General features: G+C 41.3%; 3 protein-coding genes and 1 long non-coding RNA gene across 5 annotated transcripts in view; 3 read left to right on the top strand and 1 right to left on the bottom strand.

The window, feature by feature from the left end:
- Positions 1–5014, top strand: part of LOC112979559 (cysteine-rich venom protein-like) — an 11928-nt gene extending 6914 nt beyond the window's left edge. The window contains exons 4-9 of the mRNA XM_026093856.2: positions 334–456; positions 1442–1532; positions 2066–2211; positions 2830–2924; positions 3663–3751; positions 4564–5014. Coding sequence (XP_025949641.1) covers positions 334–456; positions 1442–1532; positions 2066–2211; positions 2830–2924; positions 3663–3751; positions 4564–4691 — 672 coding nt within the window. The 3' untranslated portion in view covers positions 4692–5014. The remainder of the gene's footprint in view (positions 1–333; positions 457–1441; positions 1533–2065; positions 2212–2829; positions 2925–3662; positions 3752–4563) is intronic.
- Positions 5015–27768: 22754 nt separating this feature from the next.
- Positions 27769–43101, top strand: RHAG (Rh associated glycoprotein). Of its 2 annotated transcripts, XM_026093861.2 has the most exons (10): positions 27769–27972; positions 34428–34611; positions 35657–35807; positions 37356–37503; positions 38288–38454; positions 39337–39474; positions 40312–40433; positions 41086–41171; positions 41959–42032; positions 42684–43101. In XM_026093861.2, the coding sequence occupies exons 1-10, from the start codon at positions 27834–27836 to the stop codon at positions 42759–42761; spliced, it is 1287 nt and encodes a 428-aa protein (XP_025949646.2). In that variant the 5' UTR covers positions 27769–27833; the 3' UTR covers positions 42762–43101. The 2 variants fall into 2 exon arrangements, with proteins under 2 accessions (XP_025949646.2, XP_025949647.2); XM_026093862.2 differs by lacking the exon at positions 41086–41171.
- Positions 43102–43591: 490 nt separating this feature from the next.
- On the bottom strand, positions 43592–49551 carry LOC135327781 (uncharacterized). Its single transcript, XR_010388158.1, has 4 exons — positions 48666–49551; positions 48355–48416; positions 47619–48116; positions 43592–43727 (listed from the first exon to the last, which is right to left on the bottom strand). It is a non-coding gene; the product is annotated as an uncharacterized LOC135327781 (long non-coding RNA).
- Positions 49552–52021: 2470 nt separating this feature from the next.
- LOC112979564 (cytochrome P450 2K6-like) lies at positions 52022–59884 on the top strand. Its single transcript, XM_026093863.2, has 9 exons — positions 52022–52402; positions 53265–53427; positions 54005–54154; positions 55912–56072; positions 56732–56905; positions 57312–57453; positions 57623–57807; positions 58040–58181; positions 58994–59884. Exons 1-9 carry the CDS (start codon positions 52211–52213, stop codon positions 59179–59181), a joined length of 1497 nt encoding a protein of 498 aa, XP_025949648.2. The 5' UTR covers positions 52022–52210; the 3' UTR covers positions 59182–59884.
- Positions 59885–60948: the final 1064 nt, after the last annotated feature.

The raw sequence follows: 60948 nt of genomic DNA on the forward strand, positions 1-60948 counted from the left end.
CTTCCAAAGCTTACAGGTGACAGGAGTATGCAAAAGGTTAAGACCAGTTATGAGCTTTGGATCCAGAGCTAAACTTTCTTCATGTTTGATGGGGAGACATCTGGAGAGAGCACTGCAAACTGTGGGTTCCACTTAGGCTTGTGTCTCCCTATGAAAAGTGTAGTTCATATGAATGAATGGAGAAAAATATCAGCAGTTATAAGAATTGAAAAAACAGTAAAAGAAAGTCGAGAATTTCCCAGGAGCTTTACTTTGACAAGAAGCTAGTAATTAATTTTTTTCATTAAACCTTTGAGAACCAAAACCACCATAGTTGTTATTTTTCTATTTCAGCCTAAAAAACCAGATGTTTCTTTCTTTGTTATTCCTGTGGCTCAAAAACGACAAGAGATTCTTGATCAACACAATGAAATACGGAGATCTGTCATTCCCACAGCCAGCAACATGCTGAAGATGGTAAGCTATGCATTATGGCCAACCTGCTTTCCAGATCACTAGCAGAAGATTGTAGCCTTCTAAATAATCCACAAGAGTGGACAAAGACCAGTGAACAGAGAGCAGGAAAAGTGCTCTGGGATTAAGAGGTGAAGAAAACAAAATTTTAACCCTATTATTCTGCAGGCTTCATGCTTCGTCTTCCACAGCTCAATGCTTTCACTTGCAAAATCAGTGCAATGGTCTCAGAACAGATCCCAGTGGCTACTCAGAATCTCTCTCTCAACCACCATGTCTTAGTTCCCACAGTTAGCAAAACTCAGGAAGCATGGGAAATGTCCATGAGGAGATTTATTCTACAGTGGGGTGGAAGAAGTTGCACATGGGAATTAGACCACTTGTTTCTTGTTTAAAGCCTCAAAAAAGAGCTCGAGTAGCCCATGCATATGGGAGAGTACTGTGAGAGGTACTGTGTCCCCAGGAAAACCTCAGTCTAGGGTTATTTGTATAGTGGAGCTATGAAACACAGGTTTGCCCAACCATGGGCCATTTATTACCATCAAATCTATATTAACACAGCCTGGAGAGTAAATTGCAAGTTCTTGCATTATGTTTGTTTATTGAAACAGACAGCATCTGCATCCCTTTTCAGGGAAAGCTTTTTAACTGGGGATAAGATATAAAATATAGTGATGTTTCTTGGGTTATGGCTACCACTCTTTAGCACAAGCAGTTCTCTTGAAAAAAGAGAAACAAATGCCCTGGACCAAGGAAAGTGTGCAGAGCAAGGGTGGAACAGGAACACCAGCAGCGGCACGTTGCTGAATTGCACAAAGAAAAAATGTGTTGCCCATGCCCCAGTGGTGTAAACTGGTGTGACTCCTCTGCTTTCTGCTGAGCACCACAGGAGCGTTCAGCACACAATCCTCAAATCACTCCCCATTTTTTTCTTTCTCCCTCGTGGACTGCACTGTGATGTGGATACTTCAACTTTTGTGTCTTTCAGGAATGGAGTGAGAAAGCTGCCATCAGTGCTCAGAAATGGGCAAATAAGTGTCAAATGAAGAGCAGTCCCAGAGAGGAGAGACTTATCGATGGTACGTGAAGAATTTGGAGCCTAAGCTGATGGGTTAATGATGATCTGCAGATGGCCCCTGTGCCTACGAACTAGAAATAAGGATAACTTTTAATCAGATGTAGTATATCTTTTGAGGATTATTAAATATAAAAATATCATCCTTGGCATAGAAAGACCCTGAAAGATAAATTGTGGAAGCCTGAGAGAGGGGGGGAGGCTAGATACTTGCCCTGTTTTTATATCCTTTGTTAAATATTTGCTTTTGCTCCCTGCTGGAGACAAGGTGGTGCAATAGACGGACGACCCTTTGGTCTAAGTATAGCTATTCTTGTGTAAAATTTTGTAGTCAAATACATATTTGGGACCTAAATCTCACTGAAATCAGAAGAACTCTGCAGCTTTCATAGGGTCAGGTGCACCCTCCTCTTCTCAGAACCACAGGGCAGACAGGTTGGCATCGTAGACCATTTTTAGGATGTAACTATGTCATACCTACCACCCTAGGTCTTACTTCTTTCCTGGGTAATACAACTGACTTATTTCTACTTTCAGGTGTCCCCTGTGATGAGAATATATTGCAGTTAACTTACCCCAAGACGTGGTCTGAAGCAATTAGTACATGGTATAGTCAGATAGCTGGTTTCAAGTATGGGAGTGAATCACTCAAGTATACGGCTAATATCCAGAGCTATACTCAGGTATGGAGAACTGAAACAAATAGCAGTTATACACTAGAATTATGTGAGTACAATGAGTTGGGAGATTTTTATTATCAGAAAAAAAAATTATCACTGTCATCAAACCATTATCTATCAATCATTCACACTATATGCAAAGCCAACTGATTAATTAAAACCCTCTTGCACCTACTTCATAGACCCTGCAACAAGCCTTTAAGAAGAGCTGTTCAGAAGACAAACATGCATCAGCAGAAAAAAAAATGTTGAAATATCTTTAATCTTAAAATAAGAGGAAAACACTGAAATATGTATACATTTTATTTGCAGGGGATTTAAACATTTGATTAGGATAATTCAAAGCAAAGTATCTATGATGAAAATATTCAAATAGAAACTTTTGCTGTCCTCACAGAAAATGTATCTATCTGAAACATTTGCAAACTGGAGGATGTGGCTAACTCATTTTCCTATTTATTCTTCCTGGCTGCTAGACTGCATATTTAACAACTGAAAAAAACAAACAGAACAAAGTAAAAACCATCTTCCAGTTCTGCTATTTTGTGAGCTCACTAATGAGAATTCAGAGAGTAAATAAAACATGCCTCTGACCTAATGTATTTATTTTCATTTCTACAGCTAATCCAGTATAACAGCTACCAGGTTGGATGTGCAGTTGCCTATTGTCCTAACAGCCGGTTCAACTACTTTTATGTTTGTCATTACTACCCTCCGTATGTACTGCCCTTTTACTCATTTAACATGGGATAATCCTGGACATGTTTTCAAAAAATCCTGTGGTCCATTGGTCATGTGTAGGATCAAATGCTTGCAGTTTATTTTAATTCTTGATAATTCTGAAAAAAACAATGATGTGAATTGTGAGTGTGGGAAGAAAGTAGAAATGATTGTCAATTAACATGCAGTCAAAATATTGATGTTTATTTTATTTCATATTGAAACAGAAATTAGGGTATCTTAGCATGTGAATAAGGTCCTAGATGTGTTAGGATATGGCTCATAAATCATTCTGTAACTTTGATCACAAATGAGAAAGCTAGAAGCTAAGTGAAGGCAAAGAGCAAATGAGCATTTACAGGGGTAAAGAGCACATCTGTAACACCTGCATGTCAGAAGGGGTCTGCTGACGTTATTTCCTTATAATTCTCAATGCAGTTAGAAGCCATTAGAAAAGCAGGAGTTTGGAAGTAGAAAAGATTTTTTTTTTTTAAACTGGTAGTGCTGTACAAAGACAAACTGTCAATTAATTTTCTTTCCTCCTTCCCCAAATCTTATCAGTCTTCCCATTTGAACTTGAGATTCTTGTAGTTATAGAATAACTCAAACACAGAAAATTGCTTCATTCAAAAATGGGTGGAATTCTTTCACTGTGGGAAAGGATTTAAGCTTCTGTTAGAGGCTCAGAGCTGCTCTTTGATCTTGTTTCATGTTGTCTTTCTTTGGACTTTCAGAAGAAACAATCAAGTACCAGCAGCTACACCTTACAAAATAGGACCAAAATGTGGTGATTGTCCGGGCCACTGTGACCGTGGGCTTTGCAGTAAGTGAATCCATGTTCCTCCTCAAGGCAAATGCTCCGCCATTTCAGATAATAACTTTCTTCCTCCGTAATTTTCACTTTTTCATGTTTATATATTGCTAGTCTGGAAGTAAGTCACCATAGAACTTCCTCTTCCGTTTCCCTCCCCAGGAATACTAGGAATTAAAAATCCCGCTTTAATGGATATAATGGATAAATTGTGCCGCTGTCTAGCAAAAAAATGCAAAACTGTATAATCAGTGTCGTGCTGCCCTCTTCTGGAAAGTTCAAGACAAAATACTATACTGCTCATCTAAGGGCGTGTACGAGTTGACAGGGTCCGTATGTCCATATGCACCTAAAGGCATGCTCAGGCCCTTGGGTTTTGCAGACTTCCATGTGGAGCAGGTCAAAGTATGCACATATACAGGAGCTGTAAGACATCAATTCTCTGTCTGTATTCCCATTTCTATAAAACAGAGGAAAATAATCATCTTGCCTTTCTTGGGTTTATTGTTCTGTTTAACTCCTGAAAGCTTTGCAAATGTGCTGAGACCTTTAAGTAGAAAATGTGCGTTCCCACTTTCAATGGATTTATAGAAGGGATGACTATTGTTTGCAGAGCTTTAATTTGCTTATAGTCTGGTTTATTTTCTTCCATATTAAATTAATATTCAAGTAATTTTAACACCAGAGCAGAGGAAATGATAAAAAGAAGACTATATAGTCTGGAAAATAAATGAGAAAATACATTTTGGAAAACACACAAGTATCAGACCAGGACCAGGTTCTCAATTAATATTTCACATTTTTTTTCTGTCTGTTTATTTTAGCCAATCCTTGCAAGCTTCAAGATTTATTGACAAACTGTGCAAATCTGAGAAGCTTGTTCGGCTGTGACTTTGAGATGGTGAGAAAAAAGTGTCCTGCTGCCTGCAGATGCACTACTGAAATCATATAATGTCCTGGTGGATGTCATTACAGCGGCTTTGAGACTGACTTATTTGGAAAGAATAAAACTAACCATGACATGTATTTGCTCTCAGTTTATCAGCTCAGACTGAGTTGTAGGCAACATTTTTATGAAATCACACCATTATTTCAGTCCTAAATTAGTCTAGTAACTCAAGTAACCTCTGATGTTGTTTTAGGCTTAATAAAATTCATCTTTAAGCTACTAATGGATTTCTTTTTCCCTTTTTCTTGCAATGGAGCTTTCACTGAATCATTTCTTTTTAATGGGAATTACTCTTTTAAAACAGTTTTTGTAATATACATTAAATTCTACTTAACTTTCTTCTGCTGCCTTTTCTTCGGTTGTAAATGGAATGTTATCTTGCTAAATAAACACCTGCTTTATCATTTCCAAGCAGAGCTTTTCATTGAAGTTCTTTATAATTTGATTCCTTCATTTGGAAAATTCCTTATAAATATCTCAAGGTTCTTTGATACTTTATGCTAGTGGGCAGAAGTCTGGAAAAGAAAGGCAAAGACAGAATTGATGGATTCTTTTTTACAGCCGAAATAAGAGAGATACGTTGAGTCTGCCAACTTTTACCTCAGGCTTAAACACAGAGCTTCCAATGCACCTATATATTCTAGTGATTAATGATAATTTTTTCATATAGCACGAACAGTCAAGAAATAGGAAGTAGGTACAGATCATTTTTCAAAGTGTTCGTACAGAGAAAGAGGCACATATATCCCTTCCTATCACCTTTATGGATAGTCCCTGCTTGCTTGGAATTAATATTGCAGCATGTAGGATAAAATACTGCTAAAACAAAAATTGCAATAGAAGCCAGTCCTCCAAAATCCCCATCACAAGACCTTCTTTTCTCCAGCTCTCTCCAGGGAACTTCCTACTGCCAGGTCCTGTCTGTGGACAGCTCTAGGACCTCTTCAAGAGGATTGAGTTCAGCTCAGGGCCTCCACTCTGCCTTTTCCCATCTGCATTTGCAGGCAGACAGCCAGCTCTGACCTACAGGGGAATTTAGCTGGATCTGTTCCACTTGGTCACAACACTAGTTTAGTTCTTGCACTGATTCTTAGGATGCATTTACTCCAGTAAGATTTTTCATTACCTGCTTTTTCAGACCCTCTGCAATGCATGGCATAACTTCAAAGGACTGAGCGTCTGTATTGACCCAGCACTGAGGGCTCAGATTTATCACCTGCTAGTGACATTTGTTACTTGGAGAAACATCCTTTTTCTGACCCATTTAGTGAGGACTGTTGTCATAATTGGGCCTATTTCGATACTAGCAATATTATTACATTGATAAAAGTCTTTGAAAATGGCAGAGGCTGATTGTTTTTATCTCATCATGATATCACTTCTGAGTATCCACACTTGCAAAACATACGTATTAAACATAGGTGTCACATATGTATTAAAAGAAGAATATCTCTTTTAGTCCTTGCTGGAACCCTGCGATGGGTGCTGTTCAAAGACACTCTTGGGTTGCGTCTGTAGTTTTCAAGACACTGAAACAAATTGCTTTGCCTTCAGCCATTTTCAGATTTATTTTCCTGCTCTGACCCTTAACCCTTGACCACTTGCACAAAATTACACCAACAGCATTAGCATGCAGCAAACGTGATTTAGTCTTCATGTCCAGCACATAAATTCCTCACACACAGCACTGTCCTCATTCATCACCTTAACTTGCAATTTTAGATGAGCAAAAAAACATTTATTCCACAGGACTGTAATTCTGGTTATAAACACAAGAGGGTGAACCATATCTAGACATTCAGCTGCATCAGCTTTTGGTTTTGCTACCTGTATGAAGGACTTCTCCTTTTACTAGAGATTGAGGTTCTGGTCCTATCCTGATCTGGTTATAACATTTGGCTACATAGAATTCCTTAGCTAATACTGGATTAATAAATAAAATAAATAAATAAAACCAGTTTGTGTACTGGTTTCTTTCCTCTCCTTGTTTCACACTGTCTCTGCTGCCAAATTCCTATCGTATTTAGGCAATTTATAGTTTCCAGCATATCATTGGCTAGCTAAGGTAGCCTTCATTTGCTATCTGTCTGAAGTTAACTCTGTGCATGATGCCTGCATCCCACTATTCATGGTTTCCACAGACACAGCAATATTTATAGAAAGTGCTATAGAACAAAAGCTGGGTCAGAATTTCCTAAGCAAGCTATATTTTCCTCAGAAAAATACTAACTTGTCATATGCAAAATCTATTACAGGAGAGTAACTAACTTTTCCAAAACTCTCAGGAAATTTCTGGGATAATTTCCAACATTTAATTTGTGCTTAAAACCAGGGAGATTGTTTTAATCCTTCCTTGCACACACTTTCTTTTTCTCCTTCTCTTTCTGCCCCATGAATATTTAGAGAAGCAATGTTCTATTACCAGGGATTTCTGACAGAGCTCCCTCCCCAAAGATCCAGGCTTTTGCGCTTTGGCTAACCGGCTATGGCAGCAGTCAGAGCCAGAAGATATCTTCTGCGTCAGGCAGTGCCACCCTGGAGCACCAGAAGTCCTACTGGGCCCTTACTGGGGGTTATACAGACACTTTGCTTCTTGCTTTCATAGCTAATTTTAAAAGACACCAGTTTCATATTGATGGGGAACAGGAGAAATAGCAGGTGAGTTCTAACGCTACCTGGAAGATCCTATTTCTCACCACAGACAGTAAGGAGAGCTTGGGTCACTGGCTTATCCTTAATTGTTCATCTCTCTGGGAAGGCAGAGATGCTTCTGAAAGAGAGTTGCCCATGGCAAGGAAGGTAAAAGCAGCACTGCATCCATCGAGATCTTGCAAGTCATAAAATGCTTTTGTCCCTTCTCTGAAGGTATTTTCATGAACTTACTTTTTATACTGATGCGCTGAGTGTTGTTTCTGGTCTGGCTATAGTGTACACCTTTCGATATGTGCAGAAATTATACCTACAGATTTGTGCTACTTTTTATGTGTACTACTGTGGAGAAATTAATAACAACAAAAATTTATTCACATTTCTATTCTGGTTCCAGATATACTCACAAGAAGCACATATGCTGCGAGATGATAGGAGCAACAACTGTGGTACGAGTCTAGGTCTTATCTACAGAGAATGATGTAAGAGCTCTTCAGCAGCTGACTTAGGTGACAAGGAGTTTAAACAGAGTTTTGAACAAATTTTATGAGGTCCCATATCCCAGTTTTATGGCTTATGAAGAAAGAACACTTTTGACATTTATCATATGCTAAGTGCAGTATTCACATTATCTATTTTAGACACGTAAGGATTAGGCATTTACTCTGGGCTAAGCAAAACGGAAACAATTATTCACTTTCAATGTCACAAAGTCTTGCTGACTGTCATGGGCCTAAAGCTTCCTTGTTTTTCTCTATTCGTCTGATAAAGGGAACAACTCTCCCATAAATCCTCTCTCCTTTAAATCCTTAATGTACTACACCTACAATAACAGCGTGCTAAGCAACTAAAGCCAAGACTTTATACTCGTGAAAAACAAGGCCTGGCAACTCCAGAGAGTGATCCATGCCATCATGCTATACAAGAGTTGTCTAAAATCATAGGGCTAAAACAGATCCCACCAGAGACAGCTGCCGACGCCTGTCTCTTTCCACTGACCAGAGGTAATTAATTTAGACTAGATGACAAACTTTTAAAGATGCAGACTTAGGTGAAACAAGTACTATCTTTTACCCTCCGCATACCCCAGAGCGGTAATATTTCTTTGGTCCTACCAGTAAGATTGGGTTTTAGTGTTGCAAGGTCAATCATTTGACAAGAATAAGTATGTCGATAAACCAGTTGTATTCCCTGAAGACATATAAAGAATCTCAGGGACTGTGCAGACAGACTTCAGAGCTGAGGAGATGAGAACTTGCTCCAAAAACTAAGTGGAGACAAAATGTTTACCTGCCCACAACAGTACATCCATTTGTAGGCATCATAAGGCAGCTTTTAAAAATGTTCTTTCACATATTCACATCTGATCCTATATGTGTATATTGCCCTTTGACATACCATCTCCCAAACTGTCTGTATAGTATCGGTGGACTCACTTATCGCTATTTCCTCTGAAATCTTTATCCTGAGGCACAAAGAAGCCTGGATTCCCACCTTGGCCCGGGCCCTCACCTCAGGTCTCTTTTTTTCGGGTATCCTTTGAGTTTGGCTTGCAGGGGGATTCACACACACACACACAAGCATGCATGCTCAACACGCCATTAGGAATTTGTGTAGTCAGAGCAACCGATCAACCCACAAGAAACAGAACTGTAGGAAGATGCTCGAACGGGGCCATGCAGCAAAGGGTCGTCAGAGCCAGGACCACAGGGATGTTCCCCGCTCCTGGGCCTGCTACCAGCTCTTCTAGACCGTGCTGCCAAAAACTGGATTCCTCTACGTGAAAGGGCCAAGGTTAAACCATGAAAAACAGGAGAGAGGACTTTCTCATTAAGAAGCCACTTGACAGCTACTCTCTCCACTCTGGGCTGCAAGGAAGACATTTAACCTCTCTGCTTCGGTCTCACCGACTGCAAGGCAGAGATAAACTGACATGTCCAGGGGCTAGGAAGATTAATTAGTGAATGCTGAGAAAGAGCCCTCGAAGACCTGTTAATTATAATATCACATTGTGTAGCCACACCTCCAGTATAATTATATCTCGGTTTAACCAGAAGCCAAGGGGACACGGGGCGTGAGGAGATAGAAGTGAGGAAATGCCGCTCCCTCCCATACTGTCCCACCAGCGACACTTGCAAGTTCCTGGACTGGTCACTGGGTTCAGGCATCTGGTTTCGGGTCTCGGCTGCGCGGCAATGGGGCTGTTCACTGGGGCTAACAAAGATATTCTGACTCCAGCACCAATAGCAAGTCTTGCTGAAATGCAGTTCTTAGGAAGAGTTAAGTTGGAATGGAAATACTTTCATATGCATTAGTGAAATTGCCTGCATTAGCTCTTCATTGCATTTATTGATGAACAAACCAATGCTCAACATGTGTGAGTGAAAATGGCTCTCCGTGACGCTTGTTATCATCAGAATTTTGTTTTTTCCATAGTAACTGAAATGATAATTTCAAAGCAAACGTTGTTTTTCACTTTCGGTTTTGCATCATTAACGCTCCTTCTCTGCATTCCCCTCCTCCCACACATCCATATAAAGTGATAGAAGTAAAGGAGGAAAACCCAAACTGCCAAACTAAAATCAAATTAAAGTTTTCATTTGTTTTGTTGACAAATTTTGAACCAAACACAAGTTTTTTGTTTTACTTATTGTCTATAAAACAGTATTTTTTTTGTTTTAGGATATGCTTAAACATTCAGCTTATCGTCTTCACACAATAATTGCTTTTAGGATTTTAGTGGCATCTACAAGAGAAGTAATTTTTGACATTTTTCACACCAGTCATTTTAATTAAGCACATGATGTTTCTATCAAGGTATATGGTAGGATGAGAAATCTGCTCATGATTGCATAATTCAGAACCAGTTTAGGCTACACTTTATATTTTCCAAAAATATCACCAATGTGATGAGAACCAAAAACATTAATTTTCAGTCTGCAAGCAATTTGTATATGTGTATTTTGATTGGTTCAGAAATACTAAAACAGACCTGGATTCTATCCCTAAATTTAGTATGTTGTATCAACCCATTATAGACTATAACATTTTATATTTTTTAAACATGTTTAGATTTCAGAGGGGCTACCTGTCCCACCACTTTATATAAATTTAATCTTTCCTTACATCTGAGATCATTCTTACTGAATTGATATCAAAGACAAAATTAGATTCTTTTCTAGAATCATGCAGTAGGTGAAAGGCAAAGACGAAAATAAGATCAGGTCTCCAGACTGCCCATCCTTTCTCCGTTAGCTGCCTTCCTTCAGAGCTACAGCTATTTTATACGAAGGGAGAGGCTCAAAGCATTGTGATCCAGTAAAATTCATCTTATCTAGCTTTAGATGCCTGCAATGTAGTTGCCTGCATCTGAGATAGTTGTGTAGATTCCTTTTACAGCCAACAGAGAGAAAATGACTTTTCTCACCTCATTAATCTCACTCTAACCAGGCACCTAAAATACACCTTGCTGCAGAGGTGATTACTCCGTTCAGTGGGGAGTTACCAGAGGTTCCCACTCTAATAACATCTCCACAGTTCAAGCCATGCTGTGGACCGGTCCTAGCAGTGAGGGTTTCACAAAGCACATGCTGAATGTTGCAACTAGCTGGAACCATTCACGGAAAGCAACAGGAATCCTTGGTTAGTGCTCCACAGTGCAACATAAATTACCTTTCCCAGTAGAGAGTATAGGATAATTATTTCTTATTAACTCTCAGATAAATCTGTTCCCTCTTTTCTGTAGTAAAAGAAAAATGATCTTTTTCCTGCAAATCCAATTTCAACACTTAAAACTATGCTTGTTTTAAACATCCTTGCTGTTTATAAAAAATACCTGAACTTGGAACCCACTTTTATGTCCATCCAAATAAGTGGCAGAGATTCCATTCACTTGTCTTGGGAGAACAAGGACTTCACTTGCTGTTTAGTGTTATTTCTTTGTATACAAGTTTGTACCTTCTCTGCTTGAATAATCCCTCAGCTAAATGTAAGTGTCCCAATTAGGCTGCTGATAATCCTGTTTCTATCCAAACCAGTGCCTACATTAACGTTATTAGGAATGAGTTAGGGCGTATCTCCTTTCTCCATGTAAATATATACCAGAAACCTAAAAGTAACTAAAGGTAATAAAGTGGGTATATGTTAAACCAATTTCTTTTTCTTTTTCTTTCTTTCTTTTTTTTTTTTTTTGGTGATATATAACATTTTTCAAACAGGAACCTCTGACAACGTCAATTTTCCACTGTGTGATTCCTGGATGGTCACAAACAGTTGATTTTTGTCAAGAGTTGAAGTGAATTCCTTGTGATTTTTGTGCAGGATTGAAAACCAGGAGCAGAGTGTCTAAGCACTGCTGCTTCCAAAGCATGAAGATTACACAAAACCAAAAATGTAACAGGAAGGAAGGATTCAGCTCTTGTGTGGATGTTACTATGCAGCTCTGGACAAGTCAAATGACATAATGGAAGAGCACCCTGCAACACACCAGAAAATGGAAAAATATCTCCCTTTTTTGCAGTAGACCCCTAAGACAGTGCTATGTTTTTAGGAGTGTTCTCCTGTGTGGATTTCACTATTCCACATGGCAGAAGATGTCTTATAATCACAAAGCATTGGTTACTGCAAGTGACATTACTGGTCTGGGGTTTTGGGGGGGGGGGATTTTTTTTTCTTTTTCTATTATATGGAGGGTAATGCATTAGTAATGCAAAACTGTGTTTGATTAAAAGGAATACATCTGAAAGAGAATTGAGCTTTACATGAACATTTAATATCCTGGAAATTTATCAAACTAGACAGTTTAATCATTCTGTTTAATCATGAGTTCTAGATGTGCTAGGGCAAGTCCTCTGTACATTTTTTTTCACTCTTATGCTTGACTTCATACACATTACTTTAGGCTGACATGGATCATAAACTATGACACTGTTTCACGGTATTACCTGCTCAGCAGTGTTGCCGGTGAGCCAGCAGATGCAGGAGCCCACTAGCCCACTAGCTCATGACATCTTTCAATATGAAGAGGTCTTGGACTTCTGAGCTACCCACTGGGTCATCCTAGCTACAAGCTCAGCCCAATCTCATCTTTCAGCCCCCTTTTGGGGGAATTCTCTCTCCTCTCTTTTTCCAAGATATGCACCACACATCTTGCGGCTCTTGGTCATATGATAATTTTAATATGCAGCTTGTACAGGGATGGAGATTTGCCAGCCACTGGCTTAATTTTTCATGCCTGCCATCTGCCCTAGTGAACCAAGTTAGGATGTTGTAGAAGATCAAAGCTCAATGGATAGCCCAGGTGAAGGTCTTGAGAGGCTTAGACAAAAGCATAGTCAGAACATTCAAGCACAGTCTGAATGGTACAGATGTTTTGTTAGAATATTTTTGTCAACTCAGAAGTGTGAAGATGTCTCACCTTCTACCATTTCTGTTCTGGCTAAAGCCCAAATGTAAAGAAGCTTATAACAGAAAAAAATGTCCTTAATGAGACATTCCTTTTTTTAATATTGGAAACTGATGCTACCAGATGAACTCTTTTGTTAAACTGTGTATCCAGCTGGGAAGGAGCTGGGAGGATGCTTGACTGGTGCATGAAAATAGACATCTCATCTACATGTAGATGAACTCAAACTTAAGTTCTGCTTTCACCCCATTGACTCACAAGGCAATGAGAGTCTAATGGATGCCAGACTTTAGCCATAAGTATTTTCAGGAAGTATAAAAGCCTGTTAACTCTTTGTAGCAACAGTGTACATCAGAGCTAGTCAGTTAATATGACAGAGCTAAGGTCCAGGAAGAGGAAGATCTGGGAGCAGCTGGTTTCCATTGTCTCTAACTCTTCCAGGACAGTGAGGTACTGCATGCTTCATCCTGACTCAGGGCAGAATCCAGGTATCTGAGACAATGGCAGGAAATGAGGGATATGTCCCATGTCTGGAAGTTTGACAGATCTGGGCACACTTTGCTTGCAAGCCTATTGCAGATCAAAACCAGGTTTTGAGTCTCCTCCCTGGTACTTTTTCCAAAGCAGGCACTATTGTTCCAGAGTGGCGGTTATCTGGCAGGCTTTCCTGGATTTCTGCTGCTTGGTGATTGTCTGAAGAACTGTTGTTGCAGTCTGATGAGCTTTGTTTACCACTTTGCATATTCGTAGGAAAAGCTGAACCTTTTACCCTTTCTTATTCTCAGGCACATAAATTGAATGAATTCTTTGTGTGCATAGATGGTGTTATCTAGCACACCGTTCTCACAGCTAACTGTTCCTAGAGGATGGCTTACCCAGAACACAGCCTCCTGGACTTTTCAAAAGTCTTTTAGAGAAATCAGTTTGGCTGTATGCACTTGGAGAAATTAAAGCAGTCCTTAGTGAAAATACCTTTTTCTATTCATTGTGCAGGTCTGATTGAGACATGCTAAGACTCTTCTTCCTTCAAAAGCCTCTTCCAAAGCCCATCAAATGCAATGGAATGAGTGAGTCTGCTGCCTTTCTATGAGGCGAAATATGGGACGTTTCATTTGCCAAAACATACACCCAAACTTCTTGCTGCCATTCACAGTGAATATTTTGATGAGTGTCTTTCTATTTTAATAACAGCACTTGACATTAACAACATAAGAGTAACCTGACGAGGTTTCCTGCAGTCCTGAAGCAGATCTCTCAAAATGAAGATTGATGCTTTGACATATCTTCCTATCACATCTTCATTTGAGCAACTTGAGGACAGCATCTGCACTTACACTGGATCTGGAGCATAACAGAAAAGAGTTCTGGTGCCAAACTTCTTGAGTCTCCATCTGGCAAGGATACCTGTATAAGTCAGGGCCTGACTCTCACACTGCTGGAGCTCAATACCTTTCTTTGCTTCAGTACCTCATCCCTCAGGCAGAACTTGTGTTTTCTTAAATTAATAAGCTGCCATGCAGCTAAATTAGTTAAAGACTGTGAGAATTTCAGTGTAGGACTCATCTCACCTAACTTTAAAAGTCTATGGAGTTAGTCCTTTTTATGGTCAAGAGACAGATATAAGCAGATTTCAGGTACAAGTCGTTTGACCTACTTTTGGCACTTGTATTACCATGAGTATAATTACACTCCTCAAGTAGCTATTTCTTTCCATTGCTGATAAGGAGAGCATCAGTTCACTAAGTTAGATGTAGATATCAATACTATAGACATTTGCTTCTGTAGATGGCACAGTCATTTAAAAGCTAGGAACCTCCTTTTCTCCATTTTAGTAATGTAAGAAATGTGTTATTGCAGGAACCTTGAAGACATTTGAAGTGTGCTATCATGCCTTCCCTTAGTCTTCTATTGCTCTAAATAATCACAAAACTGCTAAGGGATGTCACAACAGCCACCACCTCTGGCACACCCTGGGGAGATCCCTCTCCTTCTCGCACTGATGGATGCAGCTGCTGCTTTTCCGTTTGCACGTTCAACCAGGAGCAAGGCCAAGCCCGTATCCCAGACACACGTGCACACATGCACACACACACACACACACGCACACACAAACACACAGAGGACACTAACACAGCCAGCTACATAGACTGCCACAGGCAGACCAAGCACCTTCCCTAGGCAACTGCAAGTCATTTGTCTAGCTCTAAACAACACAATCTGAACTCTTTTTGTGGTTAATGGGGGAAAAGGTGATAGGAGAAAAGAGTCCGAAACAGTAGGGTAAAACAAGAGGCTTGCAGACGCCTCAGATCTCGTTTAAACTAGACACTTACCTTTTACACTGTTTTCTCTGATAATGTGGGAGACTGTCAACCTGAAGCAACTCTACAAGGGAAAACCTGGGTTATTAATTGTGGGATGAATGTAGGCCATCAAAGTGATGTAACAAAAATGTGACCTTAAGACGTATCATGTATTTCCAGAAAATAGAAGAACCAATGTTGTTGTACAAGATCCTGGTGAATATTGTCCTCAAATGCTATTTACAATTTGGGTTATTTGTGCTTAAATGAACTGAAATTGAGCCCAATTAGAAGAGATATTAACATATGCACGAAAACAGACAGCCTGCAGTATAAGAGAAAACGAAAGATCCTGCTTGATTAGAAAAAGCAAAAGCTGAAAGAGGATACAATTGCTCGCTATAAACATCAGGAGGGTAAATACATGCAAGAGCTGTTTGAGCTACCAGATATTTTTGTCATAAGAAGAAATTACATATGCTTTCCATGAATAAATTAAGGGCAGAAATCAGCTCCTAAACATTAAAACTGGAAATAGTGGCAATAGTTTTCCAGCTGAATTAAGAAGGACTTAAATTTTAACTTTACAAAAAAAAGGCAAAGCATTTATAGAAGAGATTATCTGATAAGGTACCTACAATTCCAGGAAGAGTCCTCACCAACCTAAAATTTCCATGTATTCCTAAAAAGGCAAATGTTGGATAATGGAAAAGGTAGAGCATACAAGTCGTAATAAACAATGTGTTGAAAGCAGCTGTCATGCTTCTTCCACAGACTGTATTGGCTGAGGGTTCATAAGGAAATCAGTTCATAAAATGAAATAGAAAAGGAGAAAGTAGATGCTGGAAGAAAAAGAAATGGATAAAGAATGAAATGAGATGAAAACAAAGAGTAGAACATAAAGCCAAGGGAAAAATAAAACGAAACAACAAAAATAAAAATCTATGAGCTAAGACAGAGGCCATCTAAATAAAAACGTAAAAAAGTTCACTAGATGGGCAAAATCATAAGAAATATGAATGATCATTCATCTAAGCCTAGCGTCCTGTCTCTAATAACATCCAAAAGGTATCCTATCTCTGGTGCTGTCTCCTAGGTGGATCTCGGACCCACGTTGCAGCTGTGTCTCCAACTCCATCTCTTTTTGCTTCCAGCTGGACCCCCTGGAGGAACCCTGGGTCTGCTCCATCCCCTCACTGTGTCTGCGGCTGTTGATGGACCCCGTTACCAGCACCTGGCTCTGCCCACAGTGTTCTTACCCAGCAGGACTGTGCCCAGTCTGTGTGGGAAATTTTCTTCCACCAGTGCTCAGTCAGTTGCTGGAAGTGCCACTCTTAAAAACATTGTGAAAGGTGAGAAAATATTTAGACAAGATGCTGCTTCAGGATGGGCTAACTGTGACCATCACTTCTGCATAACTACATGAGACTATCCTTTTTGTCATCAAAAAACATAACGAAGAGTGCTTTTGAAGCAAAATAACAATCCTGACTCTTTGGACGTGTGTTTAGAGAAACTTTTTCTTTCTTTGATGTCACAAGTCAAGCTTAAATCTTTGGAGTTTTATTTATTTCATTAGTCTCACACTGATTAACAGTCATTGCAGATCTAGCTGTACAGATAAGCTGAATAAACCAGTAAGAAAGACTTCTGTCCAGCCTTATATGAGTCATTTAATGCTGTTAAGCATTTATTTCAGATGTACCTTGAAATTATCTTTCCTGATAGGCCCATATTTATTTACTTTCAACTCATTGCAGTACCTCTAGTGTTGGCTTGTCCTGGAAGGAGTGTTATATTCTAGATAATAACTTGGGTTACAGTTGTTCATTGAATTTATACTTGGCCCATTGCAAGGAAATAATAAATTCATCTTGTCAGTTCAATAGCACAGGACTACTTCTGGGTATTCTGTGATTTAGTACTTACTTCCTGGTGACTGAAAAAAAAGAGATGTAAATTAATTATGAAGGTCGCAAATCATGTCTTCCATTTGAATGGCATTCAAGCTACAAACAAAGAAGTCCCTACTTGCCTAATATTCAGGCAACCGATGACGATGTTGGCTGAACACAGGAAATATGATGTTAGTTGAACACAGGAAATATAAACAATATGGGAGTTTCTTGTAGGCATTTTTTTAAGGTACAGCTTGTTCTACCTGCACTAGTGACTCGTGCCAAGGCAGTCCAGATCAGAATTGGTGGCTCTCTCGAAACAGTGTTAACATACAGGCAAAATACATAGTTTATGTTAGTTTCTAACTTGTGGTGTACCTCAGAGTTTACACCACCCACTAAGCCATTAATATCAGATAGTTATTACCTCTTTGGCTTGAAAAATCCTCATGTAGGCCAGACCAATTATTTCATGCATAGCAGCTAAACGGCATCTTGCTGTTTTACCACTAAGAACATTAGAGCATAGCCTCTGAGAGGCTGATGTTTAGATAAATGATGATAATGCCGCATGTAGCAGGAGGTCTTCTGGGATCAGCTCTCTGGAGCCTATTTGTTACGGTCTCAGTCTGCAGACACCCTCTTTGGATCTGGCTGCCATGGATGGATTGCTCTACAAAAGTGGCACTGGGAGCTATATGAAGCAGAGAAACTGAAGCTAACATATCTTTTGATTGAGGAATATTCCCTAACCACCCACTTTGACTCTTCATGCATGCATTGCAATTACTGCTGCAAATTTAGTATTATGTAGCTCACTTACGATTTCCGTACCATTTGTGTACTCTGCAAGATTTAGTGGAGAGAGAAGTACTTAACCTTCTCAATGGGAAGGCACGGTGAAGTGGCAGTGATAGGAACATGCCCTCTTGCTGAAACGGAAAGCATGCCGGTATTGCTGTAATCATGACTTCAGAGATGTAGCCTTTCCTTATAGCAAATGAAGCATACAGGACCTCTGCAGGAACAGCACAGCATTGTACTGAGTGAGACTGTAACTGTGAAAGAACAGTGGGGGAGAGGAAAAGGAAGATTTATAAAGTTGGAAGAGGTTGATCTAGTTTTTGGCAACTGTGGAAATGCAAATCACACTTATCTGTCATTTAGAAAGAAAAGGAAAAAAGAGGAAATGGAAATCTTAAGACTCAGAAACAGACAGAAAATTGATAACAAACCTAATAAAAGAACACAAGAGTTCCCGGGCCACAGGACAAGGATTGTAATTCATCTTGTCACACACAAGGCAAACAGACATGCTCACTGTTGCAGTTACACAGCCTAATGGCATAGCTCTGTACCTCATTACTTTTCAAAAGCATTTTTCTTTGCCTTTAATCCTTGTAGGTAAACAGATCTCCTCCACCCCTGTACAAACCTGGCAATAGAAAAGGGGGAAGGGAAACTGAGGTACTCCAGTTTGATTATTTCAATTATTAATGTGGTATATATGATCCCTGAATAAAAGGGAATTCGGAAGAATTCAGAACTTTCTTGACACTGGAAAGCAGCCTTCAAAACTCCGTCCTGCCTACTCTGTAGCTAACACAGCTAAGGAAAGTCTTGTAAACAATGCTGAAAAATCCTTTTTTTTCAGGTGCATCCTTCCAGTTTTCTTTTTTTAGCCATGTCTCCACTACTGAAAGTTAAGCCTTTGCTTCGGTAGAATAGAAATTTCTGTTTCCATTTAAATCTTGGCCTGTGTTTTGGGTTTGCTTGTTTTTGTTTGGTATTTTGGTTTTGATTCACGTGACTATGACAAGAGCAGACTGGAGGTCAGAAATCTAAATTAAATGATGCTGTGGAGCATATGCCACCCGAGACTAACTTGGGCGTCTGTTGAGTTGGCATGCGTTTGCTGGCGTCATTAGGAAAAGTGATGTCATGAAAGGCCAATGAGGAACAAAAGACTTCTCCTCACTTCCCACAACAAGTGCTCTTTCCTCATGCTATTCTGGCAAGATGCAGGCAGTAGAGTGAACACAGAGGCATATGAATTTGTTCCCAGCTCCGTACTGACCTTTGCACCATAGACACAGCACTCAGTGGGGAAAAACAACTGAGACGATGCCTTGCCTTGTCTGAAGTAATTTCCCTGTCCTTCTGACAAGCTTAATACCAGTTTGCAAGGGACTCCAAACTGGTAGCAATAGCTTCTCTGTAACTGCCCGCTGAAACACCCAGATAAGACTCAGCATGGAGGACTGATGGGGAGCAAGAGCAACACTTGTGTTAACACAGGAAGGGGAAACAGACATATGTGATTTATCATGAACACTTTTTCCAAACAGCATCCCAGGCTTTAAGCCTTAATCTCATTTATACTATTTCACATTGCTTTGTTCAGAAAACAGATAGAGACTTAACGTGTATGTAAAGCACCCATCTACCCTGCAGTTGTTCCTTTTTTATCATGAGAACAGTACAAACTGGCTCTTGTGTAAGGGAGAATGAGCCCCTTTATCTCTTATAAACAGCTTTCCAGCAACTTTGGGATACACCTCAACCAATAGTTTCCACCTGTGCATTTCATTCCTTCTTTGCAGTGCCAATGAAGTAAAAGTGTAATATAAAACAGTGAAGTCTTTAAATCCACCCTGCTCCTTTTCTACAAGATTCACAAGCTGGACAGTGGACATACAGTCCAGTTGGACATAATTTTCTATTTTATTTAGAAGAGAGAACTAAAAGACTGAAAAAGTCCTCCTAGTCTTAACCTCTATGAGGTCTTTTTGTACTGTGCAAAAGAAATGTCTTGTATAGTAATCAAGCAATTTCTTCTTAAGAGAGAAAGTTGGTATGATTTTAAATAGGAAAAACTCAGTTACTTCAATAACAGCCTGTAATAACCAAATAGATTAAACTATGGTCTATCCATTAAGCTGTGGTTGTTGTTTGTCCAGCCTGTTTCCCTTCTCTTGTTTTGGGATCTTAGTGCTAGTGTTTCCTATTAGAAATTTTTAAAGTGGTGCATTAATAAGAGTAGAAAATCCCTTTTTTCTCCTGCACTTTGTAAGAAACTGGGCAAGAGGTAAAAAACCTGCATGGATGATATGAATCTAGTCAGGACAAATTCATTCTTGCTACCCAGGGAGCCAGAAAACCACATTCAGTGTCATTTTCCTCTTCAAGGTGAGGGAAGCTATTTAAGTAATACAAGGACAAACTGCATTTACTGAGCTGAGCTTTGAACTCCTAATGGAGTAGGTTGTCTGCTAACTCAGAGTGAAACAGGATTTTTGACAAAGCACTAGAAAAAGTTAACCTGTGATATGTCCACACTAACAGCATGCACCAAGAAGTACCTTAAATATTGTAATGTTCCCAAATCATGTTCCATAAGTTCACATCACTGGCTAAGGGAGACCTGTACCTAAGACTTCTGTGAACTGAAATCAAGGTTATAAATCACACCAGTCATTTCAGCAGACCAGACTGCATGTCTTCTAGGAAGAATCCTGAAGCTGATTTAGGCCTATGTCAGCCAACCAACACGATCAAAAGGGCATTGAGTCCTTGCATTCGTATGACCTATTTAGCCTATTTTATGTATCTTCTTTTAAGATGAAATCAATTGCTTCTTGAAAGTTCCCATTTCTTTTTTCTAACTTAAAAAGGAAACTTAATTGGTTAATCAGGCACAGGAACCTATAGCATCTGTCTGGTCCAATAAATTCCACTCCTAATGATGCTTGAGGGTATTCTGAAGGAAGACAATTAAATGCAGCTTCTTTCCCATTCCTTAGGTAAGGATACTGCTCAAACTACCCATTTATCTCTTGTTTTGATTTGTTTGGAAGCTTGAAAGTCTGCCATAACTTTCTAATATTGATTTACATAAAGGCTTTGATACCTCACCAGTACCATATTTTTTCCTCAGATGGATATGTAGGATGAAAAACCCAACACCCATTTAAAAGACAGATATGCAAAGTTAGTTAATAGATCCAGATGTGCAGCAATACTCATCAAAGAACACCCTCACTTTTTCCATTGTATTTAAACAGTTGTGACTGGCCAGAAGCTAATAGGGACGGACGAGGGAGTTTCCCTAGACACTAAAGCCTGGCAGCTCAAGATGCATGTTTTTGACTGCTGTATGCAGCAGTTAGATGGACATTTAAAGAATGCTGGCTGTCGCCTTCTGATGCGACAATCTCCCGTTCGCCTGAGACGGCACGGAGGCTCCCCCAGCCTCCGGGCCAATGAGCACTGACACCAATATGAGGATGCTGCAAATGGCGTTTATTGTACGCATGTATTTGCTTATATACCTACAAGCATACTGCTATCTCTACGTCATATCCTTCCTCTTCCTTCCTCTTTCCGTGCCATCGCGAGATCTTCCGATCGCCGTTCCCTACAGCTGGCCTTTGAAACGAGATGTTGCAGATGGTTGTTTCCCGTCACCTGGCCAGAAACAAGAAAATCAGAAAAAAGATCAGTGTGAAAGAAGCAGGCATTGATGCAGCAGCTGCTTCAAACGGTGAATGCATCAGGCCAAGAACCAGATAATGTGGGACTTGGCATAACAGAAAGGTGCAGCAGGTGCCTGGAGGGACTGTGTGCCAGTGTGCAAGACAGAGCTCAGGGGAGAGATAAAATACTCTGTCTGCGTAAGGGAAGACAGCTGCATTTATTCTATCCACCTTGTGACTAGAGTGCCACAAACAGGAGCAGCGTAAGCAAGGGCTATCTTAATGACACTATCTTCTGAGTGAACTAAGTTCATTCAGCTCAGATGAACATCTCTGAGTATTTTATATAGGTAAAATAGGGTGTGTTTTAAAGAAAGCCCTAAAAATAGGAGGCACAATTGTAGCTGGTTTGTGAGTTCAGGGATGCATATAGCAATTACTCACATAAAAAATGTTTCCCTGCTCCCTCCCTTTTGATTCTGCAGTTAAGAGCAAGGCAGGATCATTATAAGCTTATCTTCAATCACAGGAACAAGTTACTCCAATCAGATTGTGTGAACAGTGGCTATTTTCCTCATTTCCCTGCCGCTGCATCCACATCGCAGAATAAAGAAGGCCAGGTCTGCTCTCTGCCGCTGATGCTGGCTGACATGAAACAGCTTGTGCATACACAGATGAACTCCCTTATACTGCAGAACAGGGTGGCCAGCTTCTGTCTGCTGATGGGGAATGATCTCTCACCTGTGCTTGCTCCCAAACCGTATCTGGCATGGGAAGAAATGTTGCAGAGAGTGATGGATGGCCTGGGTCACCAGAGACCCCGCTGAGAACTCGGTAGCATGGACAGCAGCCTGCGAGTGCAAGGGGCTGTGCCCTGGCCCTCTTCGCTTTACTAGTGGAGATGTAGCCTGCATGAGCACATCAGGTATTTCCTTTAACAGATTTTCTGCGACTCCTTCCATCAACCAAATTTTTTAAAGTTTGAGCATAGGGTGTGATGAAAAAGCAACAAATCTGATCTGCTGCTTTAGATTTTCTGGGAGGGAAAATGCAGCAAGAACCTCAGCTTTCTAGCAGGAGAAGCTCACAGTGTTTGGGACACAAAGTATTGTCTCCAAACTCCTTTAACCTTCATATTTCTCCACTTTCCCCTCCTCCCTCCTTCCTTTGTAATGTCCCATGTAGAAAGATTTTCCCCTGATTTGAGTCCTGCACCACCATCCATGCTACAGAGACTGATACCTGAGTGTCTGGGCAGGGTGACAGGCCTGGAGGAGTTTCATGCCCTTATGTCATGTATGTGAACAGATGCACAAGGTGAAAAGCAGTACAAAGTTCCAGGTGTCTCCCAGATATCTTCTCCCCTGGCCCATTGCCCATTATCATCCTCAGCAAAGTGCAGATCACCTTCAGGATAGAGAGGAGATAGGTCAAGGGGACATGAGCAGACACTAGATACGTTGCAGGGAGGGCAAAGAAAAGGTCTATAAAATTGGAGAAAACTTGGGAAATGCTTTTTACCGTGTAGGGAAGACATGTAGGAAGACGTGTAGAAGTATTGCACTATTAGGGATCATGAGACTATAGTTGTAACTGAAGTTTGTTGTTGTGGAGAAGATACAAGAGACAGTGGGAAAGACACAAGAGACAGAGGACAAAAATCCACAGAAAATCAGACTTCATTAGTTCTTTCGATAGCGACTGGAGAAACCTTAAGAGATAAAGTGGCCATAAAGCAAGATATGGCTGTAAGAGATGCTCATCTACCTCTCCTTTAGGACGCTTCACCATCTTCCAGGCAAACTATTCCAGTACTTTTACTATCTTCTCTATTGGAAAGCTTTTCCACTACAGTCTGAATCTTTCTTCCTGCTGTTTGAATTTATTATTCTACTTCTGTCTCCTGAGGAAACAAGTTATCGCCTTTATGGATTTTTTGTTTGTTTTTGAAGTCTTCTTGGTTTAGACTAAACAATTCAAACACACTCCGCCTTTCCCTATAGATCACCTTTTCTTCGCCCCACATTGTTCTTGCTGCTCTCTTCTGGGCTCTGCTCAGCTGGCTCACATCTGTCTGATGTGTGGTACCAAAACACAGTACAACATATATTGCAATTAAATTAAGGTGTTACAGCTTTGAGTAGAGCTCAGGGTTACTTCATATCACACTATGCTCCTGTTTAAATATCCCACAAAAAATCCTAGATCCTTTTCTGGGGAAGAACTTTTTGGCCTGTTTTTCCTCATTGCCTCTGTTTAGATCTAATACCTTGCATTTACCATCACAAATCTTCCGCAGGAGGGTTTGTTAGTATTTCAGAGGAGTTTTTCCACATCTGTATAAATGAGAGCAGACTGGGTTCTTGCTTCTTCCAGTTTATACCAGAAGTCATTCAAGAGGGAGAAGCTGTTATAAGTTTACTACAGGGTTTGCAAAGGTATCTTTCAATAGATGTCATCACTGTAGATGTCTAAGTCAGGCAAGTGAATCTTAACCATGAGGTTTCTAAAGGATTTTCAGTTGTTCACAGAGAAGATTTGGGCTTGACTGAGAACAAATTCCTGGCTTGAGGAATGAGAGATAGGACCTGTTTAGCATGATGATCCATTCTTTTATTAAAATCTTTGTGTAGCATAACTGATTTCCTAGGTTCAGCCTATTCACAATCCCCATTAGTTAAATCTCCTGTGAATGGCGACTTTCTCCTAGGCACAGAGTTTCCATTCTGATGTTCAGCTGCAGGATCAAGACCTTGTTTTCACATCTTAACAAGATAAACATTTTGTATCCTCCCCAAAGCATATGATCCAGGGTATCTATCATCTATAGGAGGTTTTTTTCCATTTAACATGGAACTTCATTCATGCACACACTGCCTAAAATAGTGGCAGTACTCTTGTTTCCTCTAGAAAAATGGAGCTGCTCCTGCTTCCAGCTGTGTGTATAACCCTCCCCATGTATACAGATGACAGTGCTCATAGCCCACCATCAGCACCCAGCCCAGCCCATGATTTCTTTTCACTCACTCCTTTGAGAAGCTCACCCAATATGCAGTGGGTCTCACAGACTGGGGAGTCTCTGTGCTTCAGACACACCTCTTCCTTGTCCCCAGACCCAAACTTGGTACCAGGCAAAGCCCATCTCTATGGGCAAAAAGTGAGGTAGTCGATCTCTCAAATCCAGAGATCTGGGAGTTTAGAAAAGTCAGGCAACTGACTCTCTCACTAATGGCGAGACAGAAGTGTTTCATTTATTCAGAAAATAAATTTTGGAGTATATAAGTATTGGAATATAATTTCTTCTGAAGCCCTAATCACAGGCAACTTACTTGTGTGTGTATAGGGGCCATTTATCTGTGGCTGCTGCACATCAGTTCACCGCACTGCGAAACAGCTAAATTCCTCTTTTTCTTCCGAGGTGACCAAAAAAAAAAAAAAAAAAAAGTCAGGGGAAAGCTAGAAACTGGACAGTCCTACTCAGAAGACGATGTGATGAAATTCTTAAAACTAATATTCCGGTTACCCTGGTATGTCAGCTTTTTGACATGTATATGATGGAGTGCAGCTTTTGTTCATACTCTCAGGTAACAACAGAGCCCTGTCTTACCATGCAGGGCATGTGCACACACAAGGGAGGAATGACAGCTGAGCAAACAGGAATACACTTGGCAAGGTCTTGAAATTCTCAGATGAGAAGGGTGGACTCACCTGACTTAGTGGAGTAAAATTTGGATATGTAATTCGGTGCTACTCACCAAAGTCCCCCATTATAATCCATGAAGAGAAATGAGCACCTCTAAAATATAACACATTTTTTCCTAAGACAACTCTTTAAGAGGGCTAAGACTAATCATATCCTTGAGATGCCCGTAACCTTCTATTGACTGTGAAGGCAGCATAGCATTACCAACTTAGACACGTATGAATAATTTTTCTATATAGATGGTGTGCGTGTATGTGCATACATGCAACTTAAGATACTAGTCTTGAAAAGTCCTGCTTAAATGAACTTGATTTGACTGATTACTAAATTTAAACAGTTACTAAAGGCATTTCCCCCAATAAGATATCAACCAGGAGCCTTTTCTGCACCCTTGAAAGAACTTAGTAATCTCGAGCATTGTACTTACTGCATGTGAGATATTCACTAGGGGAATAATTAGATAATGAATGAAAAAAAACATAGTTGTGATTAGTTTACAAGTCCCAGGGGAAAATTCCTTTCATTTTGGAATAATTGAGATATCCATGGTTGAACTAAAAAAAAGGAACAAAAACTTTTGTAAAAAACAATGAATTTTACTCGTGATTTTGTTCCTATTTAACCACTTCCTGTAAAAATGAAGGGGCTAGCAGCTCCTTACAATCAAACGTTGCAGTCTGTCTTATCCTGTGGTTCAGCAAGGATGATCAACAAAGCTCTGCTTCCTCTCTTTGAACTGTTCAAATGAAATATAGCTGCTACAAAGAAAAAACATGAATGTGCTCATTTCAGCTTTGCCACTTGCAAGTGCAATACATTGCTATGTCCACCTTGCTAAATAGCTTCTTTTCCATTCCAAAGCCACAGATCCGTTTTCAAAGGTCCAGTAATGGCTGTGATCATTTTAAACTAAACCCAGAAAATGGTCTAATTACATCTTTGTACTAGAAAACTGAATAGTGCCAGGGACGGGGCAACAGTGCCAGGCAGGCTTTCTAGCCACGGCTAGCCAGCCGCCTCCCAAGCAATTCCCAGCAATTCCCAGCCATAGTCCTGGAGTCAGCATGAACCGGGATCCCTTCCTAGGAGGCACCGGAGAGGCAACCACCGTGTTCTGCCAGCTCAAGATGCAAAAATACATGAGCTGGCCTTGGGACCAGCAAAAAGGTTGTGACTTGGTATGCTAATATAGGTATACCATAAATAAATTAAGTTCTTTAAATCTCATAAACTATGTGAGCCCTTTTCCGATAGTAGTCTCACGAGGACTGCAGCCCAAGGTAGCATCATCTCCCAGCATCTACAGAGTATGTCCATTTTACCTCCAACAACACATATGGCAGTTTATTCCTGTATACTAACCTTGCTGCTACGTAATCAATTAGTTTTCTACCATGATACCATCAGTCTTTTTATAGATGAATCATGAGATTCATCTATAAGATGGATCAGGAGATACAGACTCATACAACACAATTTTGGCCTATATTTTTATTCCTAGATGCATAACACTGTGGTTAGCTGCATTAAGTGTAGAGATGATTCTGCCTCACTTAAAAAGTCCTACAGACGTAGGAATTCTTATCAGGGAATTATTTCATTCATTAGTCACTACCAAGAGTTTTCAGATGCATTCTGGCTCAAGAACTAGACTTTCCATTTTCATTTTGATATTACCATGTGGTCTTCAATACTGAATTTCTGCCTGAAAAAAGTGTATATACTGATGATGTTTAAATATGCTTAATTGTGTCTTCTGCAGACTGAATTAACAGAGGGAGAGATACTCAGTGTTATAGCATAAAATAGCTTATCCCAAAATCCACTAAACTTTTAAGATGCTGCAGAAAGTTTGACAAACAGTCTGAATACTCAAGAATAAGTAATCATTCTCCCATTAATTTTTGTGAAATTTAATTTGCTCCTTATTCATGAGAATGTTTACAAACTGAGCATTTTAAAACCTTTTAAAAACTTTGGTCTCTGATCTTATTCTCATTGTCTGAGCTAAGAGAAATGCAAAAAAAATTAAAATTAAAAAATAAAGCTGCTTTTTTTTCAAGTTCCTCTTTTTAATAATCTACAGCTTTGTTTTTAAGAGCTAGGAATATCCTCTCTTCTTTTTAGGAAGCATAATTATTTTCTTTTTAAACAACAGTTCACTCTGAGAACTTGTGCTGTATTTATGCACATTTCATTCACTGTGAAATAGAAAACACATGTTTCTGCAGTTGACTGAAACAAATTCGCTTTGCTTACTTATCCTATTGCCAAGAGATAGGAGATTATCCACATTTTATATCACATGAAAAATAACCTCCCTATTTAAAATTAAAGCTACAATTTGGAGAAATGATTGACTGCAGGAAACATGGCAGGGTGCAGTTGTGTTCCTCGCTACGTGCAGCAAATGAAGCTATGTGAGATTTTCTTCCAGGCTGCTATTTCCTTTTGAACTATATAAAAGATACTGAGAAGCATATCCATGACGGAATGAACTATTTTGTACTACAAACTGAAAAATTTGTAAGCCAGCATTTCGTACACAGAAATAGCCCAGGGAACAGCAACTGCTATATTGACTTATACTGTTTCCCTCCCATAGTGGGTGTGACAGTGGGTTCGCTTGTCTCTCTCTTGCTATATCACCAAGATCCTCTGAATTAGGCAGCTCTCTCTTTATCAGGCTCTCACAGCCTTCTGCTGTCCTGCAATGCCTTCAGCCGTTGACACCAACATGAGGGGCAAGTTCTCTGTCCTGGCTCTTCTTCTGGAAGTGATCATCATTTGTTTGTTCGGTTTATTTGTGGAATATGACAGCAGCATTGGCTCCCAGAATACTATATACCCATGTAAGTATTGCTGTCTAACGTTTATGTAGTTAGAAGTTCTTTAAAAAAATCCTAAGCAAGGTTTCTGAACAAAGAGGATATAACTTATGAGACCAAACAATATAGCTACAAAAGAAAGGCAGGCTTTGGGGCAAAGAAATTTTTTCTGGGGTGTGAAAGCAGCAGGTTTCAAAGCTAAATTCAAGTTGAGCACATATATTCTGAAAGTAACTAACTGCTGAGAAGTTAGCTGTTCCAGGAGAAAAGTCCTTTTTGTATAGTGTTTGTATAGCAGGTTGAAACTTGGAGAAATCTGAATTTGTTTGAACAGTTTTGCCATTTTCCAGAGATGAACGACAGCGCTCCTCGCCAGCCCTTCTATTCTGATTACGGTATCAAATGAAGATAATGAATAGAACTTGCCATTACTATTGACCAGGTTTCAAAAGGTCATCTTATCATAACATGAAAATAGGCAGCATATTCAGCACTGTTAAAAAATACGTTTGCAGAAAATGGACTACATGAAACCAATAGCTTTTGTCACAAGGTGGAGAAACCCCTCCTACCTTTCAAAGCAAACCAGTGGCTCAGCTGTGGTGGTGGGACAGTAGTAATATTCAGTCTGTAAATGTTTTTGTTGATTTTCTGTTCTGGAAATGCCTGGTGGAGTCTAGGGAGAACACTATTGGCATGAGAAGTCGTTGCTGACTTCTCCCACCCTTCCCTTCTTATGCAAAAGTGGGCCCTTGTGAATAAACAGCAAGAGAAGGTAGCAGAGGAACATCTTGTGTCTTTCTTATGCTAATGAAAATTTGTTGTTCTTCTTCTTGGCTCTGATATTGCAAAAATCTGTAGTCCTGATTGGAATCCTCTTGACGATGATCATAACGATACAGAATTCCTAACCTGTATGTAGTACAAATGTATGTATAGCTCTTTCTGTGTTATTCCAGTTGGCCTTTCAGTAACTGTTACGGGGGAACATGGTCTTGGGGTCAGTTCACACCTCATTAGTTGTGCATTGTGTATCTTTACACAGAACATTGTCCACTTAAGACAACAGGGAATACAGGGATTTATTCAGCTCCAGATGCAAGTCAGATGATAAACATCAAGAGCCAGTTACCCACATTTGGGCAACTCCATTGCAGTGTAGCAGTGACTCCGAGAGATGAATTTTGCACTGCCTATTAGCTTGCTTTTAGTCACATATACGCTAGTAAATTAAGCTGTGCCAGAGCTTACGCTAGTAAATTAAGCTGTGCCAGAGCTTATTCTTTGTCTAAGGCACAGCCTGGCTATGTCAATCATACTGAACTATCTCAGCTCCTAAATCAGGTGGCTGCATCCTGACAGCATATCCCTGGTTCACTGTTGCCTGGGACAGTGGTAGATGGCCTAGGCCAAAACCATGCCAGGGGCTATGCTAACAATTTAATAACACAGATGATTGTTGTACTGTGGTACTTTTATTTTACTAATATAGCTATAGCCTAAAACACCTCCCAGCAATCTCCTCTTTGCCTCTCCCCCAAAACAACAACAAGTACAGCCACAGAACAATAGTGTTTTGGGCATCCCCCTCCTGGTATAATTTGGGAAGCTATAAGGATGTTATCTAGGTCATGTATCCCTCAGATTCAGGTAAAGATCTGTTTGATCTGCAAGAACCTTTTCCAGGTTGAATATCACTGCTTCTGGCTTTGGTACTCTGCACTTTCTTAGATTCCCCCTTACCAAGGAAAATGAACGGAGGTGCTTGGGTTGCACGCTTTTAAGAATTAGGGTGTAGCACATTTCTTTTTAAACTGTGAGTCTTCTGGACAGAGGCTTTCTGTGCCATACATATAGCACCATGGGTACCATGTTTCTTGGGGAGCTCCTGAGGTAGGCTATTCTAGTGTTAAACAAAACCCCGTCCCTGCCCTTGTGTGCACTGCTGTTTTTCAATTTAACATTTCTACTTTAGAAGGAGGGCAGAGAAGAGTCAGGATCCTCATCCAACTCATGGAGGAAAGGATTCTTCTCATCAGCTGTTACCTTTAAAAAATAGGCCTTAAAATGTAAGCTATTCAGTTAGGGATCATCTATAGTCTTTCCCTCCCTAAGACCAGTGTCTCAGATACACGGGAAAAACTGTCCTGTCTCTCTCCACCTCTGTCTCTCACCCCTCACAGGCAGTGTATGACTATGCACACTGTCCCCCAGTTGTCCACACTACTGAACTGTTAAGATGCTTCTGGCATGGTTTTGGCTCACGGAAACCAGCACCCTGATCTCCAACATGCCCCGGTATGGCTTCAGGCATTGCATGGACCAGGGACTATTCACAATACGCGGCATGGGTGAGAATACTGTTTTGGGCTGGAAGAGTATTTAGTTGTGTGGCTGTGAGTCAAGCCGTGTCATTTGCCCTTTGGCCTGGGAACAGGTCCTTGAGTTTATCAGGATGGATATAAATTAAGCAAACACTATAGATGTAACGCTGGGCTTTTAGGTACTCACCTAAGATTAGATGAATCCCATTCACAGTAAAGAAGTAGAAAAAAGAATCAATATTTCCTGATACCTGTGCTTTCACTTTTAGACCATCTTCTCTCAAAAATCTTTATCTACAAAGTGCACATAAAAGCATAGAGTTTGCAGGAATATCTGGCCAAAAGTTAGGACTATGATAGTATAGATGTATTGAGACATATTCTGAGTCTGGACTTCTCCTGGACTCACAAAAAAATGGGTCCAAACATGCTCTGTTCAGGAAGCCCTGGGATGGTAACTTCATCTGTACCTCAGTCTATGGTAGATTTATGCTTCATCTAGGGTTCAATTTATATTGCCAGATCTGCAACACAAGGCCTGCTTTTGTATGCCTTAAATACCTCAGTGCCATGGACCCAAGCTGTTTCAGCATTTTTGGATTCATTCCTTAGAAAGATGAAAAAAATAATCGAAAGCCACCATAGCTTTGCACCCAGATAAGGAGGCCTGAGCTGAGATCATTCCCAGCTTTTCATCATATATGGAGGATATCCAAGAATCTGGAGGATCCAAGCACAGGAATGGTGAATTGGATGGACAACTTTATGTGTGATGTACCAGTGGAATGGGAGGAAGAGGGTGTGCAGTGATTTTGTAAGTACTCCTAGGTGGTTTCTGCAGTGCCGGCATCCAGGATGTAATGTTCTGTGTCTGATCCATGTCCCATGGCTCAGAAAGGTTTCTGTGCCCTTCTTGTTCTGGATTGTAAGGTTTTCTTCTTCAGGCAGAGCAAAATTACAGTTTAAGCATAAAACTGGATTCCACAAACACCTCTGCATCGAGACTGACCATCAAGCAGAGACCTTGCAGTGAAATTAATATATTAGCTTTGAGCAGCCTTGGCAGAATCACGTGCATTGGTTTTGCCCAGGATCAGCTGGAGCGTTTTTCCCAGTCTTTCTCTTCCTGTCTCACAGAATAGAAGTGCTATATTTTATTAAACACAATTAGTCATTGAAACAGCTTATTTCATATTGTGCTGTTTTCTCCATCATTTGAAACCATTCCAGACCTACTGTTCTTTAAAAAAAATGTGCAAGAGACAGTTCAAGCACAAGGTCCATACTATGCAAATTCAAGATCTTCAGTTTGTGAAAATTGTCCTTAACATCCAGGAATTAACCTAGTTTTCCCCAAGACTTTTAATCTGATGTGCAAGTAAGTCCAGACAGCTTTAAAACATTTATATGAATCCTGGACAGCCCTCAGGAGGCCCCAGGATTACATGTCAACAAGCCATTTGTTTCCAGCAGAATTGCTGGATCTTTAGGGCTGTGGAAAGATTTCCAAAAGCATCTTTCAAACAAGAAGACTTGAGCATGCAGAAGCCCTGTTGATGGGCACTGGTAATTAAACTACTTGGTCATCAAGGCGCTTTTGAAAGCTGTTCTTTGGTTTGTACTTAGTGTCAGCTTACTTAAGCAGTAAAGCATCTTTTACTAATCTGGACATGATTTGTTGCATTGCTGTAAACACAAATGGCATTTTTTTTGATGAGAGCAATTTACTTGCTTTGTCTGCAATGATTTAACCAGCATATTACAAATAAGAGAAAATAATATGCTGAATGCTAACAAATCATAGTCTTCTCTGGGAGACTGGGAGAACCCTCTTCTACAGAGCTGGCTGCTCCTGCGAATGTGCATAATTAAGGACTGGGTTGTTCCTTAGGCTTTACTGGAAAGTCCATAACCTAGGTTGATTCAGAGTCTAAAAAGGCAAGCCGTGGGTCATTTTCAAATGCACCTCTCATTTTTGTGCATGAAACTCATTTGTGGTATGAACTAAAAACTGTTGAAGTCCTATATCTCTTTGTAACTTCTTATGCCAATAGTTTATTTAATACATTTCCATTTGTTCCTGTTAAAGCCAAACAAAAAGACTACTGTTGTAGAAGCTGCTTCTCTTATAGATTTTCCCCCTAGTTCTGTATTTGTTTAACACCATTAACAGGCCTTTTATAGTATAGTTTTACAAGAGTCAGTCCAATAAACCAGGCCATTTCTAATATGCAAAGGTGCTGATCCTGCATATTACTGGGTGAAGGGTCACTGGTACAAAATTATTTTAAAAAGAGGAGAAAAAGGGTTGTTAGGCATACGGTTTTCACGTATCCTCCAAAAGGGGTGGGGGGTGGAATCTCTGGTTATTCCTTCCCTTATTTATTTGAGATCTTTTTCATGTGACCCACCACCACATTTTTGTCTCACTTGCAAGCCTATGGCTCCAACTAAACTGCTGAGCACCAGGCTGTCAGCAGACACCAGGGTAGCTGTAGATAGTGTCCCCCCCCTCAAAATAATGGGACCCCTAGGCACTATTGTTGAGTACAGCATGCACTATACTATTTTAAATTCTTGACTGCATACAAATTTTCCTGCTGGCAAGATCAGGAAGGTTTTTTAAGCATGGTTTATGTTGTCCCAAGACATATCTTTTCAGTTTCTTGAAATGCTCTTTAAAGCAAGGAAATAAATACGTTGAACTTCAAGTGAGATGATTATTTTCACTCCACTTTGAGATACAAAATCTGCAAGTGTATCGAAAGAGCAGCAGTACAAATGGGGGAGCTAAGTTGGCTGTATATCTCTTAAAATAAGTAGTAAGTGCAACACGAAATTTTGGGAAGTAGTTCTGGAAATTGAGTAGCACGGTGGAAAATGGGGAGATTCCAAATGACTTCAGGAGCCTCAGAAAGTCACTTCACTGGCTATTATCAAAGTCAGTTAATGCATGTGAAAAACCCAGTTCAAAGAGGAAGCAAAAGTGGTGGGAATGTCTGTGCATTTAGACCCTAATTCTTAAAAGTGTGCAACTCAGTGTAAATGTTCTTATTTGCATACATGTATGCATTTCAGTGCTGTGTCAGAACTAGCACATGACAATACAAATACAATAAAGTTTATTTGGAATCTCCAGTATTTATTTATACTTTTGGGCCCTCTTTTGGTTAAAGTTGGTAATGCATATAGCAAAACTACAGGAAACATGAAAATACCACAACTGGCAAATACTTCAAGACAAATGTTACATTTACTAAGTCAATGTCTCAGTTTTTCCTACATATTTGCATCTAAGGCCCAATGAAAGAGAAATGAAAATAATGGTTCTCTCTACTGAGATTCTTACTAACAATAAAATCAGAAAAAAAATCTTAATTACAGGACTCAGATCTGGTAGGTGTAGAGATCATATTAAACACTTCAGAAAAACAAAATACTTCAAAATGGAAAATAATATAATATCCATGTTGTAAGGATAAATTCAGTTTGTATTAAAAAGCCTGAAAAATGAAAGAAAAAAAAACTTCAAAAATTAATTAAAAGAATTAGCCATATTTTAACATTTAGAAGTGTTTGAAGGAGGGATAAGCATATGCTGATTATCACTATTAGTATTAGTATAGTTCTTACAGGCAACTTCTAAACCAATAAATTACAAGTGCCCAGGTAAAGAAATGAGAATCAATTTTTTTGTAGAGTAAATTGTTTGAAATCACAGGCATACCTTTGCAGTGGTCCAACTAGCATGCTCCCAAATAATTCCCATGTGTATTTTTGGAGTTAGGCCAGAACACGTTGGAGGTGACAACCCTGATCTGAGGGGAGAAGAGTTTGCTGTACAGACATGAAGCTATGTTATTCCAGGTAGCTTCAGGCCCAGAGAACAATTGCAGATACATTAAATTTGCTAGTATAGGTATAGAACTAGTGTTCTCTGAATAACGATGCAGCAAGTAATAAAACCGATCCTGAGTCATGAATTTTCAAAACACTCAATCTGTAACAAGTAGGCTCATCATTAAATGTGAATGGATGGATCATATTGACAATATGAGTTTAGCATCAATCTCTTTTCTAGTAAACCCTCCTTTGTCCCTGGCTTTCCTCCATCTATAGTCCCTGTTTACATAGATTTTTTTTTTCTCCCTTAAGTCTTTCAGGATGTCCATGTGATGATATTTGTTGGATTTGGTTTCCTGATGACTTTTCTGAAGAAATATGGATTCAGTGGTGTTGGTATCAACATGCTTATTGCTGCCTTGGGTCTCCAGTGGGGCACTCTGGTGCAAGGATTTTGGCACATGAAAGGAGGGAAAATTAATATTGATATCAAAAGGTATGTGTGACATTTCCAAAATTGGCAATCTCCCCCTTAAGATATCAGGAAAAGACACAAAACTACAATAGCTGTGAGATCAGATTTCTGAGCTCACTAAAATTTGATGGAGCATGACTGCCCATCTCTCAGCATTCATCAGTCTGCCACCTCTCAAGAAGTAACATTAATGCTTTGGGCCAAGGGAAAACAGGATGAAATTTGGATTTTAAGCTACAGGTGGGCCATATGCCATGTATAGAGACCTGTCTGAATCTCTGGAGCCCTGGAAGTTGCAACATTTCCCTCACCAGCATAGCACCAGGAGCTCTCCAGATCTCTCCTGCATCCAGTAGGCACAAAAGGGTCTGTCCTTCTGTGGTACACGGGGTCACAGAGGAATGGCTGGACCAGTGTGTTTATCTACACATGAGGTTTTTTCCTGCTTCTGGAGAAATTATGGGCATGAGCATCATGCTTAGAGCAGACAATCCTTTGATGAGGGAGCCATAGCTTGTGTCCCTCCATCCTGGAGGTCTTTGACCAATTTGTGTTTTCATTTACTTTTGCCATTCCCCACAACCTGTCAACACTGCTCCTTCCTGACATCACCCAGTGCAAACCTGATGCACTATCTCAGAAAGGCACTTAAGGCTTTTGAAAAGGAGCTAAACCATCCAACCAAAAACAGAAGCTCCCTGTTATCTCTGGAATTCAAACAACAATCCCTGTGCATCCTCAATACAAGTCTCCGGTGACTTTCCACTGTAATTTCAATTAGCTGCACACAAATATGGTCTAAGCAGGAAGTAACCTTCCTACACTTTATCCTCAGTAATCAGGAAGATCCCCTTGCCTAAGAAAGGAAAGGTTTGATTTAATATTTGTCCACAAAGAGCAGAATGTATCCTAACAGTTTTAAATCTCAAGTGTTAAAGCTTTATTATATTACTGATACGATAAGTTTTAGTTCATCTTTATTTCTAGAAAACTGATTTTTTTTTTCCTCTGTGTATTTTTCTTTCTTTTTTTTTGGTTTTGTTATGATTTATTTTCTTAACTTCAGCATGATAAATGCAGACTTGAGTACAGCAAGTGCTTTAATTTCATTTGGAGCCGTCCTGGGGAAAACAAGTCCACTTCAGATGCTGATCTTGACCATTTTGGAGATCACAATCTTTGCATGCAACAAACATTTAGTTACAGAAATACTTCAGGTACAAGTATTTAGAAATAATTGTCTTCTGGTTATAACAAATACTAACCTATATGGAGTGGTTTGTCTTTCACAGCCATCTACCTCCTCTCACATTGGATTCCCCAAGTTTTTGCTCTTCTTCTTCTTCAGTCTGGCTTGTCCTGTTCATATATCTCACTGCTTCACCTCAACTTAACATACTGCTTCTGTCTATATGATATGTTTGGGCTGAACAACACAATTAAGCTATGGCAGGCTAACAGCTTACTACCATCAGCCTCAAACTACCTTAAACAGAAAGCCCCTATCTGTATTTTTGTTTTTCCCCAGATGCAAGGTAACGTGGCTTTGCTGGAATCTCAGTTTCAGAGATCAGAAAGAGGTTTAAGCCAACATTATTTAACTTCATAGCTAGTTTGGACCGAGAATGTACATATGGGCAGCTACAGCATCTCAGCTGATATGTAGAAAAGTGTCACGCTTGTCAAAGATGACTATACATCTGGGCACATTTCTATCTCCCTGAATTCACTCTGCAGCACCTGAACGTGTATGTCTGCTTCAGCTGCCTAAGCATAAGCACCTTGTGCTGTTTCAAATTGCTGTTTCAAATACCATAGGGCATGTAAGACATTTGCACCGGGATGACAAAAATGACAGAGGAGCTACAAAGGAGCTGTGCTCCTCAACACTGGCCGCTGGAGTGCATCTCAAACGCCACCGCATGACTGCATTTTTGTATCATGCCCTATGTTTCTATTTGCCAGCTTCTGACTACACCATAGCCCCTGCTAAATGCTCCAACATTCTCTCCAGATGCCTTGGTTTGGGCAAAAAGCAATGGCATATTTACATATATATTTGAAAAATGTTCATGAAAGGAAGAGTATCATCTAATTCTTAAAAGAAAGCATTATAGGAAATACGAATGTATATGGTCAGGAAAGCTAAAAGCAAGCTGGTGTCCATATCTAAAGATCCTCTGATACCTATTCCATTGATTTTGCTTTTGATTATAAAAGTCTTTGAATAGTCTTTCCTTGATCTTAAACTATTTTATTTTTCCCTCTGCCTCCCTTAGTTGAGTAAATAGGTAAATACTATTCTTAGAGCATAGTCAAGCCTAATCAAGGAATGTTGCAGTTTTTAGCTAGAGAGGCACTTGAGCAATGAATGCTTTATCCCAACTGAAATCTAACAACTCTGAAGAATTTTCAGATGTTTCACTTTTTACTATATTCACTCATAAAATCCACTGAGATCCTTCACCAGTGATCAGGAATTCTGCTTTCCAGCGCTATTAGACAAAAGAATCATGAAACATTTTGAAGACCATACTAAAAAAGGTTATCAGTAAAAAAGTATTTCATATAAATTCTGATTTGTAGATATAGTGTCATGTGCATTCTTATTAGTGACGAGTTTTCATTTTGTAATATTTTCAGTTTACACATTCTATCTCTACCATACAAAATAAACCAGCAGAGTCATCCAGACTTCTCATTCACCAGATCCTTATCCTTCCTCTATTTAAAATTTGTGGTATTGTTTTGGATCCCTGTTGCAGGCCACAGATGTTGGAGCCTCAATGACTATCCATGCTTTTGGAGCTTATTTTGGTTTGGCTGTAGCCGCAATCTTGTATCGTCCTGGCTTGAAAAACAAACATGAAAATGAAGAATCAACCTACCACTCTGACATATTTGCCATGATTGGTAAGTAGAAGAAGCACAGGGAAGTAATAGCTCTGATTGGTTGTCCATCCTTCTTTCAGTTTGTTTTTAAGATTGCCTATTGTTATGCTACATCCATTTTTCTGCATATAGTTCTGGAGTCATATTCTTTTTTGTCTGATGCATGCATTAAGTTTTCAGTGAAACCCATATTTTTACATTTTTTCTTTGGATAAAAAGAGGAAATATCAAAGTAAACATGCATTTTCACTATGCATTGATGGGAAGCCCCTTTTTGTGACTTCTGTTATGAGCAGCATTTCCACAGAAATTGGCCATATTCAGCTGTGCCCTGTCCTACTAATAAACGTTACAAAATACATGGTTTATGGAATGAGACATGCATCCACCTCTCACTGAGACCTGTCCATAGATCACTTTATCAGTTAAAATCATCAGTTATACCAATAGGTGATAAAGGATTTATATGTGAACTGTCTTGCACCAGCACACATCCTACTCTGCCATCATTTTTACGGAGGTTGTGAGCTCTGGAACTGAGGTGTATGTGGGGCACAGCAAGGGGTTATAATACCTTAAAGTTCTCCAGTAAGATTTGACAGAGAGCATGTGTCAGAATCCCAGCTGCTAGTGTTAAAAGCTTCTGCATAATCTGTTATTTCTTCCAGGATTTTGACTATTCCATATTTCATATTGACAATCTTCCTGACTTCCTATAGGTAGTTCTTTTGCATCGAATCTTTCGCACTAAAATATCCCTTGTGACTGAATAGTCTTTGTTTGGTTTTGTCTTATATTCATTCAGGCACCCTATTCCTTTGGCTGTTTTGGCCCAGTTTTAACTCTGCCATTGCATATGACCAAGATCACCAGACGAGAGCAATTGTCAACACTTACTACTCCCTTGCTGCATGTACTGTCGTAACATTTGCCCTCTCCAGCCTGGTGGATCAGAGAGGCAAATTCAGTATGGTAAGAGTGATGCCAAACCCTCTGTTAAATTGAGTCACCCCTCTAAAGTAAGGATAATGCTGTAGAGTTCCAACATCTGTGAGCTATCTGGAGGCTTTGCTCACAATGTAGGCAAAATTCGGACTATTACGCTTCTAAAAGGTACAATGTCAGGTTGAACCGTAAGTCATCCCTCCCTGAATATGCTTCCTCAATGGGATCAGTTCATCTGGAGACCCCAATGCTCTCAGACGTTACAGTGATGGTCCTGCTCCCTTGTTCTCTCTTGTCCACAGAACCAGCTGTGGACAAGAGCCATAGGCACATTACTCCAAAGTTCAGGTGGATTTGGGGGTCTTATTCCAAACAAGTTCTTATCTGAATTTCTGTATTAAAATAGCTAAAATAATTCTCTGAAAGCACTGTCGTGTTCCCTGACAGTCTCAGAATTCAGCTGCGCAACAGCCAAAGCCAAACGAGATTGGAGATGTCAGGATTCCACGCTTTCCTCTCCTTGCCCTAAAATCCATATGTTTTCACTCACTACTTTGCAGTTGTTGCAGGGTTCATCTAAGCCTAGTGTGAGGTGGTCCAGTTCAATGAGTTTTCAGAATTCGTTGCTGTTGTGGGATGCAGTGCTTGCTGGCTCAGCCAGGAGAGGGGGGCAGGCCCATAGCAGACCCAGGCTAAACTGGCTCGGAGTAGTTTTGAAACAAACCCAGAAAGCCACAATTGAGTGGCACATTTTAAATTCCTATTCAATCTTCATTGGACAATTCATATCTAATGAAAAGAGAAGAAAAAAAAAAAAAGCATGCAAGCAAGGTTTACAAGTCATTCAGACCCCCCCCAAAAAATCTCTATTCCACATATATCATCTTCACCACTGTATATTCTGTGCAGGTTCTCATTCAAAATGCCACTCTGGCAGGAGGAGTAGCAGTGGGTACCTGTGCCGACATGTTAATCTACCCTTTCGGTGCCATGTGCATTGGGAGCATTGCTGGGATCATCTCTGTCCTTGGGTTCAAGTTCCTGACTGTAAGTATCTAGGACCTGCCTCCACTCTCGTCTGCTTTGTTGCTTCATTGACTTGGTTTACTAGAAAGGAATTTTAGTAACTGGCTTATACTCTACAGACTGCACATAGTAGTTGACTTATTTTGAAATCAGTGTGACTTAAATATATGCTTGTGAACCATCTTGAATTTATCATCTAGCTAAAAATGTAGATGGGTCATTTTAGAGTTCATTCAACTTGGGATTTCTGTTCCATGGAACTGGCAGGATGTTGCTCCAAGCCCATGATTCCCAAACAACCTCCACCAGAAGAACTGTGCTTCAGATTAACACTGAAACAGTATTATTTCAGTGTTTTAAGATTTCTAAATAAATGAGTAATGGAATATATTTTGAAGTCCAAAGTGGAAGTGTTTCATATGCAAAATGTTGAAACAAAATATTCTGAGTAAAACTCTTCATTTTGGGAGTGCTGCTTGTTTTGATTTCAACAAACTGCCATTTCCTGCCATTCTGGTACAAAACAAGTGACTAGCAGACTCAGAACAGGCATGTATGTATTAGCCACTTCTTTCAGTCTTTGTTACAGTGGCTGAAAAGATCAGGAACATCACAGAACTACCATATTTTGTACCATCGCAATGGCACATTGTACAGTTGTATCACTTATACTTAGCTACACAGTTTTCTCCATGTACCTAGTTTCACACTGAAGGGGAGAAAGCAGGTTTTATAGCCAAACTTTACCTGTCTACATGAAATGTTTACTTCTTTTCCATTTATTTCTTCTGCCTATCATTTTAGAGATAATGGAAGACTATAAATTCACCATAAACTTTGTGTTTCCCCTCATTTTAGCCTTTTATGGCCTCCAAGCTGAACATTCCAGACACTCGTGGAGTCCATAATTTACATGGTCTACCTGGAATACTGGGAGGTATCGCAGGCATCATTGTAACTGCAGTGAGAAAAGAAATCAGGTAAGTTATAGAGAGAAGAGAGAAAGAAGTTTCCTTTAGTGAAGGCTCATCCTAATTTTTTTTTCCTTTCCTTGCATCTAATTATGATTTACTTTCACAAAATGCATCTTTGGTTTGATGCCAGACATGGTGTTCTGGTTTAAATACAAAACTCTTCTTGATATACTGCCTTTAATACACTGTTTATATGTTAAGTTTGTTCCAAATTAACAGCTCAGGTGAAAATTAAAAAATCATAAAAAACAACAACTCACAGCACACTGCATCAAAAGTAATAGAATCATTATCATGATTCTACAATTACAACGCTGGTAGCTGTAAGATATCCAAGAAAAAGATCAATTGGCAAATGGGCTATTTCTACTCTTTTACAAAGAAGGCTACGGGAAGATGAAATGGTGGTCTTTTTCACAAAGGGGAACATTCACAGAAGGCTTATAAGATACTAACCTTTTCAAAAAGCTTATGCTGAGTTTTAGTCTAAAACAAGACTGAAATAAGATCAGTCTTACATGGTTTATGCCCTGGCCACAGCAATGATAGGATACGAGCCATCCTGTCCAGCAAAGAGCAAACATGAACAGAGCTGTAAGACAGAAGCTCACCCTCAAGGTTCTCAATTGTCTATGGTTTACTTTTCTGTCCTTTTCAGGGCAAATGTCCACTTTACTCTTGACATGCAGGCTGCTGCCCTGGGCAGCACGATTGGAATTGCACTGGCAGGCGGAATATTGACAGGTCAGTGCAATGCATACACCAACTGAAAGCAATGTAAATTTAGAGATGTGCCCATGGAGAACTTCCACATGTCAACAATTTCATGTGAAAAAATCAAAGATTTGATTTATCTATATTAGGCTGGTAAATATGACACAGGATTTACAAGAGATCCATGCCTGGCCCATGCCCAAAGGCAACTGGATTTCTGCATGTGATTCCCATCTCGTGTGCCTTATATGTGGAGAAGAATCAATTGAGACTGGTTCCTTCCGGCTCAATATTGGTAACTCTAAAACACTAGAATGTATTCTCCCAAAAGCTGGACTTCAGCTGACAATTCCTTAGTCTGATGTAGGACCTTTTCCAGGTTCTCTGGTATGTGTTCTATGATCTGAATCACTGATCTCAGACAAACCTGTACTGTGCAGCTGCCATATATGATATCCAAAGCCTGGTAACTTGACTATACTTGGGCAGATTGCTTGAGGACATATCCCAGGTCACAGATCAATCCTGGGGGAAAAAAATGGATACTTTCCAAACCAAAGTTGATGTTGAAAGAGAAAAATCCAGGATGAAATCTGGGAAGGCCTTGTGCAATTAAAAATAAGCTCTCACCAATGTCAAAATGCAGCAACCTGCATCACCTCTGATAATGAGAGGTACGATGTCCCAAGAGGGCTGTATATTTCTGTAGACTAGAGAACAAGGCAGAGAACTTAAATGACTCCCCAGAGCACATCTGAGGAACATCTTTTTGGGCACAGTGTCCATTTTTTAATCTCTGATATCCATTTCTCTGCAGGTTGCATTCTAAAGCTGCCCTTCTTGGGACAAGCATCTGATCAGAATTGCTTTGATGACTCTGTTTATTGGGAGGTAAGATATAATCAGTGGTTGAAAAATGATCCTGATGGAGAAGCTTCAGTTTTGTCATGTAGGAAGACATACAGCACACTACAGTCCTGCTCTCCTGGGGTTTGTGGGGTCACAGTGTGACCCTTTGTTAAAACAGAAAGGATCACTTGCACACAAGAGTCAGCTTTGAAACTGTTTCTTTGCCTCAGGCTTTGACTTTATCAAGGCGTCCAGGATATTTTTGGACTTCTTACCTAGTCATGTCTTTTACATTAGACTGGTCTTGAGCATAAAGAAGAAATACAACCAATGAATTGAGATTAGAATTACTTTAACTCCCTTCTAACTGCTTACTCTGCAGATTCCTTCTTCCTTGCTGATGTTTAGGAACATATTTAGCAACATTCTTGGCTGCTTTTCTAGTGCCACCTAAGATTTCCTACCAAATGAAATTTAGAGCATATATTCAGTATTTATAGGGGCAGTCCCCCTTAGGCTGAGCAGAAGCTCTTCTGCTTCCTGATTGAGTGATCTGATCATTGAGCTTATTGTTCAGAAGATCTGCCTCCTGGCACTATTGTTTTTATATATATAAAGAGAATGACCTTATAAGTGCACATTAATCTCCTCTTAGGACAGAATGACTGAACTCTTCTTTGGTTTTCATGGCAGGTTCCAGAAGAGGAGAAACTACATGAGATTCATTCCAACAACCATGATGAGCACAGTAGATCTGAAGCCGCGATGTAGATTTTTTTTTTTTAATCTCTGTCCTCATGGTGCTGTTTTCAGTTTCTAATGTTAAAAAAAAATTCTCAGTATCATCCTAACCGCTCCTGGTTTTCAAGAAGGAGCTGTAGATAGCTCTATTTTTGTAATATAAAACAAGTTTTATTTTAGAATATGTTGTCATTACGCTGAGTTCAGTTGAAATAATTGGCTCCTTTCAATATATTTGCTCATCTAAAATGAGAAAAAAGAACATGATTTGTTCTAGAAAGTTATCTGTATTTTACCATTTGTCATCACTGACATTGAAATAATCTGTGTGTTTCAAGCCTATTACAAGATACCATATTTAATTGCAAGATTCCTGAGTGAGAGTCACATCCTTTAACTGCTTAGGGTAATTAAGCAGATGGTAATGAAGGAAGGGACTGATATTGTTTATTTGGATTCTAATAAGGTTTTCACCAGAGCATCCCAGATTAACTTTTTAAGAAAGTGTGTTGTCATATTGTTGGATGGGGGAAAAAAAATCTACTATAAATTGAAGAATTATTAAATGACAGGAAACAAAATGTTGAGATAATTTTCACTGCAAAGCACAGAATATAGTGATCTAGGAAATATGCTAAGTGGCAATATGAGTGACAAGATTTTTTGTTAATGTATTTATTTAAAAGGAGAAGGAAGTGAACTGGTGACAAATTTAATTATCGGTGGAGAATTAATAAGGCTATTTCAGAGACAGGATAAGAGAATGCAGTAGGGACTACAAAAAAAGTGATTATGTAATACTGTCTTGCTAAAGCCAACATTAATAAATGGATGATAGAGCTGTTAATGTCAATGAATATAACCTGAACAAACTGCTTGCTCCAAGAAAAGGTGCGTATTGTTAACGACTGGTCAGAAAGCAGCTATGTTCAAACCGCAGAAGACTCAGTGGAGAACATCCATGTGGCGACTCTCTACCTTTCAAGTCACTGCCTCCTAAAACAAGACAAAGCAGAAACAGAAAATTGAAGTTAAATTAAGGTAAATTAATTCCACCCAAATGCTGATTATAACAACTGCCCGTTTGAGCAAGACAAACTTTGAGGGAACTGTAGGAGTTCTATGAGATAATGGTAGATGGAAGCTGAGTCATGCATCCGTGCATACCTCAATGGTGTTATCCATCAAGAGGCAATGGACAAGAGATGAAGAAATAACAAGAGAATTATAGTGCCTCTAGACTTTCTTGAGACATACAAAGCTACCACTAAGGTCTCTGAAGGACAAGCTGTAGTCGAACTTTGGAGATTTTTGTATTGGCATCTTATTTCAAGTCCTACTTATCTTATTTAAAGGGAAACCTCCTCTCATGTGAAATAGCACAGGAGATTTTTTCTGTTCTTTTAACATATTTTTTCTTGAAAAATTTAAGAAAGATACTAGACAAGGCTGTCCCTTACGGCACATGAGCAGTACACTGCTTTGTGTGTCAGATTCATACCTATGACTGACAATACGTGATTGTTGTAGTACACTTTGCACTATTTCAGGTATGTTCTCTTGCAGATGTGCAAGACTGACTGCTACTTTGCTAGCTGGAAGGAATCTTTTATCCTTTCAAAGCCCTCACACAATCATTTTTTATAAAAATGGAGAAGGGATTTGACAATGTTAATGTTGAATATGTAAAGATTGTATAAGTATTTTGTGCATAATTTACAGAGTATCAAAATACTTGAAAAAAAGATTCCATATGTAAAGAGACTGTAAAAATCTTATCCCTCAAAATCCTATTTTATTATTCAAAAATCTTTCATTCACCTGCAGCAACTGGGGTAATTTCAGTGACTGTGGGTGTTTAATACAGTGGAATACTTGTGTGAGAAAGTACTACTCATTGTGAGTAAATCTTTTAGAATGATGCCCTGAATAATTATATTTAGTTAGTGAAAACAAAAGGGAAAAATAAAGTGTTTTGTTCTCCGGTTCTGCCTTATATTCTTTCTATAGTAACCTAGAACCTTGTCCATCAAGTACTGATTCTTCTCTGCAAAAAAACTGCTGCCCCAGAGAAATTAGTCCTTCAGGGTCCCTCAAAAAACAGGGTAAAGAGACTGGTTCCTCTAGAGGGATGTTTATTCCACCTAACCTAATATCATTTACAGATGAGTCTTTCTTTCCTTTTTGACAAAGATCCTAGAAGACTAGTTCAGCCTGGGAAACTGTGTTTTAGATGGCTAAAATCTAGGAAAGAGGCTAGGAAGTAGTCTTTGGGCCAGGGCTCAAATGGTACTGTGCAGATCACGGACACACACAATGACACTTTGAGACTTTCTCCTCCCTCACCTCCAAGGCAGACCATAGTTCCTTACACATTTTACCCTTCAACAATATCCCAAATACTGACACACACACACAGAGAACTGCACAGTACAGCCTTCAGTAAGAGAACATTATATGTTGACCTGATTCAGAACTACAGGGCAGACATGAAGGAGACAATCAAACGAAAGCATATGGAAATCCAACAGCTGGAAGCCAAAACTAGTTTACTTCAGAATTATGCACATATTAGTGAGATTAACTGAAGCCTTCAAAAATAAAAAACCTTTTCCATTGAATTAAATTGAATTGATTGTATTTCCATTGAATTAATAAAAATGGCTTCTGCGGATGCACCTTTGTCTGGAACAGAAACCAATGCTGTGCTTTCAGTGGTTATTGGGTGAATGAGTCCTTCTTTGATGGCTCTGAGAATCCTCCATCTTCTTTCTCATACACTCCTGCCATAACCTTTCAGTCACAAGAACACCTGCAAAACTACTTATCAGCACTCTGTCAGCTGTGCCAACTAAATTTAAAGGATATATATAATCACTTCTATGGCCTTTTCTACTGGCACAAGTTCCTGCTACATTATAAAGCCCAAATGCCAAAGTAACAGCACATACAAATGCTATCATTTCTAGCAGCATGCAAAAATTATTGAAGAGTACTGCGCTAAAGCATTAGGAAGCATGATTTAAAATACTGGTTCAGAGGGAAGGTCTGCTGTAGCACAACAGAAAAGGACTGTGCACGTGTCTGTACCTCATCAAAATACTCAGCCAAGCTGCTGAAGCACCACACCGTGTTCCTCCAAATCTGAGATCTTCCAAACAACACAACTTTCCACTGTAACCCTGAGCCAAAGTTTCAGGTGGTCTCAGCAAGGGAAAGCCTCCTCTCCACACACAAGTACTCACAAAAACTCTTTACACACACATTTGCTCCCACTGCAGCTTGGCTTCTAACCAGACTGAGGACCAACCTGCTACCACAAAACCTGGCACTTGCTCCTTGCAGAAATAGCCTGTGCCATGTTTTTAGAATCTGCCACAGTAGCTGTGTCCACCCCATTAAGCTCAACAGGAAACAAGGCCCATTTTCTTGACTCAATACTAGCTGTCCAGCAAGCACCGTCAATGAATGTATGCCAATACACTGGTTTCCCCCTTCCAAGACCAAGTGCTTGCATCAAAAATGCTGGCCCAGGCTTACCTGAAAACTTTGTCCAGGAATGAACCTTGTCACTGGCTAGGTGTCCAGGATGAAAAACATGCCTGGGATGATTTGGAAAAAATCAAGATCCTGTTCCAGTGCCCTGGCACAGCTTACCTTATTACAAGGGACATAGCCAACATGTCCATCTCTCACAATTTTCCAGAAAGTTTGGCCGATGGACAGACCAATGATTCCTACACCTCTGTCCTTTTTTTTTCTGCTTCATTTTACGTAAGGAGCACTGGGAAATTGAAAAGAATTGCTCTTGATTTACTAAGTTTGCTGCTGAGATGACCAAGAACCAGAAGAATTTTTTCATGCTGCTGAAAGAATCCCTGAGTTCCCTGCCTACATTACGTAAAACGCAATAGAGCAGTGAAGTATTTGACCTAAACAAACACTCTGCTAACAGCTCAGTTGGTTCAAGACATATGTCTAGAGAAACCACCTATCAGATCTTGGAGGAGCCACAAATTTTGGCCTAAAGTAGGATCTCAAAATCTGAAGACATTCAAGATGAAACATCTCAAACATCTCTCTGCACTTCAGGATAAGATAGAAGAGAAAAAAAAAACAGCAAGGAGGAAACACTCACAGCTTGTTCACCAGTGCCTGTGATAACTCCACCCTGCTCAGCTCACTCACTACTTGTGGGCCTGGCAGCAACTGCTGGAGGAAGCCAGCAGGACTGAGCAGGCAAGGGGAATGGAGCAGAGGGTTGGGCTCCTACTCCCACTGCATTTCAGGAGACATCTCCAGCTCCCCCAACTTCCTTCCAAAATGCCAGAGAGTCTTGCACAGGTGGGTAGAGGCAGTGCTTGTTCTGAAACACTGCACGGACATAACTTGGCACCCATCTCCCAGGAAAAAACCTCGAATCACCATTTCATTTCATTTCATTTCATTTCAAGAGTCAGCATCTGACTCATTCCTTGTTAATAGCTGAATTGTGAATATGTGTGGAAGACATGACATGCACTGTGCCCTTTTGCCTCCTCTGGGGAGGTGGGGTAGAAACAGGCCAACGGGCACACAGCTGGACATTAGCCCCGGACTGTTTCCAGGACACCTTCCAAGTAGGCAAAATGGCCTGCCCCTTGCTCCAGAGACCCTGATAACAGCACAGACTATCTGGAACAAGAGCAGGCTCTCTCTAACTCCGCTTCCAAGGTTCCTGCCCAGGGACTCATCCCACCTCTGCTCTTTTCCTGGAGGGCTCCAGATCCCCATCCCTCGGGGCTCCTCTAACTTTGGTCATATCTCTGCAGAGATCATGCCTCTAAGGAGTTAAGGACAAGGAGATCAGCCTGAGTACTTCAGCTCACATAGGCAACACATTCTCACCTCACAACCAAGTATGATTTCCCCCACTCTCCTGCTAGAAAACTCTTCCAAATACTGTCCTGAAGGCCACAGCTCGCCTGCACTGGTCAGGCTCAGTGAAAACCCTGGAGGATTTCTTCTCCATGTCTTCTTTTCACATCTCCTCCTCTGCTCCTCACTCTGTCAGGCACAAAGACATACAAAGATAAACTGTACCTCAGCCCTCTTTCCTCAGCCAGCCAAGGCCATCTCTTCTCAATTTTCTCTTCAACCTTGACTCCCCATTCCCAGGGAATCCTACAGGCTCTTCTCTCTTTCTCTCCTCCTGAAATTCCTATGGTCAGAAGTCAAAGGCAAGTGCCTCTACTCAAGACACATAAGTCCAGGCCCTACTGTGTGATTGCATAATATGAAGAGACTGGACTTAAAACATTTGCAGCGTATGCTAGGCTTCTTGTCTTCCCAGATGAAGTCCTTCTGGGCAACAGATAGGTCACAAGACATCTGTGATGATATCACCTAGAAAAGAAAAACAAAATCAAGCTGAAGTTCTTTGTCCCACCCAGTCTCTAACAAATATCTTGGCTGCAAAATATTGCATCAGTTGCTAATGAGTATCTCAGGTGCAGCACACATTTTTTTCCTTTTGCAGGACATTGTTTCTTTTCCAGATTCTCATTCATTCTGAATTTCCTAACTTATGTAGTTTCTTTGGGTATAGTTACCACACCCATGTGCTTTATCTTGCTGGACTCACCACCAGAAGCTCATAATATTTTCTTCACACCCTCTCTTCTTGTCACTGGATGGGAGCCAGACCTGGCAGGAAAGGAAAGCAAGGAGCTGAATAAGCAATAGTGGCCGAAAATGTGCTTCACAAAGAATGGCCCTGAAACCTTAACTTTGATTTAAATAAAAGTAAATTCAGTTGAATAAACATGAAAATTAGCATTCCAGACTTAGCTGCTGAGGTCTGTTGTCCATTAAGAAAGCACCATCAGTGATTCCACCTCCCTGATAAGTGCAGTAGTTATCCCTGACCCTTACTCTTTCTATCTCTGAACTTACCTTGACCGACCAGAGCTGCAGTATCCGGAAATTTTGATGAGCCACCCTCATTCATCAATTTTCCTCTTCCAAACACAGTCCAAACAAGGTACTCTTCTGGCTGATACTTTAACTAGCCCCAGAACAGACAGGAGGCAGTTGTGTCTTGAAGCAAATGGCATTTTGCAGCGTGGTCCCAGCCTTGCTGCTGGAGATCACAGGGATGCCCAAAACTCAGGCTGCTGGTGTCAGGCCCAGAAGACTCAGCACCAAAGGGGAGGTGTAACATCCACTACCCGCTTGATCCGATGTTTGCAGTGTCTTCTGAGGGGAAATCTACAGCTGCTCAGAAGGGAAAGGACCGAGTTTCTTCAAAAGGCAGCATGAACTGGCAACAGGATCTGAGGGAAAAGGTGGCTATGAACACCTCTGACCTACGTCTAGCCTGGTGAGGTTTCTCTCTTTCAAAACGCAGGCCTCTGAGATTGCCTTCTTCTCAGGAAAAGGAGGTTTGCAGGAGAGGAAGAATTTCCTCCATTCCCCAGACATGACACACTTTTAGGATTAACTGTCAACAGCTGCTGGGCTGTCAACAGCTGTCAGGGACAGAGACTTGAATGAGGATCTCTCTGCCTCTGACAGCTGTCAACTGCCCTGAAGACCTGAACAGCCCTGAGCAACAGCCCCGGGATGTATGGTCCATGTAGCACTAGGAGAGGACCCTGCTCTACCCTATGGTCCCCTGACAGGAGAGTCAATAGTCTCATCCAAACTGGTCCTATTCTTTCCCTGGGAACATTCTCTGTTGAGCCAACCTGGCATTCAGCATGTCTCACATCACGACTGCGTTGTAAATCTGCACTGCGTTGTTTTCCTCCTTCTACAAGTACAGCCTCAATCTGGACTTGTGTATTTGTCGCAGATGAGTGGAGCAGTGCACTTCACTCATAGGAGAGAAGCAGCACTATGTTTTATTGTGATAAAACTTAACCAAGTGCAATCGTAAATAAGGCAATGATTTAACAAGGTTTGATGGCAAGGTTCACTCAGTTATTTACTATGTGGAGGACAGGGTCAACTGAAAGTGTCAAGGAGACTCTCCCATTGAGTCACGAGGTTCAGAAAGGACCCCCTTGCTCTCCAAACTCCTTCAGAGAGGAGTCTGGGTGCGGCTGGATCCCGTCCTAGTCCCAGACGTGGTCAACGGTTTATGTCTAAGAATCATGTGTAAAGTGTGCAAAGGAGACTTGGTCAACAGTTTATGTCTAAGGGATTATGTGCACAATCAAACAAAGATACAACCTGGCAAAGTTTTGCAAAGTTGCAAAGTTTCAGCACACTATTAATCAGTTACTGAGGATCTGTCACGGGTAAGGAATCTCTCAACCTTGAGGAGTAACCTGCTCAAGAGGGTGTCCGCAGTGCAGCCTGCTGCCATGGAGGAGAGCTCAATGGGCTCTGGGCTGCCCCCCATTTATGGGAGGGGGAGATGATTGACTCATAGTCATATTTGCATGCTAGATGGGCCTTAGTCGGTGCATGCTCAGTTAGCCCCTGTCTACGTGCTGTTTACGGGGAGGTCAGGTTGAAGGGGAGAGAGCACATGACGAGGGGAAAGGAGCACACCATCACAGTACTCTTAAAGGATTATTCCTTCCCTTCACTTGTGCATGCACGGTACCCCATATTGTAGCCCATTAATTCGCCTTAAACCCGTGCCCCACCAAACCTCACCATGGGCCCATGCTCTGCAGTTCCATGGGACAGCCCTGTTGCTTCCCTGCAAGCTTCCTGGGGTTCCCCTACCGGTTCAGGGATTTCAAGGTAATAAACATCTAACAACCTTACTCCAGAGTGCTGTCTTCTACCTCTGCGTATTCCAAGTGTCAGTTAGCACTGCTGACAATGGGGGAATCCTATCAATGTGCATAAATACCTGATGGGAGTGTGTGAAGACACCAGAGCTAGACTCTTCTCAGTGCTGTCCAGTGACAGTATGAGAGGCCATGGGCACAGACTGAAATGCAGGATATTCCCTTTAAACATAAGCACCCACAACAGCTCCTCATTTTCCACTCTGTGCCACAATGGGGAGTTGAAATCAATTCTGCACCATCAAGATCTTCTTGCTTGAACCCAAGTTCCAGTGTCAGAGAGAGTGTCCTGGCCTTATTTAGTTTACTGTGTAGTCATAGCTTTGCCTTCACAACTGGATACCTTGTCCAGAGAGGTGCATCATATCAGACACAAGTTGTGTGCTGAAGCTTTTGTCTTCTCCTACAAAGGTCATCATCTAGCTGCAAAAGGCCCTGCTGGCCATGCTTTATAGGTTAATGCTACATTCTCTCTCCAAAGTCACAACACTCACCTTTTAAAAGGAAACATTTTGAACTTAATGCATATACCACATCTGCAGTAGGGGGATTCACCACACCTAACTTTAGACTTCCACAAGAGAGATGCCAGCTTCTGAGATCTGGGTTCCCCTGAGCTTTGGTTACCTTGAATCCTTTAGTTAGGTGAGAACATTAGGAACATTTGAGGTATAAGTTTTGTGGCCTGTTTTGGATTCTGATTTTGGAGGAGAAGAACAGTACCTTCAAGGTGCTTTTTGCCCCCATTTCTCTGTAAAAAAAGCTGTGGCTATTAGATGAATGCAGACCTCACCACTTGGTCAGATTAGCCTCACCGTACCTTTCAATCTGCTTTGAACTCTGACTAGCTCAAAGATCTGTGTGCCTCACTAAATTATCTGGCTAGCTCAGAGGAGCTTGCTGTGAAGTTCTGCCTTTCCTGAGCACTTCTAATCAAGGTACCTTCCACACTGACACCCACAGTGCTGCCAGGTTACTCCAGAGGAATCTTTACAACCGCCCCAGCTCCCCAGAACTTCTGTTCAGGGGACAAGAAGCTTCAAAGCTGCAAGTAGCTTTAGAGAAAGACATAAAAGTAGGGAGACAACAAGAACTTAATTTGCAGTATATAGTGCAATGCAAAGCATAGTGTATAAAAATACAGTTTTATGATGGTAAGAAATAGAGAGCCTTTGATATATATCCCCAGAGAAAAGTCTGGATAGTTTTAAAGAAGACGTTGAGATAGCGATGTCTAAGAGCAGAGCCCTTAACTGATAGGGATGACTCCTGGGTATCCTTTGCAGACCTCTTTCTCTAGGTTTCAATGTCTCTCTGGTGTCAGCTACTGCTTTAGATATGAATTTTCACCCTCCAAGTTCAAGGCGCTCCTTTATTTGCTGTTTCTGAACTGGACTGATGCCCCCAGACTTGTCTGCCAACACACAAGACTAGTTTAGAAAGCCACATGTCTCTCATTAACCAGTAACCAGCATAGAGCAAAGCAAAGCAAAAGAGCACACCGGGTGCAGAGAGTGCCTAGTAGAAATTACCCAGCGAGGAGAACCCAGAAGAGAACTCCTGTCATCTGTTAGCCCTGACGCTCATATCTCTATTGGTATATGAGTGTCATTAGTGCTTCAGACTCTTAACTTCTGACAGGAGATTGCACTTTGGCTTGCATTTTCCTCTCTCCTGCTAAGTCCCTGCTGAATGACAATGGATTGGGCCAACCTTGCTCCTGCAGGCTTAGTGCTTATCCTGATTCTCCTGCTGGTTCTGAAAAGAGAGTATTTCTGGAAGAACCGCTCGAGAGAGGCCTTTCCCCCAGGACCCAGGCCTCTACCCATCATCGGAAATTTGCACATCATGGATCTGAAGAGGCCTTATCGGACGATGCTAGAGGTAACCTCTTCTGTTGTTCTTTTTCTTACATCTCCTTCTCTGTCTAAGGAAGCTTCTGACTCACAATCAGGGCTACAAAAAGTTCTCTGAGCAGAGCTCTTCCAATACAAGAAGATTCACTCTTTCCTCTAAATGCACCTCCCATCACTGGAAGTTCATGATAGGGTGTTGGTGTGGGTGTTGTGAGCCCTAGCATCATGCCCCTAAAAGCAGTAACTCTGGACTCAGTGAAGTGCAGTTACTCATGGTACCAAGTGTTTGACCATGAGCTGAACAGCTCTCACAGCAATTGCTGAAAAATTCTCTTTGCGTTTCTCTCTTTAAAGACATGCATAGTTAAGCACATCTGCTGTCCTATATTAGCTTAGAGAGCTCTGATTTGTCTGAGTTACCAACTCAGGGCCCCGACATGCTTCTCTCAGAGGGCTTCTCAGCTCTCTAGCTCCCAAAACCAAAACTCCTAAACCGTTTCATACCTTTGGGTATTCTTCCATCACAGCAGCATCCAGGCCCTAGTCTGCACTTCATCCTTCCGTTGTTGGACACTCCTCAGGCATGGTCCTACTCTGCCATGCCATCCTCACTTACACAGGCACTCAGAGGGGCAGAGCCAGCCTTTAGGCTGCTCTCTTCAAAAGGGATCCTGGTAGAGGATTGCATACCCCATTATGAGGCATTATCTTCATAACAGTTCCAGCATTTCTGTGAGTACTTCCATGACCTCTTCTCCACATTCTGGACAGAGAGGAAATTCCAGTGCTGTGTGGGGAGGTGAGCAAAAGAGTCCTGAACTGGCTGAGAATTAATTATTTTGGGCTTGCTGGTCATCATCTGACATCATTGTCTCCCTCCATCCCACTAGCTGTCCAAAACATATGGCTCAGTCTTCAGCATTCAGATGGGACAAAATAAAATGGTGGTGCTGTCAGGATATGAAACAGTGAGGGAAGCTCTGGCGAACCAGGCAGATGCATTTGCAGGAAGACCTGAAATCCCAGTCTTTACAGAAACAGTAAAAGGAAACGGTGAGTTGGCTGGTGAACAAGGATGGACACTTTTGTATCTGGTGACCGGCTGTGAGTAACCAATGTGTTGTTAAAAGCCAACCCAAGCTTGCATGCTTTCTTTTCTCAGTAGGGACTTGAACAAGGTTTCTTGAACAAGACTCTCAGCAAGAAGAGAGTTTGATAGGGGTAGGTGCAAGGATAGTAAATTGTAGTACTTGCTTGACCTAAACTTCTCTGAAGGGGCCACTGAGAATTCTCTGCAGCTTTGCTAGGATGCCCAAGGGTGGGACTCACTCGACCAAGTGGGGGAATTTTCCACACAGATAGCCACGCCACAGGTCATCATTTAGTTCCTACGGTCTAGGGAAGAACACGTACACTCCCGAGGGCAGATGCATCCATTCCCAAAGAAGACATCTAACATTGACCCAGCATTTCTTTCCTGTCTCATTTCACTCTACATGACAACATGATGCACCTTGAGAGTCTGAAGTGTTCCCTAACAGTGCTCACCTTTACCAGGATTCAGAGTGGGTAAGGCATCTTTGCCCTGTTTCTGAAATTTCTAATTCTGTGCTTTCATTTTCCATTTCAGGAATTATATTCTCTCAGGGAGAAAACTGGAAAGTGATGCGAAGATTTACTCTCACAACCTTACGAGACTTTGGAATGGGCAAGAAGGCCATAGAGGACTTCATCGTGGAAGAGTATGGATACCTGGCAGACACCATTCAGATGCACAAAGGTGAGCAGACTTCTACTTTGATAAAACTTTTCTGATTGTCCTCAAGTCTCACACAGGAATACCAAGGATGAGGAGGAAGTGGTTCATAGCTCCCTCAAAGAGGGAGCATTGATGCTTTTTTCCAGCATCAATGATGTCATGAGTTTACATGGTCTATCTGTCTCTCTGCCTGTCTACCTGGCAATTGCCTGACGTGCAAATGAAAAGCATTCAGTGAGGTAATTGAAACTGAACATGGAGTCAAACACCAAACAGCACATTTGAGGAAAGGAATGTGCAATGCCACCATAAATTACAATCTTTGATAAATTTAGAGGCATGCGGATGAAAGCAGAAGGCAAAATGCAAGCACTTGCATACTTACTAAAACTTTGTTTGTCCTTAAATGTGCACAGCTGGGAAATCCTTTCCAGCAGGAGACAGAAGATCCAGTTACACACTTCACCAGCATCAGCCAGGATTATTTCTTGCTAGGCTAATTTACCAACAGCAGGAATTTCAGCAGGCGGGTGTACCAGGTTGGCAGTAGCCAGCTTTGTGCAGCTGGAGACGTCTCTGCGATTTGAAGCACTCTCCATGCTTAATCTCTTGTGGCCATGCATTGCTGTGTTCTTGCAGAATTCTTCCTCTGCAAAGCAGCAATGAAATCAATACCCAAAGACAGATTCACCTCACCCTGCTGTGGCCATCTAATTAGGTCATGTCTTGTGTAAGCACTCGGTCTAGTTTATAGTCCTTTATTCCTCGCCATTCCTCAGTGAAGGAAGAGGTATTACAAAAGCCTAATTCATGCAGCTTATTTTACCTACACAATTTGGGATCTTATGCAGAGGGATCTCAGGTCTTCAGTTCAGCAGCAAGCAAAGAACTCTCATTAGCATGTTCTGTACTAAATGTGGAGCTCAGCACCTGAAGAATCAGACTCAATCCTTCCTGTTGGAGGAAACTGATGCAAACTGGATGAACCCTCATCTGGAGGCCTGTATGTCTCTCTGGTGAGGACAGAGGGATACAAGAGGAGGTGGCTTACAGCTGATGCTCAACTTTTAGCTGGATACATTGAGAGGAGAACAGAAGATGCACCAAATCAAACAGGAAGTCAAACAACTCCTTATTTGACCAAGTTGCCCTAACAGCCTTAGCATAGAATCATATTCCCACTTCATCATGCTAGTTGAGGCTTCAAGTATTCCCCTTGACCCCCTGAAAACAGAAGCTATTGCTAGCTGAAAATGGGATGCACCAGAGGGGCCTGAAATCTGTAAAAGCAACAGGAAAGGAAGTGACCAGAAGTGAACGTGTATGTCCAAGCAGAGGAGCTCCCATGAAAGGGGAGCTCAGACAGGTCTATGACAGTCACTGAGGCAGTGGAGAGGAGCACAGAAGATGTGTATTCAGTCTCTGCTCTATCCTAATGACCCCTGGAGCATGTGAAATGTTGGCTGGGGGAGCTGTTCCTCCTGACAAATCTGGACCTTCTGCTCAGCAGCTTCCTGACTGTGTATCAGTGCCAGAAGTGGGTGCATACAGGTCTTTCCCAATCTTTTCTCTCTATCCTGGTTTCCACATGAAGAAAACCCAGGCTCACAGACCCCAGAGGAAACACAACACGCTCCATGCATGTTCCTCATTCAGTCAGGTGGAGCACAGAGCACGCCTGTCTGATAGGCTAGCTACAGCATGCCAGCTACTGTAATACTTTAATTTATTAGAATAAGCATTAACCATGGTGTTTGCACAACTTTTTCCCACACCAGGGAAACCTCTTGAGATGACCATGATGCTGAATGCAGCTGTCGCTAATGTCATTGTGTCCATATTGCTTGGAAATCGGTATGACTATGAAGATCCCACATTCAAAAGGCTCCTGTCTTTGCTGAATGAAAACATCAGGCTTCTTGGAAGTCCATCAATTTTGGTAATTCATATCGTTTGCATAGTCCTCTGCAAAAGTAGGCATTACACAGAAGGTAACTGCACACCCCCTCACTCCTCACCATCACAATACGTCTACCTGCACATGACAAATGCTTCCCAAAAAGGATCTCTCACACTACTTATGAACTTATCCTGCCAGCATGGCCTGAGAGATTACTAGTTCCTCACTTCACAAAGCAGAATTCAAGACCGTGTAATACAATACTAGGAGCGTGTGTCCACGAGACAGAAGTTAGTCATTGTTGCCCATCTCCCACACTAACAACACGGTCAAGAAACTGTGTGAGAACAACAGGAGCCCTCTCTTAAACTTAAGATATACAAGTCCAGCTGGTGTGGAGAGGAAGGGTTGAATTCTCTAGGAGTGTAGAAGTAGCAAATTGTGTTTATAATCAAGAGCGTCTGCAGAAAAAATGATTTCTAGGCCAGTTTTGACGAGGGTGATTAAGACCTGGTGTAAGAAGAAATCAATTTGAACCAGGTTGTCCAGGGAGGAGGGAGGACAAAGGGTTATTTTGCATCATGACCGTAAGGACGCACACTATTTTCAGTAAGGACTTTTGTCAATATGCATTGCTGAGCTGTGGTACCTCTTCTTAGCAGTTATCTTTGCTTCCTCTCTATCTCTGCATCTTGCAGCTTTACAATGCATTCCCAGGACTGGGATTCCTTGTGAAGAACCGCAAAACCATTGTGAAGAATAGAGATGAAATTGGTGCTTTTATCAAGGTCACTTTTATAGAACATCTCAAAACCCTTGACAGAAATGACCAGAGGAGCTTCATTGACACTTTTCTTGTCCGACAACAAGAGGTAACTGGATCCCACCAGTTTCTTCAAATCTCCTTGGTTTCCTTTTCACACTTGACAAAATAGCTAAAGAACTGTTTTTCAGCAGAGGCCTAGTTTGAGGAAAAGTCCTACCTAGAACTGTGGCCAGGCTGAAAAACTGTGCAGTCATGTCAGTTAGGAGATAAACTGATCACAGACAGACAGCTTTCTGTTGTTCTCCTTGGCTCGTAAGTAAAATACAAATCCTTATTTCACCAAGCAAAGTAAGAGATGCTGTCTTTGCTTATAGTTTCACATTTGTTTCCATTCTCTGGAACTTCTCTCTTCCATGAGGTCTGCATATGAAAATAATCACTGCTTCTCCAGCTTAAAAGGGCCTTCTGAAAGCTATAATCATGTAGTATTGTTAATAATTCATTTTTTCCAGGAGAAAGGTAATGCCAATGGGTACTTCCATAATGACAACTTACATGAGGTTGTGAGAAATCTGTTTGCAGCTGGCATGGAGACTACATCCACCACTTTGCGCTGGGGCCTTCTGCTCATGATGAAATATCCTGAAATTCAGAGTAAGTGGAATGAGGCAGCCAGCTGCCTCCTTCTCACCAGGTCACTGTGCATGGGATTCCCCACTGGGCAGGGCCGAACAAAAAGTGAATTCTCCACTTCTCATTATTCCTAGCAGGAGAAACAGACTTTGAGTGAGCAATCTGTGTATGATGCATATTCCTTTCACAGAAAAAGTCCAAGCAGAGATAGAGCGAGTGATAGGATCAACCCCACCACGAATCGAACATCGAACTCAAATGCCATATACAGATGCTGTCATCCACGAAATCCAAAGGTTTGCTAATATCCTACCATTGAACTTGCCTCACGCAACTACTACAGATGTCACTCTCAAAGGCTACTTCATTCCCAAGGTGAGAAGCTCTGAGCACTCCTTCTCTTCCCTTTGTCCCCTCTGCAACATGTCCCCTTTTAGGTCCTGCTTGCATTGAGAGATGCTTGCTTACGCTGGCATTCTCACAGCTACCTTGGCAGTAGCTCCCCTGTTAAACAAAGTGGGTTTCTGGAGCTCCAGCACTCACCAGTGCTGTGATAATCACAGCAAGGCCGTCAGCAATGGAATAACTGCTCTGCCTTGGCTTGCAGGGAACCTACGTCATCCCCTTGCTGGCCTCTGTCCTGCAAGACAAATCCCAGTGGGAGAAACCCGACATGTTCCATCCCGAGCATTTCCTTGACTCTGAGGGGAAGTTTGTAAAGAAAGATGCTTTCATGCCATTTTCAGCAGGTATCTTCTCTTCCATTTGTCAGGCTCTGAGGGGGACTGGACATCTCAGACTCACTCTTTCCCAAGTGAATTGGTGCCTTGGACTGACTGCCCATGTCCTGAGCTCTCTTGTCTTGGGACCTTCCCCCAGGTGCCATCACATTGCCCATGACTATCCCAGGAACATGGCAAATGCACCTCTCTGCCCTTACTTGAACACTTAGTCTGTAGCACCTCTCTCATTAACATATGCTCATTGCCAAAACTCCTCAGGAGCAGCACAGAGCCAACAATCTGCCCAACAGATGTATCTAATCATCCCAACAATGAACTGTCGTGTCCCTGCCTTCCTGGGGGACCAAATGAAGAGCACAGCAGCCAAGAAAGACATCAGCCCTCTCTGCACCTACTGTCAGACAAGGTCGTTGTAACCCATTAATGACAGGGAAGGCCTTGACTGGTCAGGCCAGGCCTTGTCACTTCAATACCTGTCCAGCCCAATGCATCACACCACTCTGATTCAGAATATTTTGGTGCTGTATGGGGATAGCTATTTCCAACATGGGTCAACAGACAAAATACAAGAAGTAACTTGCAAGGGCAAAATCAGCATGGGGGGGGGGGGTCCCTGCCAAATGGATACAGGATGCCCCTCAGGCACTTCCCAGAGCTCTCCTCTCCTCTCCTCCACTTACGTCTGCTAACTTCACAAGTCCAGCATTACCAAAGGGCCTGAATTTTGAATGTGCCCAATCAGAGTTCAAAGCCCCTGACAACAGCCCAAGAAGCAGCTGCTGCTGACACTCTTATGGCCATTCTGCATTTCATTCCAGGGCGGAGGATCTGTGCTGGTGAGAATCTTGCCAAAATGGAGCTCTTCCTCTTCTTCACAAGTCTCCTACAGCGGTTCACCTTCCACCCTCCTGCTGGCATTTCCATCTCAGACCTGGACCTCACTCCTGCCATCGGGATTACAACCCCCCCAGTGACTTATGAGGTCTGTGCAGTGCCACGTTCCTAGAGCTTTTCTCAGGCATCCTCCTTCTTCCAAGACACCCAGATAAAATATCCTGGTCTTTCTCTAGTTGCACATGGGCAGTTTGGTACTTCAGAACCCAAGAGGGGATTTTTAGCCCAACTGCACCTCAGGTCTTAGCTGGAGGTGTTTCACCCACCTTTACTCCAGGGGTGCGTTCTGACTCCCAGGCACTACTTGAAAGTCACCGCAAGAGTGAATCCCACAAGGGGCATAACAAAGCCCAGTTTGAGTCTGTACTCTATCTCTGCACCTCTGCATGCCCCCCTCAAGGAAAGAGGCCAAGGGCCAGTCTCTGGGCCAGACCTCTAGCAGACACTTCACACACACACACACACACACACACACCCTTCTTCCACACCTCCAGAGCAGACTAATTGCCTCCAAGGTGCCCATTAGAAATGGCCCCATACACATTTTATCCGCTCAGCAGTACCCTGCATACACACACACACACAAGCGCACACACGCATGCAGACAATTATAACTTAACAGTGTAGCAAAACAACATTAGATGTCAACCTGACTCAGAACTACAGCAAAGATGCATGGAAGACCAGCACATGAAAACATATAGAAATCCGCTGTCTGGAAGCTCATATTGATTTGGCTGACTTCACAATAATGTATTGATGAGAATGATTAAACTTTGAAAGAATAAAAAATCCTTCTCCACTGAGGAATCAAACTGTTGCCAAAGTTGTCTTCAAAGCCGCAAAGATCCTCTTGCACACCTTAAAATGGCTTCTCTGGAGGCACCCTTGTCTGAAACAGACAACCAGTGCTATGCTTCCACTGGGAAATGGGTGAACCAGTTCTTCTTGTGTCACCTCGGGGGCGCCCACCATCTTCTTGCTCATGCTCCCCTTCTGCAGTGTTTTATCACAAGAACCCCTGCAGAACTACTCACCACTACTCTAAAACCTGGGACAACTAAACTAAAAGGTGCTCTTTCAGTACAGGCACAGAGTTCTCCTCCATTACAAAGCACTGAAGATGCAAAAAAAATCCTGTCTCATGTCCTCTTGGTGCCAGTGCTGTGAGGTCGGAGACACAGAGGGTGGACTTCATCTCACCTAACTGCAGGCTGCTATAGGTAGACTTCCACAGCTCAGCAAACCACATTGCCCTTCTGCTGCCAGCAAAAGCAAGCATTTACCCTATGGGAAGCAGCTCATGCTACCATGCACCCCTACCATCCTCTTTCTTTGTGCAAGGCTCTTAGCAGCAGCTCCCCATGCAGCTTCCAGACTTTAGTAACACTTCAGACTTGCCACGACCACAGCTGTGCAGCCAGGTGGGCAGTCCAGATTAGTATCTGTCTATAGCATGAGCTTGGGGGGACATTCCCACAGAGACAACCAAGACATGGGGGTTTGGTAATATCTTCTGTAACACAGACCACTCCCACAGGAAAAATGCAGCTTGGCAGGGATTCAAAGGATCAGGTTTCAGGCTGAAAACCAGGTGAAACAGAGTCTCCTGAGACCTTAGAGTAGTTGCCATCTGATGCCAGAGGAATCACAAACTTTGGCCTGAAGCAGGACTGTGAACAAGCTCCCATTGTCTCCTCATCTCAGAATAAGATTGGGGGGCAAAAGTTCCCGAGCAGGGAGGAAACACTCACAGCTTGTTCACCAGTGCCTGTGATAACTCCACCCTGCTCAGCTCACTCACTACTTGTGGGCCTGGCAGCAACTGCTGGAGGAAGCCAGCAGGACTGAGCAGGCAAGGGGAATGGAGCAGAGGGTT

This window comes from Dromaius novaehollandiae, chromosome 3 (genome assembly GCF_036370855.1).
Source record: "Dromaius novaehollandiae isolate bDroNov1 chromosome 3, bDroNov1.hap1, whole genome shotgun sequence".
Lineage (NCBI taxonomy): Eukaryota > Metazoa > Chordata > Aves > Casuariiformes > Dromaiidae > Dromaius > Dromaius novaehollandiae.

Excerpts from the sequence above, each read along its gene's own strand:
- RHAG (XM_026093861.2), top strand. The coding sequence starts at position 27,834 with ATGCCTTCAGCCGTTGACACCAACATGAGGGGCAAGTTCTCTGTCCTG. Across the intron at positions 34,612-35,656 it reads ATTAATATTGATATCAAAAG|CATGATAAATGCAGACTTGA; the intron begins GTATGTGTGACA and ends TCTTAACTTCAG. Across the intron at positions 42,033-42,683 it reads ATGACTCTGTTTATTGGGAG|GTTCCAGAAGAGGAGAAACT; the intron begins GTAAGATATAAT and ends TTTTCATGGCAG.
- LOC112979564 (XM_026093863.2), top strand. The coding sequence starts at position 52,211 with ATGACAATGGATTGGGCCAACCTTGCTCCTGCAGGCTTAGTGCTTATC. Across the intron at positions 56,906-57,311 it reads TTCTTGTCCGACAACAAGAG|GAGAAAGGTAATGCCAATGG; the intron begins GTAACTGGATCC and ends CATTTTTTCCAG. Across the intron at positions 57,454-57,622 it reads GAAATATCCTGAAATTCAGA|AAAAAGTCCAAGCAGAGATA; the intron begins GTAAGTGGAATG and ends TTCCTTTCACAG.